Below are 72089 nucleotides of genomic sequence, written 5' to 3'. Positions count from 1 at the left end.
TCTTTTAAATACCCTACTTGCATACGCCACTACTTAAAGAGACCCAGGAAGCGCAAACAATGCCACTCCTCAAAGCCCTCCTCCAATCCAACACAATGATTTCAATGGGAATGTTTGCAGGAGTCAAGAGTAGACAGTGGTTTCTTGGCTCAAATTGTAGAGCATTTTACCACTGGATTTCTGGGGATTTACCCTACGGTTTAGCTCAGAGGTTACACCCCTTTATCAGCAGGCCTCAAGGATGACGAAGCTCAGCAATCCATGGCTAACTCAGGGAGGTGATATGGCTAGAAACTAAGAATGTGATGAAACAGGTAGTAACAGTCAATAAATCAATTTCTAATGGATTCTTCTAACCGCCGATTTGTCACCTTTAGAATATTCACCAGGGGTCAAACTGGATCCGGAAAATCTTAAGCACTAGCCCTGTGTGCCGGTAGATGGCATTGTGCAGCTCTGTTCTCATACCAATCTGCTCTGGAAATGATGTGCAGAGCTGCATAAAATTGCCACTCATGCTCACCGATGTCAGTTGCTTTCTTTCTGCGACACAAGACGTGGATTCAAAGTTACTCCTCATCTATTTACCAGGCTGTTTCCTACAAAATATTTAATCTAAGCACCCATTGTGCAAGGAAAATATCATGCCCTAAAGCTTCAGGGTTCAAACCTTGTAGGGATTGTCGCAAGCAAATCGCTATCAGATTTATCTGTAGTGTTTGGGGTTGGAACACATCTCTAAGTCCAGTAGCGACTGCATCTTGATAAGCTATACGCCATCAAGTACCGGAAGAACCCATGCGTGATTGGTCAAAGTCAAAGGGAAGGTCCCGTTCCTGCTCCCGAAGTCCTACAGCAGATCTTTGTTGTGGTTGAAGTGCTTGAGTAAGTCAAAAAATGCACACAAGAAGTCCAAGTTGCCCCTTACCGCCACTCTTGAACTCCTGGGAAGGCGCAAGGGTGTAAACATACTTCTCAGTCTCATGCCCGATTTTGATATCCTTCAGAGATGATTCTGAGTTTTGTCCCTGGACAACCTGACTATCTGATCAAGACTTCTAGCCACAGATTCCCTACCTTAGAATAGTCCTAAGGTGTCATACAGGATCTGGAATTTTTCCAACAGTACCCCTGCATTCCAGTAAGTACTGTAGTTTGGCTCGGCACAGTCTGCTCAGATGTGACATGCGTGGTGCCTAAATAGCTGCCACCCTATCGCGCTGACATCAGTTACTTTCTTTCTACGCCAGTTATCGCAGATCAGGAGAGAGCTACCTACAGTCTTTTTTTTACTAAATGTTTTCATAAAGTTTTATCTAGGTTTTTTTTAGATTGCATATGCTGGTGTGCTACAGATGTCTCCTAAGAAGCCTTCAGATGTCTGTGACAGACCTTCATCTAGTTTGCCTTTGGTGTTTGGAGTGGGACCACAACTAAAATACCTGCAAGGACAGCCACTTAAAGAATCCTAAGGCACTGAGGTGTGTTCTCTCAAGTTCGTCATCGCTCGGCATTGCACAACCCAGTGACTTTCTCAATCCCTGTTGTAGAGACGGCTATGGGGCAGCTTGCAGAGGTGCTCCATATGATCATTGTCTCACTCAATATTGTCGGTTAAGTCCAATAAGAAAAAGAAGTCAAAGGAGTCGAAGCGCTCCTCAACTTCTCCACACCGGTCCAAGTCATCGGACCTGATGCAGATGGAGCCTGTGCCTCAGCACCTCACAGGGTTTCCCAGAGCGACCCCCGTCCAACTCAAAGAGTTTTATGGGGCTATGCACTCATATTTTGGTTGTCCTACCCCTCTACAGCGCCTTTGGAACCAAGGGTTGTTGGAGGGGTGACTACTGGTTATTTACCAGTGGGATCGCCCTCTGCACCATTCGGGCCCCTTGGATTCAGTGTTGGATCCAGAGCAGTGCCACCTGTGAGTCTGCAACCATCCTGCATCTTTTCTCGCCCAGCCACCAAGGCCAACAGGGTTCCCCGCCCTTTTGTAGCCATTGACGTGGTTCCCACAGATCACGTGGGACCACCAGCCAGCAGTAAGGTCAGTACACCACTCCTTCCACGGCAACTACAGCCTCCAAACCCCTTTGGTTTGTTCTCTTACCAGCACAGGCACCCAGTAGGCGCAGTATCCACGATCACCTGCCATACTGGGAGTCAATAATATCAGATAAATGGGGTTTGTAATTCATCCTGAAGGGCTACTCCATCCCTTTCCTGGAAACCCCTTCACTCATACCACCCAATTACGAATGGCTGACAGAGGAGCAGCTCTACTTTCTCTGTCAGGAAGTGTTAGTTCCTTTCGCCATTGAGAAGGTGCTGGCATCAGAAGTAGGTCATGGTTGGTATTTCAACTACATTTTTGTGCCCAAAAAGGACAGAGGCCTTCATCCTATCCTAGACTTGCGCCTTCTCAACTTCCTCCTGAAAAAGAAGTTGAATATGTTCCCTTTAGCTCAGGTCCCATCTGCCATGACCCCTTGGGACTGGATGGTGGTGTTGGATCTGTAGGACACATATTTTCACATACCAGATCTGATGACTCACAGGCACTACCTGCGGTTCCCAGTGGGCCAAGAACATTTGCCATTTGCCTTGCTCCCCTTTGGCCTCACAAGCGCCCCTCGGGTGTTCACAAAAGTGATGGCTGTGGATGCAGCACATGTGCAGAAGTCAGGGGTTCCAGTCTTCCCCTGCTTCAACGATTGGCTGCTGAAGGCGGGCTCACCCAGGCAGTCATCTCCCACCTCCAGACTATGGTGGACCTACTAAATTTACTGGGGTTCCTTATTAATATGCTGAAGTCACACCTGACTCACTCTCACATGCTTCCATGCATCGTGCTGTTCTCAACACACTACAGCTTCAGTAAAATGGTGAGTACAGGCTATTCAGGCTAAAATTCTGATGTTTCAGTCTTTTTTCTGGACTGACCCTGATGCTGTTGGGCCTCATGGCTTCCTGCATCCTTCTTGTAAAACATACCTGTTGGCATATAAGGGCTCTGCAGTGGGACATGAAGTTCCACTGGGCTCAGCAGCAGGGGAATCCCTCTGACCTGGACCAGATCTCAGAGAGAACTGCAAAAGACCTGCAGTGATGGCTGACGAACCACGACTGGGTCAGCGGCAGACCTCTCTTCCTTTCCCACCCAGAGCTGACAATAGTGACAGATGCATCACTCATGGGCTCGGGCAGCCATCTAGGAGAGGTGGAGATCAAGGGATTTGAGTCCCTGGTGGAGTCTGGGCTTCCCATCAACCAGCTGGAGCACCGGGATACCCAGTGGCATTGAAAGCCTTTTTTTCTTCGATCAAGAAAAAACTAGTGCAGATTTGTGCGGACAACACCAGTGCCATGTGGTACTACAACAAACAGGGCAGGGTGGGGTCGTGGACCCTTTGTCAAGAGGGCCTGTGCCTCTGGACATGGCTGGAATGTCAGGGAATTTCTGTGGTGGTTCAACACTTGGTAGGCACTCTAAACATCATGGCAGATGGACTCAGCCATTGATGCCTTGAAAATCACAACTGTTGGCTCCTCTCCACCCAGAGATGGTGCAAGGTCTCTTTCAAGAGTGGGGAGAGCTTTGATTAGAACTGTTCGCCACCATCAAGAACGCTCAATGTCAGCAGTTTGTGGTCTAGAGTTTCCAAGATGGTTCTTGCTTGGATGAGCTTATTGTCTTGAGTGGAACTCCGGCCTCCTGTATGCTTTACCACCAATACCACTCCTACCAAGATGATCTGAAGAATAACAGGAATGACCAATCCCAAATTATTCTTGTGGCTCTAGATTTGGCGCATGGAGTTTGGTATCTTGAGCTCCTGAGCATGAACACTGGTTGGAAAGATCTTCTACCACATCAGCAGGAGAGGGTTTTGCACCGAAACCTGTGCACTCTCTGCCTTCACGCGTGGATATTGAGTGGTGACTGTTGACAGCTTTCAACCTTCTTCCCAAAGTCTATGATGTTATTCTGACTGCCAGGTGTCCCTCCACCAAGAAAGTGTACGCCTGCCGTTGGGACAAATTTGTGGCATGGTGTGCATCCAGAAACAATAAACCCCTCCCGCCCCGTGCACCCTTATCCCAGGTTCTACTATTTGTTCTTTCTCTGGGCAATGTTAAAGGTTATGTGTTTGCTATTTTGGTATTCTTGTGGTTGCTGGACCAGCCTTCTTTGTTCAAGTCACCTCTTGTGACTAGGTTCCGGAAAGGACTACAACACGTTTCTCCAAAGGCCATTCATTATGCCCCAGTGGAATCTTAATCTCATCCTTACCTTCCTCATGTGCAGTCCCTTTGAGCTGTGACACAGCTGGTTGCTTTGTTTGCTGACTATCAAGAAGGCCTTAACATCAACCAGGAGGCTCAACAAACTGCAGGCCCTCTCTGTACACTCCCCTCATAGCACCTTTTACCCACACAAGCTGGTTTGTAGAACCTCTGCCTCCTTCCTCCCAAATCTTGTGACACCCTTTCATGTGGGCCAAAACATGACCTTGCCCACCTTCTTTGCTCCATCTCATCCTTCCAAAGAAGAGAAGAGACTCCACAGTCTGGACCCAAAATTAGTATTGTCGTTCTACATCAATTGCATGAGAGAGTTCTGGGTGGACGATCATCTCTTTGTAGGATATGTTGGGGCTAAGAAAGAGAAGGCAGTGCAGAAAAGAACCATTGCAGGATGGACAGTGTTCTGCATAAAGATCTGCTACGCACTGGCCAAGAAGTAACCCTCTGAGGAGTTGTGCGCTCATTCTACTAGAGCCAAGGCTGTGGCCACTGCTTTAGCTCATGAAGTCCTGGACATCTGCCAGGCAGGAACGTAAGCATCCTTGCCCACATTCAACAAACGCTACTGGCTACATGGTCAGGTCTGTTGTGATTGTCAATTTGCCTGTTTGGTTCTGCAGGATTTTTTGACCTAATTTGTTCACAGACCAATCTTCAGGCAGGTATTGCTTGGGTATCTATTCTAAGGTAAAGAATCTGCAGCTAGAAGTCTCTATCAGATGAACAAGTTACTTACCATGAGTAATATATTTTCTGGTAGAGACTCTACCTAACCACAGATTTCTTACTGCCCATTTCATCTTCCCCACTCTACCAACTGGTTCAGTAGCATCTCCCTTCTGAGGACCTTAGTAAACCACACCAGTGTCAACATTCTGCATGGCTCCGCACTTCTGTTGTGGAAAGCCGTGAAAAAAAATTGACATAAGCGCGCAGGGGTGGCAACTATATAGGCAATGAGCATATCACATCTAATGTGGACAACAGTAGCAAAGCAGATGTGGAGCTGTACAATGCCACCTATAAGCCCGCAGGGGTACTGCTTTAAAATTTCCAGATCCAGTCAGATGCCTGGGATATATTCTAAGGTAAGAAATCTGTGTCTAGATAAAGTCTCTACCAGATAAGGCATTAACAAAGGTAAGTAACTTGTTCTTCCAGGTCCTTCGGTGATGCCACAAAAAATCCACAAGTTCTGCAAAGCTGTGCTTTGTTCCTTCACACTCTGCTGGCTCCCTATGGCACACTTCTAGGCCTCTATGAACCATGAGGGCCTCCACCTGGAAATCCGTTGGCATGTCCATTCTCGGCACCAACTGGAATATCTCGACACGTTATAGGTCCCGCACTGGTTCAGTGATGATGTTGGTCTTGGTGCCACAACCCACGCCAGACCCTGGAGCACTGATGTTGATGTGGACGCCTTTGCTGCCACATGATGAAGTGCAACTAGTAGTGCTCTCCGAATCCAAGCTGACTCCTTATCGACCTCGACCAAGGCTATGCTGTGATCCCACTGGGCCCCAGCTTTGTGCACTCTGACACATTGCTTATTTCCCTTGCCTCAAGGGCCCAGATCATCCAGTGTTTTTGGCACTCCAGTAATGACTATTATGATGAAGGGGATGAACTTGCTCAACCCTGTACTGATGACAATTGGTATGATGAACTGCAAGATGCCAGTGGCCTAGATAATTCTCCAAACACTGGGCATATCTGTCCACCTGAGCCAGCTACTGAAGAAGGTGTCTCCTTAACTTTAGTAATGAAGAGGGCGCAGAAGTTCTTGACCTCCAATTGCCTGCTATGGAGAAAACCAGTGCCCTCACCAAAGTCCTTCTGAATGGACAAACTTACACTGAACCCGTACTACCTTTCAGCAAGGCCCTCACAGACCCACTTCTTGGGACATAGGTAAAGCCATATTCTGGACCCTGGCAGACAGACAGATAACGCAGCGCCACAGCTAAACTCATGCCTTTTTGAATTGCACCGCTCAGGTCCTGCCTGATTTACCTGTTGTCTTGTGCCCCCCCCCTTATCCAAGCCAGCCAGGCTAAATTCATGTTTGATACTACCAATTGCCTTTGTCTGCAATTGGCACCAGCATGACACTTAGAAGACTCCCCTAGAGGAGGTCTATTGGCTTCTCTGGTGATGTCCAGCCTTTCTTAAGGGACATGCCCTTCAATGCCTCTTAACAAGAAGATAGACTCAGTTCTCAAACAGTTTAAAGATGGCAGGACCACAGCACGATCCTTGGGCCTGTCTGCCCCGGCACCCCCTGGGTGGCTATGGTATGGGCTTTCATTACTGGCAGCACTGACCCCTACAACCAGCCCTGCAGATCTTACAGCTTTCTGTGGCCCAGGCCTTGATTCCCACAAACAACATGTACCACAGTGGTAACGTACAGCTCAGTCCCTCACTTCTTCATTAGCCCCAAACCCTTTAAGTTTGTCCTTCAAGGCACCCTATCGAAGGCATGATCTGGCATTTTCTTCCAGGGTGGCAAGCTATCACTTCAGACAAGTGGGTCCTTCAAGTTGTCTAGTGGGATGTCGCTGTTCCATTTCTTTTCACCCCACCGCTCCTTCCACCAACCTCACAGTAGCTGATGGAGGAAAATCTATCCTTTTTGCAGAAGGAAGTGCGGGTCCTTTTAGCCAAAGGGCACTGGCATCAGAAGTAGGCTCTAGTTGCTACTTCTGCTACTTTCTGGTGCCAAAGAAAGATGGAGGCCTTCCTCTCATTTTTAACCTCTGCTGTCTCAATGCCTTTCTCAGTAAGGATTAATTGAGAATGCTCACTCTGGCCCATATCTTGTTTGCCCTTGAAGACTGGCTGGTAGCATTGGACCTGCAGGATGCTTATTTCCACATCTCCATCCTGCAGACTTCATCAAACCTCTTTTTATGTCCTTGTGGTTCTTTATCAACGCGTCAAACTCACACCTGACTCATTCGTAAATGCAGCCTTTTATTGATGCTGTTCTGAACACAGTGGAGTTTTGTGCCTTCTCCTGGAGAGCCCAGGACCTTTGAGCTATGATCCTAAAGTTTCAACATCTTTCTTTGATCTCAGTGAGGATGACCCTGAGGCTGATGTGACTGTTGGCCTCCTGCATCCTTTGTATATGTGGGCTCTGTGGTGGGATCTGAAGTCCCAGTAGGTACAGCAACAGAGACATCTCTCGGTCCACAACCTGATTTCGGGGACATGTCTCTGACCACATCTAGATTTCGGAGAAGGCTTCAAACGACTTGCAGTGGTGGCTGCTGGACCGTGAATGGGTCAGCCTCAGGTCCCTCTCCTTAACCCACCCAGAGCTAACAGTGGTGATCGATGCATTTCTTCTGGGTTGTTGAGGTTATCTGGGAGTGGTAGAAACCATAGGCATCTAATCTCCAGCAGAGGTCCGGCTCCACATCAAACTCCTGATATTGTAAGACATCTGCTTGGTGATAAAAACCTTCCATGAAAGGGAGGATACTGCAGGTACTCAAGGGCAACACCACCACAATGTGGCACTGCAACAAGCAGGAAGGGGTTATGGACCTTGTGTCAGGAAGCATGCAGCTTCAGGAAGTTGCTGGAACACCAGGGGATTTTCACCTTGCAGAATCTCTAAACTCGAAGGCGAACAAACTCAACCACCACAGCCTAGTGGATCACAAATGGCATCTGCAAATGGAGAGAACCTTGCCTCAAACTTTTCTCCAGCACTGAAAATGCACAAAGTCAGCACTTTTGCGAGCTGGAGTTTCATAGACAGCTCTCTCTCAGAGATGTATTCTATCTAGAGTGTAGTTCAACAATGTGTGGTGCACAGAATTCCTGAGCATGAGTATCTGTCTTCAGATCAGGTTGCTCCTTCAGGAGAACATTTTGTCTCAAAAGCAGGGCCTGGTCTTGTCCCCGGGCCTGCACAATTTTCACCTCTTTGCTTGGAGACTGATCAATGGCAGTTGGCTGCATTCAACTTCCCTCCCAGGGTTCTGATGTCATCTTGGCAGCCAGGCATCCCTCCGCTAAATTGGTATATACCTGCCATTGGGAAACAATTGTGAATTGTGGCTTGGTGAAATACTTGGCAGGCCAAATCCTCTGAAGTTTCCTTTTTGTGTTGTCCCTAGCCCGGCAAGAACTTGCCTTGTGAACAAGTAAAGGGTATTTGTCAGCTCTTTTATCTTTTTGTGGTTATTTACATCATTTGTTGTAATACATTTTTGAAAGATTTGCATATATTTCCACCTATTCCTTTCATTATGCCTCAGTGACACCTCAATCAGCCCTGACAATTCTTATGTGCACACCCTTTACACCTCTACACAACTGCCCTTTGGCAGCTTCTCACCCACAAGATAGTTTCCTCATTGTCATAACATTGGCATGGCATGTGAGTGAGTGAGCTCCAAGCCCTCTCTGTCAACTCTTCATACATAACGTTCTTCCCAGACAAGTTGATCTTGAAAACCCTAGTCTCTTTTCTTCCAAATGTGGTGACTTCTTCTCAGGCAAAACATCACCCTACAGGCGTTCTTCACTCTTCCTATCCATCTAAGGAGAGGCTCCATTGGTTAGATGCTAAAAGAGCTCTTATCTTTTACATTGTTCATATTAAACCCCGTTGGGTAGATGACCAGCTTTTTACTGGATTTACTAGAGCAAAAAAAGGCAAGACTGCAGAAGAGAACCATCTTTCATTGGATCATGCTTTGTATCAACATTTGCTATGTATTGACCAAGAAGCATCACCCAGAAGGCTTGCAAGCTCATTCCACCAGAGTCAAAACTACTACCACTCTGTTGACATCTGAAGTGCCTGTTCTGGATATTTGTCAGGCTGCTGCATGAGTATCGCTTCATATACTCACGGAGCACAAAGCACGGCTGCCTGGACAGCCAGGTCTAATGAGATGGACACTTTGCCTGCTTTGTCTTGTAGGACTTTTTGGTCTGAGCCAAAACACAGACCCACAACCTGGTGGGTACTGCTTTGGTATCTATTCAAAAGGTGAGAAATGTGCAGTTAGAAGTATCCATCTTAATTACAAATTACTTACCTTCAGTAATGCTCTTACAGGTGGCCATTCGCTCTAACCACAGATTACGCACTGTTCTTACTGAACTGGGCTCCTTTCTCCATATAAAAACCTCTCAAGCCTAGCGATATGAACACTGGTCACAAACAATCTCCTAATGGGCTGCTCGTCCAGGGGTGTGGACAGCCTAGATGGCAACTTATATTAATGAGCATGGGTGGGATTTATATGTTGCTCTGCATGTAAATTTCCAGAGTGGAAGGACGTAGGAACTGAGAAGCACGACTTCACCTACTGGTGCAGAGAGGTATTGCTGCAAGTTTTTTGCGATCCAATCTGACGCCTGGGAAATTCAAGAGGCAAGGAATCTGTAGCTCGTAGAGTGTCCATTTCAAGGAGCATTACCGAAGGTCAAGTCAGTGATTGTAAATGTAAGTACTTGGTGGTCTATAGCCCATATGGAGGAGAGATGTTTGTGACCCACTTCTTGGAGTGACCATCAATGGTCTCATCTGTTCCATCCCAAAATACCTTCTGGATGATATCTGGGTAGCATGTAATACCAGTGGTGGCTCCTCCATATGGGCAGAGAAGCGTCGCACCCTGGGCTGGAGAGAGCCTGCACAGGCTCCCAGTCTGCCTGGGAGCGCCCTGGCTGGGCGCTCCCAGCCAATCCTGACGCTGCACTGAGCAGCACCAGGATTGGCGCAGGGCAGGCTGGGAACCTGTGCCTGGAGCATGCAGGAGAAGAGCAGTGTGATGGCGGCAGCGGGGGAAGGTACGTGTATTTTTTTTTATTAATTCCCCCCCACTTCTCCTCTGCACCGCCCCGCCCCCTTTATAACCCGCGAGCCGTGACTGTGTAATACAGATTACCAAGTTCACCACTCTCCCCTCAATTGCACTCTTGTACACTGTACTTCTTTTAGCCCGACGTGGATCAGTCCTGTTCGTCAGATTAGAGCAATGGTGGTGCAGTTTCTGGAGGTGTGCAGTTCTCCAGGGCCACCGGGAAGAGTGCTGCTGACTCGATCCTAGCCCAGCACACGTTGCTGGTATCTATGAATTATTTGAATTCATGTTGATTTGCAGCATCAGAGGTAGAAAGGGACTATGATGGAACTGTGGCAAAGAGACGGCAGTGGCATTGTCCTTATCCAATTAAATAATGAGAGACATCCTACTCTACCTTCCAACCTAAAGAAAGCAGTGGAATTCCCACCCTGCTCTTCCCCATTCACAATAGAGTACAGAAAATATTGTACTTCCTCTTCCACCCAAAAGACAGTAGTGGAAGCTAGTCTACTGTTCCCCTATCTTGAAGTGCAACACTAGACTAAAATGTTGTCCAAAAACGAGCCATGGCAGATACTCTACTCTACCATGTTCTTTCGTATCAAGGAAAATTATGGAGGACATTCTAGACTTCCTCCAACCAAGAAAGCAACAGAGTCCACCCGGCTCTTCCTCATCCACCCAGGAGACAAGTTGCACATCCCCTCCGCATTAATGTGTGTAATAGTGGTCATCCCACTCCCCAATCCACCCAAAAGAGAGCAGTTCCAGACACCCTACTTTTGCCTGTGCAGGACAATGATGGGGGGTATCATGCTCTTCCTTTCGCCGAGAACGGAACAGTGTAAGTCGCCTTACTCTACCCATAAAGCGTGTGATCCTAGGCCTCCTATTTTCCCTCCCACTCTGAAGAGTGGAGATACCCCATCACCCCAATGTTTCCCCATCTGAGTGGTGGAGAACATCTTACTCTCTCTTCTACTCAGGAGAGAAAGCCACCCTACTCTTCCCCATCCAGGCATGTGATGGGCACCTGTCTACCATACCTTTGTGTGAGGTTGTAAGTGATGGCGAGGCTCAGGCTAGGCTGGCTTACTGTGAGTTACACCCTCTAACAGATTTGGGAGTGTTTAGTTTGAAACACCTTGCTACAAGGGTCGCAAGTGAGACCTAGACTGAGCCCGCATTGAAGAGTTGCAGTGATTGTATCTGTGAGGCTTTTAATGTCTAGAGTTTGGCTTCCGAGCTGTAGGACTGTAAGTGATAAGAGCTCAGGGTGGCGTTGCAGTGAGTGCCTTGTCTGAAGGTGTTCATGTTTCTCGTGTGGCCTCTTCTCAGCTGTACATATTGGTCTTTCCTTGTCGCCCATTCCTGTGAAACATTAATTAATGACTGGTTTCATTGTAGGTTGACACATCCTACGGGAGATGCAGTGAAGAATCCACAGTTTGTTTAAGTCCTCACTTAAGCAGTCTTTTAAACTGTTGGAAAAGTAGTCAGCATGAAAAGATTTCCTTCCCTTGGTTGTATTTTTTCCAGGGCAGCATTTGGGCAATCTTTAAGCTGCCATACCATCCTCGCTTAAATAAAGGATGTATGGTGATACTTGCTCTTGCTAGAATGGTTTGTGTGATGAATTGCTTCCTTTAGAATGGAAAATCTAGTAGTAAAGCTGTTAGTGGTTAGGCGCACTTCTAATGTGTCACTTTTCTGCAGAGTCTCATTACACAAACTGCCTCCTGCCAAGAGGAGGGCCTAGCTGTGTCCATATGTGCATCAAGAGAGGAAGACACTTTTCAAAGGACTCAGGAAGCTTCCTCCTGTTACAGTCTCTCCTTCCGAGGTATGATCAATCATTTTTTCTTCATGATGGCATTACACATTCCCAGCACACTCATATTTGTGGAGCAGGCACTCAGAGGTGTCCATGGATGGGAGTGATTGACTGACCTGGAGAGGGTGCCAAGTTCACAGACCTCTTATGGGTCTCGGAAATGCAGAAGAAGCATAATTCTGCATCCTATACCGTTTGTATTGAAGAATATTTAATTGGGCGAAACTGAAAATTCGTAAGAGAGGTTTTGTAGTGTTCACACGTTTTTCAATGTGCAAAGGCTGTTTCACTTTAGTTGTGGAAGAATTTAATGGAAAGAGAATTTGCAGATATTTTGTCTCATAATTTGAACTTTTCCAACTGAGGCGTGCGTCGTTTGGGAGAAAAGTACATGACATTTGTGGAGGAACATTGCAAAAACTCTAAGTGCTACTTTTGGCACCTGGATCATGACTTATGATATTTCTAAACTGGTGCGAATGTTTGCATGTAGTAGCACTGTTTTTGAAGTTCTCCCTACAAGGCCAGGAGTCTGGATGGAAGTCCTGCAATGGTGAAACAGATCTATTCCCTGACTCTCCAGTGGTAGCTGATGGTGGACTGCTCATGTCTTAGAACACAGGAAGTTGGCATCAGATACAGTAAAGCAGTGGTTCCCAACCTGTGGGCCGGGGACCCCTGGGGGTCCGCAAAGCCTCCTCAGGGGGTCCGCGACTGCTTAAAAAATGTAATAATATTAGGTCCCAGCTATCAGTAATGACTTAGTGGGGGTCCCCGGGTTCCAATAATGATTCAGTGGGGGTCCCTGGGCTCCAGGATTGACAAAATGGGGGTCCACAGAAGTCAAAAGGTTGGGAACCACTGCAGTAAAGCATAAATGTTATATTATGTTATGCTATGTTACATCATAATATTTTATTGCCATTTGTATAGCACACAGTCTGCCTTGATATGGCCTAGTAGAGCTGTCGGCTAGTCGCAGTACCTTTGCACAAAGTTTTGAGGCGTCCATCACCAACCTGAGTTTGAGTCATTTGATTACATGTTTTGGACAATGCTAACCAGTCGACTAATGTTAGTCCTGGTTGGCTTGTCTTGGCTGTCCATTGTTAGGGATGGTGCTATGAAGTTTTCACAAGTTGATATTCATCGCATAATAAAAAGAAAAGCTAACTAAATAAATATTCCATGGCGTGTGTTCATGTTCTCTACTGTCAAGCACCTCTACTGAAAAAATGGGCTAATGGTATCCGATGCCCCAAAGTTACCCTACGGTTCAGTTGTCACTGTCCAGCCACATAGATAGCTGAAGATGTGTGCTGGCCTCTGAAATGTTTTACACTTGAAATCTATGGGCGGTTTTCACTGGTATCTAAATATGACTCCAGTGGTTCTAATAGGGATGAAGAAAACATTTAAGGCAGTTTAAAATGAAGTTATACATTGGGTTTTAACTATCTGGTTGAGCTTTGATGCTCCCAGGCCCCTAAAGTTTGGCTGGAACATAGATAGTGGTGCAGGTCACTACTAGACAAAATGATCATGTATCTTGCATCCCAGTTCTACCGTTATGATGTTCTGGCTCTCAAAGAGACAACTGGAACTTTTGGTGCCTCCAATGCAGTGGTAGGGGACAACAGAACACTAAATGGGGCTTCCCCGTTTTTAAATGATCGTGGCTCTTGGCATCTTGGTATATTCTGACTTCTTTAGGCATCACTAGTCTCTGGAGTAATTTAGAAACTGTAAAGCTGGGAAAGACCTCCAGATTGTGATGCTCTTGGTTAACTTTGTTAAGCATGGGTTGACCGGAGGCAGGCAGAGTAGGACAGTTGCATTAGGCATGTGGATACAGTTGTCATGTTGTACCAGTGCAGGGCCCTTGTGCTTCTGCAGAGATCAGCGAAGGTAATGAGTGTGCAGAGAGGAATACAGACTTGAGGAGGACAGCAGTACCACAATCCTAATTCCTCAGTGTGTGACGTCATTGTGTAGGATCCTGGAGTAGCCTAGGAAAAAAGAGGTGTATTCAGTGTGAACAATCCACCGCAGTGGCTGTCAGGCCAATGTTGGTTTCAGCAGTAGTGCTGCTATCACACTAGTTGGCACCTTGATTTATGTTGATTTGTTAATGATGTACTGAGTGTGAACCCACAATGCTAGGTTACAACACTTTGCTCACATGAACTGTGGCTATGGGTGTAGTTATCCAACTCGTCAGTTCGCCTTGGTTGTCCCTTTAGTCAGTTTTCCTCTGGTCTGTTCTCCAGTTTCGAAAGCAACTTCACAGACGTACGGAGGTTAGCCTCGTTGTTCTTGGGCACTGTTTTCTGGAATGCACACCAGTTGACAAGTAGGCAACCAGATGACAGCTAGGTGCTCCATTTCTTTCTAACTCTATCCTAGCAATGCTTTTAACTGATAGATGGTCTGACATACAAACATGCATGCCTAATGTGGCAGGTTCAGGGGTTTAGCAGGAAGGCTTCATCTAGCTGGTTCCTCGGTTCACAATGTTATTTAAAGTATGTGCTGTATGAGACCAATACTTATACAGATTTAGGGAGCTATGGAAGGCTAGCACCCACAATAAAAATTTAAAATTCACATCTTAATGCCCCTTGACATTCAAAACCAGTGCATTTTCTCAGGCAAGCTTCTGGACAAACTGGATGGGGCCTGCCTTGAGAAATACATTTGTGTATTCCAACCAGCCCCAGTCAATGGAAACAACGTCTTATATGAGAATTGTGGGTTTGACAGAGTCTTTAAGGGGGGGGTGGTTATGTACAGGAGAGAAGCAAATCCATACAGGGCATATCTACACCCCTAGACGTGAACCACAAACGATATCAATAGATGCCTTTCAAAAATCATTTGTTATCATTGGTAAATGCTTTACGTTTGTCCCTCCTTGTGGCAGTTTTGTTACCGCCTTGGTCATCGGCCCTGTTACATGGATAATTGCACTTTTGCTGATATCTTTGACTGCAAGCAAACTTCTTTTTCCTTTTGTGTCTCTTTTTCGCGCTCATGCTCATGGCAGCAGTGGCGCTTTGAATCGGCTCATTTATGTCAGCTGTTTTACTTTTCATTTTTAATTTATGTGGCAAGAAAAGTCCAGTTAGGAGTTTACAACACTATAAGCTCTAACTCGAGCACACACGAGTCCCATTGTATTGCAAATAATTGTTTAGATGTATTTATGGTGCCCTTCAGGCATCCCTCTTTTTCAATTCCTGCACCTAGTTTAGATGTACATCAGAGCTGGGTTTAATGCTGGACCTTTCTTTGTCATTTTATCAAGGAACATGGCCTAACCTACAAGTCCTAAACTAATGATGATCAAATTGTTCTACAGCTCGATCAATCTCTCAAAAAATTACACGTTGCTAGTATGCTTTGTATGCAGGGCAACTGCCTACCACTAAACATCAGAAAATCCAGGTAACATTGTTTTACAACAAGAGGAAAAATGTGTACATCTACCTCCTAGGCTCCTCTCCTTATTTTTTTAGATAGAAAATGGCTCTAGTCTGTAAAAAAACTAAAAATGTAGTCTTCTTAGGGAAAGATATTTATTCTATCTAGGATGACCCAAATCCTACAGATTTGTAAAAACATATTTTTTCACCTAACTAAATGATGCTAACCACCTCAGAGTTTCTAATATTCTGATTCACAGGTTTCAAGTGACTGATGATGCTGGGATCTTGCTAGGCGCAAACCTGCAGAACCAAATTTATGTCTAATAAGGAACATTAATGGTGTAAAGTAAAGAATCACTTTGATGATTTGTCTCCTCAAATATAGCACAAACATTTCTATAATTCAAAAATTCTATCTCAAGTTCATCATTTTCATGACCATCATCACCCTCATAAATGCTTGGGTTTCTTATTTTGTAAATTAGGCCAGTATTTGCAGTGGCTCATCAGTAGAAAATGTCAAAATCTGCAGCACTGCAGACTTTTAATTAAGATTCTTGATTCTCCACAAATGTCTTCATTCCCTGCAAATTTTTCAATGCATTTTTGACGCTTTAGAAATTACCTGCAAGTGTTCTATTTCTGCCTGAATATTTAGTCATAGATAGAGTGTAGGAAAATGAGACCAGAAGGAGGAATGACCGGTGGTAGTTGTTTACGTAGATTGCGAACACTGCAGATAATGACTGAGATGACCATTCATTTTAATAGCAGCTCAGAAGTGGCACCCGCCTCTGGCAAAATGCTAAACATTGGAGCCCCAGCTGCAAAATTTGATGAAATCAGATGGGAAATCCCTACTAAATATCAGTTGGGCTGGCTTTCTTACCAATTTATCATGCTTTTGGGCTGGCACGTAGCTCCTTGAGAAAGTGACCCCTCCTCTATTCTAAGGGCTGCAGAGGACCCTGCTTCACCCCTGGCACTTGCAAAGTGAGCCTTTGCAAGGAAGATGCGCAGTCCACGTCACACAGTGACGACTGTCCCGTAAAACTGAGAGCAGGAAGCATGTGCGCCCTGCTTGGTGTACACCCACACAAAAAAGATGCATGAGGAACGGGTGTTTGGGAGCACATATTCTGGCATCAAGACAAAGAAGGCTGCCGAGAGGTATGTGGGGATAGGGCTTATGGGGGCGATAAAGACCTTGACACATCTGCTCTCAAACTGCAGCTGGAGAGAAATGGTAAACCCTACGTATTTCAGTTACCTCTTTTTGAAAAATACAGTCACGATAGTTTAATGAACTTCTATTCTTTGTTTGTCATTGTACTAAGAAACATAAATATTATTTTTGCAGTAATTTCCCAAGACTTTTTCTCTTTTACATCAAAAAGTAAAACTGCATCTGCATATTTTCATATTTTAATACAGATTTGCACTGACTACTTATTACGCTTAACGAACGTCCTTGTTCGGTGGTTTATACAAAACATGGCCCTATCTAGTAGCAGAATAATGATGTGGGTCTGCCATTAGCCATGGCAGATCGAGACAGGCGAACAAACTTTGCACTGCCAGTTTGGGGTTTGACATTTTATTGTTGTAAAAATAATCCTAGGTCTTCTGATCTTCTTCTGCTTGTACCAAGCTGGCCAAGCCCCATCTTCTAAGACTTTAAGATCTGTCCGCATCGAGAAAGGGACACTGTTTTTCTTTGTCAGTTTACTCGACCTTTCATCATTCGGCCGACAGCACCGTTTAGTTACCACGATAATAACGTGTCATTTATACCTCTTTGAAGCTACATCCAGTGGCAGTAAATGCTATATGTTGTGATTATTTACTGCTATAATAATTACACGTTCACGGCCAACTAGGTCTTTGCTTTACAGAAGCCGCAATGCTGAAGTTTGTGTTGACTGTTTCTAGGCCTGTGAAGAACAGACACCTTCAGATACCTTCTGTTACATTGGGTCTCATTCCTGATTCTTGCAAAGGCTACATCTATCAAAGTTCCCTTTACAGAAGTTGCAGATGTACTATTGCATCAGAATATATTTACTTTTCACGTTTAAAAATATAGAATAAAATAAAAAACTGGTTTTGATCAAATTTGAAGGACATGCAGTTAGAGTACTAGACTTCCTTTGAGATGGTTGACACCCTGCTGGTTGAGTATCACCAAGATTGTATTTTTGGTAGCTGTAGTTGTGTATGATTATCGATCAGCGGAGCCTTTTCCTGTCTTTGAACGACTCTAGATTTATCAAAGATGTGTTTTATGGGCTGGGCTTGTCCCATACACCAAATAGTAAAATCATGTCAGGCTTTCAGCATGTACACACCAAATTTGTATGAGGAATATTACTCACAATATAATTGACTGTGGATTATTCGTATATTTGTTAATTATTTTGAAAAGCTATCACTAGTATTATCATTCAGCTCCAGAATTCCTTTATCCGACTAACTATCACTATTGCCTGTCAGAGCCCCAAGGGTCTCCTCTTCAGACCCATGTTACTTGAATTAGTTTAAAGAGCGTTCGTTCAGTTGTAACTGGTCCAGATTTATGGCTTCCTAGGAGGTATTCTTACTCTCCCACAGTTGTAAACCTATCAGCGATCTCAAGTGACAAAATAATATTATCCTAGCTGGGCACCGGCAATGGAAGCCAAACACAGGGCAAATCACCCTATCTCAGGCCATCTGAGGCCACGAAGCACAAAAACACACGGTAATAGTCTTAAATAAAACTGGGATCATGTGCACTACCTTTTCTGAATTTAAAGATTGTTAAGTAATCTTGGCTCATAGTTGATAACGTATCATATCTGCAGGGTGGCGTTTGTGTCATGTTTGTAGGGTCTTGTTTGATATTCACTTTAAATTATCGTGTTTTTGGACCTTATCTTCAAAAGTCCTATTAAAACATTCACTTAAACAGGGCTTTATCAGGTTGATCTTCCGCGGTCTATTGTCCATGTTTTCCCCAATACAATATCCGTCTGATAGTGGTGCAGACCCCATGTGCTGAAGGTTAGGTTCCCCCAACTCGGAGTCTTCCACAAGGCATAGAATGCAACAGCGTGACGTTTGTGCTGCAGTGTGTAGAAGACACAATGCATCATATTCACTCCTTAAACTTCAGCGGCTTCGGGTGAATGCAGAGACAACGTGCACGATCTGTCTCCCGCGTCCTACACATTTTCTCACCTAATGTTTATTTATTTTAGTTCTTCAACTTAAACAAAGAACTTGCCAGAAGGCCCATGGGACCCTGTACAACAGCAATGAGAGGTTAGAGTCATGAAATACGCAACGTTTTAAGAGAAAAGAAACACAGTGGCAACAACTTCAAACCTCTGCCTACTCCAAGCACAGCCTACCCTAGAGCTACTATCTCGCACCAGAACAACTGACAATCTACAGCAAAAAAGTAAACTTAAAAGGAACAAAAATATAATTTAATGAGGCTCCACTAATTTGAAAGTGTTTTGAGCCTCTACAAAAAGCAAATTAATGATGTGGGCAAACGTGGCCGGACAGGCCATACTGGGCATCAGGCGTTTCCACGTGAGGCTGGAAGGGTGGGGGGCAGTTTTGTAACTGGGCGGGGGCAGTTTGCTAGCAGTGCAGCAGTTTTAGAAGCACTGCAGAGTCACTTGTATATCCAACGGTTTTTAGGCAACAGTAAGGCCCATATTTATACTTTTTGACGCACAACTGCGCCAACGCAGTTGTGCGTCAAAAATTTTAACGCCGGCTAACGCCATTCCAAAGCGCCATGTGGGCGCCTTATTTATTGAATGACGTTAGCCGGCGCTGCGGACTGCTGTGCGTAAAAAAAAATGACTCACACCAGGCAGAGCCGGCGTAGGGGAAAATGGAGCTTGGGCGTAAAAAAATGGGGCAAGTCAGGTCTGAGGCAAAATTTTGGCCTCAACCCGATTTGCGCCATTTTTTTTGACGCCCAACCCCCATTGAAATGACTCCTGTCTTAGCAAAGACAGGAGTCATGCCCCCTTGCCCAATGGCCATGCCCAGGGGACTTATGTCCCTTGGGCATGGTCATTGGGCATAGTGGCATGTAGGGGGGCACAAATCAGGCCCCCCTATGCCACAAAAAAAATACGAAAAAAACAACTTACCTGAACTTACCTTAACTTCCCTGGGATGGGTCCCTCCATCCTTGGGTGTCCTCCTGGGGTGGGCAAGGGTGGCAGGGGGTGTCCCTGGGGGCATGGGAGGGCACCTCTGGGCTCCTTCTGAGCCCACAGGTCCCTTAACGCCTGCCCTGACCCAGGCGTTAAAAAACGGCGCCCATCAGGCTGGGCGCCGTTTTTTAAGGCCTGCCCCCTCCTGTGCGTCAAAATGATGTCACAGTATAAATATGGGGCACAGGCCTTGTCATTTTTTGGAAGGGAACGCCTACCTTGCATATAATTAACGCAAGGCTGGTTCCCCCTTCCAAAAAATGGCGCACATGGTGGAACTTTGACGCCCGCTGCGTCGGACGTCAAAGTATAAATATGGGGCAGGGTTTGCGCCGAATGTGCGTCAAAAATGTTGACGCACATTCAGCGCAAAGAGAGTATAAATATGCCCCTAAGTGTCAAGAATTTAGGCCTGGGCCGAGCTCACGGAGTCCGACTCTTCGGAATTCTTCGGAGTTGAGGAAAAACTCAGTGGAATTCTGCAGAGGCGGAGTTCTGTGACCTGTGGAGTCCTGATGCGCCAGATCTCGGAAGAGCTAAGCAGTGTTCCCGACCATGATTAGCGCTTCGGAGACCGGGCGCTTCATGTGGCCCTTAGGCAGTGAAAGCTTCAGTTTCAAGGCCTCTTGTGCACCGGCCTGTCCTGTGTGCAGTGCACACAGGGCAGGCCGGTGCACAAGAGGCCTGAAACAGTAGCTTTCCTTCCCTGCCTACGTTCCTGGCCTGAATAAAGGCCAGGGCCATGGGCAGCAAAAGCTATCAGGCCTCTTGTGCACCGGCCTGCCCTGTGTGCAACGAACACAGGACAGGCCGGTGCACAAGAGGCCTGAAACAGCAGCTTTCACTGCCTACGGCCCTGCCCTTAATTGAGGCCAGGGCCATAGGCAGCAAAGCTGCTGTTTTAGTCCTTGTTTATGCATCAGTGTGCACAAACAACGACAAAAGAAAGAGATGAGGACCTACGTGGGTCTTCGAGGGGGTCCTTCTCTCCTTCTCATCCGACGGCGATGAGTCCTCAGCTGCTGCCTCTCTCTGGCCTCTGCTCCTGGGCTCTGGTGAATGCTGCAGCCCACTTATGGGCTTCACAGCACAAGCGCAGACTGTCTCTTTGTGCTACAGAGAGACACCGGGAGAACTATGCTTTGCTGGTGGGGCTAGCAGAGTTTTTGACTAACTGCACTCGAACTGGAGGGCAGAGTTCCAAAAACTCCGTTAGCTCCGCCAGCGGAGCAGAGCTGCCCGCACCCCCTAGTCAAGATAACTCTGGTGATCAAAGCTGGAGAGGGATCAGGATTTTGTCTAGTGACAGTTTTGACTCATCTAAGGTAGCACAGAGGCTTATTATGCATGCTATCAAGAACGTGTACTAAGCAGATAACAGAACAGTATTTTAAGTGCATAGCTCAGTAGGATACTGCTTTTGTCATAGAGCTCCTTTTGTTACTGTGCAGTTCATAAGTTACAATCATGATCTAGCACAGTGAGATGTGAACATCCATCAAAGAGCTGTATGCAAACTCATGGTACAGGTTAGAAAGTTAGGTTTTCGAAGTCTTTGATTATCCAAATTTAGCTATAAAAGGGTTTGTTTGGGTAAAAATAAGCTGTCATTAGTAAAGTCAACCATAACCACAGTGTTATGTTCTGAATTCTGCGTTTATGCTTATACAGACCAAACACTCTTAAAAAATGCCTACCCATATGGATGACATGTGATTCCTACATCTTGTAGTCCCTTTGACAACATTTTCTATACGCTTTTTTAAACACACATGATTCATTGTCTCTGTATGTGTGTGTGATGTTAAGTGCTCCTACATCCTACGCTGGTAAGAGAAGTGCCACAAAACAAATGAAATACATGTGAGAGATGGGTTATGGAGACATGAGAGGCACTGTTAGAGAGTGATGGTGAGGGAATCAATGAAGAACCCCAATAAAGATTGCCTTACCCTAGTGCACCTTAAGGTTATCATGCTTTATGCTTTAAAAATGAATACAATTCAATATATAATGAAACATGTTGTAGAATGCACCATTTTTGCAATTTTTTCCAAATTTTCTTTGGTAGGGATAACTCCCCAAACTGCATTGTGGAGGTCTGGCTCGCTCGCTATGCACCCTATTGGGGCTGGTCAGGCAAAATTTGCCAGGGCTACTTCGGGTTCCCAGTCCAGCGCTGTGGCCAAATGCTAAGAAAAGGCATGTCAATAACAGGGTGCTGGGTAAGGCCTGTGTTAATATCTGAGATGATCTCACTGACTGCTCCTGGGTACATGCACACTACTAACTCAAGCCACTGTAGTGCACGGGGCTCCCAACCCTTCAAGGGACCCCAACCTTTCCTGGTGCCTCCATTCAGTGAAAAGCCAGTGAATATCTGTGGAGTATGCAAGACACAGGGGGCCATCATCGCATTTTGCAATGGGGCCCCATCATTCTGTGCTACGTCACTAAACTAACTAGTTGCAGTACAGATGATACCAAGTATAGAGTCTGCCTAACAATGAAAACTTTGTAAAGCAGTTATAAATAAGGCATCAGAATGAAAAGCAGCAATTTACTGGAGCTGGGTGTATTGAGTCTTGCCTATCAGTACTGCGCTCTTACCCGTTCCCATGAAAACACCAAAGGTGGCACCACATAGCGGTGATTGTCATGAGGATTAAAATACTTGATCGGTCTCAACAGGATCAGCTTATACTGGGGGTCTGGGGTGTTTTGCAATATGCACGAAGAGTGATACTGGGAGCCAAGGTGAGCATCTAATGATGTAGTTCTATCCACCACAGTAGTTACAGTGCCATTTGTTGGTCGGAAAAGTTTGGCTTGACTGAAAACTAAGATTAAATTTCCCTAGAGCAATAAACAAGTACTCAATTTTGAAATAATTTAACAAAACATTCAGCCTTCATTCAAACCTCAATTAAATAGATTCCGAAGGCGGTGGATATTACTGAGAAACAGAGAACCCCAAGCAGCCATCTGGTATTTCAGCGGCCCCTGTACATGTTAGCTAAAATGGAGACACAGAATAACTCTTTGGATAAAACGGAATGGTTGTTGTATAGGAAGACCTAAGGTCCTGATATGCAAACTCCCAATGCGACCAGAGAGGGAAGTTGTGAATCATTCAAGAGCTACACCACAAACGCCCTTGTGTAATAATGCCCTGCAGTCATCCAAATAGAAACTACTAGGACATCCAGCAAAACATGCAGAGAGGTGCCACCAACATCGGTAGAATGAAACCAGATTGAGAAGAGCGCAGCAGATTGCGTTCCACATGCACAAGAAGTTGAACTGCATCCACCTTCCATCAAACATAGAAACAGGCAGACACAGCATAGGTCTAAAACTACTGTGAATTGCAAAATCCTGTCTTTTTCCTTCTTGGTCTCTCCAGGTCAGATAATTAGAGAGCTTTGTTCCATGAATTAAGAAAAAACTGCTGGGGGATATTTCTGGGTACCCAATTGTGTAACCTTCTACCACTGAACTCTGAAAAGATACCATCTTTCATAAAAATTTAAATCCCTATTGTTTAATTAGCCTGTATGTCTAATGGCATTATGTATTTTCTAATCAGTTCTTGTGCCCAGGACCCGCGATCAGTTCAGTGCACAGAGCCAAGAATCTTAAGATAGTTATGTGATGTGCTCTCTGGGAGTATTCGTACACAATAACAGGGAGTGTCCAACATTGCATTCATACTTGGCATACAATCACAGATATAGAGGCAGTAAAGGAGGCCAGTGAAGTTTCATTAGCAGTAATCAAGCATCTTAAATGATAAACATTGTGAAATTCAGTGTTCTTCAAAGTGGGATCCAGTGATTTTCACAAGCACTGAATGCCTTCATTTATGGGTGAGTCCTTGAACCACATTCTTGTCCGCCTTCACTTTCTATTATTTCTAAATATTCAGTGATAACTATAAAGGAATTTCTACACACTACTGTTTCCTTTGCTTTTCAAGTCCCACTCTTAAATTGTCAAGCTTTGCTGGGAAGCAGCTAGAAATATCATAGAGAAATGGCATGCACTCTAGTGATTATGATGCTGGGTAGTTCCTCAGATAGATGGTTGGGCCTCGATACCTACTTGACCTTTCCTTATAGCTGGATTAAGCAAATTCCTGGTACTCGGGATGAATGCTAAGATTGAGCCAGATACATTGTAGTGATAATCAAAGAAACATAAAGATCGATTCTGAGTCAAATTGTACAACAGCTTAAGTAGGTTTGTGCTTGTGTACATGAGAAACAGGCGATCTAGGACTGCTAGGCGTCATCCCTCCCTTCTCAGAGCAATGATATAGATAGTGAATCAGAATTATCTACTAGCAGACCAGTGGGATAAGCATTCTTTAAAACCTAACTCCAGACAAAAGATGGATGATGCAGGCTCATGAGGAGGCATGTGACAGATTTATGACTTTAGCTGGACGCTATGGACCACTGTAGTTGCTGTGCCAAGCTAAGTATTGTACTTGATTGGGGTCTTGTCATATCTTTCACCACTAAAAGTGACCTGTGCATGGTATAGAAGGAGGGCTTTTATAGCCACTTGGAAATTTAAAGCAGAACTGTAGCAAGCTCAAGCGGGGCTTTAACGCTGAAATACAGCAATAGTTTATGAATAACATGAGTAAGTCAAGGGACAGTAAATTACAGACATTAAGAGTGTTCTCAAGAGGAAAATGTATGTGGATAGGCCAACATTGGGAAAAAACATAATTACACATCAAGCGATGTTGATGTGCAGGGTAGCAGTGCTCCCTCACTGACCCCCATAAATGCAAACTGGTTCCCTGGAGAGACATTAATTGGGAGAGGTATATGACACATTTAAGAGGATTGCCCTACACAGTACCACCAGAAATTGTATAGAGAAAGGGACAAATCAGGTAAGCTATTAGCCTAGTTCCTGCAGGGATAACAACCCAACCAACAATTAATATACTTGTGCTGAACAAAAGTATTAGAGTGTATGTGGACACCTAAATGGGTGTTAACAATTTGTTTTTTACCTATATGAAAATATTTACCACCACTGCAACCTAATCTTGAACAAGTGTAGGAATTCTCAGATTGCCACAATGCCTCACAGAGGAGCAGACCAATAACTTGAAAGCTCCACTAGGGAGGAAAACACTTTTGTGGTTCATCATAGATATGAACAAGGGAAATACCTCAGACATAGATGTTTTTTCCTGCAGAGTTCTATAACATGTATTCAGAGATCTCTGTGGACAGGCTTGATGGTGCACATATATCTTATTCAAAATGTGGTTCGGAAAAGGATTCTCTCATGATGGGTTATCGGCTGCATTAAAACCTGCTACCATCTGGATTCAGAAGTGTGAAGAGAAGGTCATTTTGCAAGGTCTGTCTGACAGAATTTCTTAGTTCAATCATCCATCATCCCTCCTCCTGTGTAGGGTATTGCTCTGTAATCTGCAGGTAGAAGTATCCATCAGATGAAAAAGTCACTCAACTGCGGTAAATACTCTACCTGCAGTTTCTTCACTGACCCATCTGGCTCCCTGTTTGATGGATGAGTTAGAGAGGCATTTAATAAGATCCCATCTTGCTTTTATTTGGTACTGCAATTTTTCACTGATGTCAATCATCTTGAATGCTTGGAAAAATGAAGGTTAAGTGATGTCCGTACACCAGGGCATGTACTATATGGCCTTTGTTGTGTTGCCCAATGTCACTTTCGGCACGACCAAGTCCAGCGTCTTCTACAGGTGACCTTGTTGTTTATAAGTTTGCAGATCCAGTCTAATGCCTGGAGTTGTTCTACAGATTAGGAATCTGCAGGTAGATAGGTTATCCACCAGAAAGCTTGTTATCTCAGGTAAGTAACTTGTCGTCCTGCATGAATGTCTATACATAATATCCAGTTTGCTTGAATCCTCTTGTTCTGTAATTGCCTTTCTCAGTTTACTGACCATGTTATAAAAACATGGCTTTTCAACATACTTAATCAAAATTCAGTGTTCATTGAAGAGACATGATGTCTATAGTTTAGAAGTTTTATTGAGAATTTTAAGAAATACTAAAAAAACAAGCTATTACATTGGGTTCTGCCCCAGCAGTACACCCAGATTTTTTTACTTTTCTTATCACCCATTTTTTGGACTTTTTTACTGCAGGTGAGCCTCACCCATGATAATCGCATGGTGAAGAGACTGCTTGTGTTCACCATCTTTTAAGATAAGGGTGCTGCGATGCAGCACGGTAAGGGGCACTTGGCTGGTTACATGGGAACGCGTATGCACATGTGTGTGAACACATGCACACATGTGTACTTGTGTGTGAGCTATGCGTGGGACATTACTGTCATGCACAGCCCGGTGACTCAATGGAGACTCTGCAGGATTAGGTATTCACCTGAGATAGGCCTCATTAGGACAGTGTACACTATTAGGGAATGTCAGTGTGCTTTACTGTTTTAACTATAGTGGCACTCCATTATACACATAAGGAGGGAACTGCCTTAGAATGTAGTTTCCTGTCCCCTTTGCCTACAGAGACCATTGACATCTTGAAATACAGTGTAACCTGTGCAGGAAAACCAAATTTGTAACTTCTAAAATGATAACTGTACATCTTGCGGATCATTCAGAGTTTCCATGGTTTCCTAACCCAGTTTGGGATCAGAGCCCAGGCCTTTTGTCACCTTGTGGGCCCAGTGTTGACTTTTTCTCCAGCAGCAGTAACAAATGCCGCCCCCACACCAAAGGAGCAATTAGCACTACTTCTCCTAGCCCATGAGGAGGAAAGAGATGGGGTAGAATGATCTGTATCAATTACTGGCTGTCACACTGCACCAGGGATGGGCCTTCCCAAGCCCACTAAACAAAGGAGAGTGCCCAGACAACTGGAGCCAAACCACTGGGGGGCCCCTATAGAAATTCTAGTGTGCAAGTCCCTGGCATTGATGTCAGCGGGGGGTGGAGATGAGACAATAGGAGCTGAAGTGACTAGTGGCTCCTGGATGACACCATTCACCATTTTGGATTGTCTCAACATGTTGTGCAGGAGGGATACAAGTGGAAAGGTGATGTCGCACCCCCAGATTAGGGATGCCTGTCTTCTGGAACCTTCTTCTCCCCTTTATAAACTCTTGCACAAGGGGAAGACTCTCTTGCCTGCAAATTCTCTACCTGCTTCGCTGCTGGATCCTGGGACTGCCATGGAGAACCAGAAGGAGAAACTCCCTGACACCTACTCAGGACTCAGGACCCAGGACTTTGTCTAGTTGACCCCAGGACGAGTGGGTCTCCTCAAGGGGGAGGGGGGCTGGCGTCCTTACTCACCTTGAGGACCAGCTGGACTTTTCTGCACCCACTCACAAAGCTACAAAGGAGAACTGCTGCAGGGAACCAGGAAGACCAGCTTTTTGAGAACTGCACTGCTTTGGATGTGAGCAGCATTGTTGCAACTACCTCTGGTAGATAAAGTCGCCACCAGGAGGAAAATGAGCCTTGGATTGTCAAAATCATCCTAACAGGGCCAGAGTTATGGCATTCTAAAGTTTGGTGACCTTTGACCTAATTCTCCCCTCTTAGAGGGCATGGGGCTCTGCTGCTATTTGAGCAATTTACCCCAGGGCAAACCAGGGCTTTTGCAGCAAGAATGCTGCATTTATGGCATTAGGGGAGAGGGTGTGTGTGGAATCCCCTCCCTGTGTTCCCATTTCGCTCAAGACCCTATACCAAGGGCAGATTTATGATCAACAGGGCCCGAACCCATCCTCAACACCCCAGCACTGCAAAATTAGAGGAAGCACATCCCTGTCTGGAAACTAGAAGGGCCCAGGAGAGTCAGCCACAACTGCACACGTCTGTTCGCTGGAGCGGGCAGACACAAAGAAGGATTGCCGGCTCACGAGGAGGCACTCTGGAGTGCGGGCCATGCAGGGAGCCTGCGAGGGCAGCCGGGGTGGACTTCCCATGCTGCCCTGCAATGTCATCCAGCTCTGGTGTGGCCGTGTGGGACCTGGCACCTCTCCGATCAGAAAAACAAAGAGGGAAAACACAGCACGAGGCCGCATTTAAGGGAAAAACAAGGATGAAAATGTCATTGTGGCTCTCCCTGGCTGGGAGATACGCTACTATAATATTCTCTGCACTCCAGAAACTCGCCCAATAATGCTCTGTGGGGCATTTCTTTTAAAAATAATGTTTGCCCTTAACGCTGTCTGTGGTGGTCCTAGAATGATGGGACCACCACCAAAACATCCAGCATGATATGCTCTTGCTTCTCAGGTCATCTTCGGGTTTCCAGCCTAAGTCTGTTGGGACCACAAAATCAATACCTTCCCTGCTTTTACTTGCATTATTGAGCTCTCCCATAGCTGGGGCTTTTGCTCTACAGCTGGGAGTAGTTTGCCTTAGGGAGTTGCTTATGGTAGCGTTCTAAAAAGCCTGGAAGGCCCAAAAATGTGCAATGCATTGTGTATGTGGTTATGCCCCTTAGGGGCTAAATATATAGTTACACTACAATTCTTTTTCAATATGTCATTTTAACTGTGAGGCCCTCTAGGGGCTGTTCTGACCATTACATTCTTTGCCAAGTATATGAAAGAATGCACAAACACAAAGTTTATTTCTGAGAAACGTTTTATTGTGTTTTCATGATCATTGCATATGCTCATTGATACACCGTTATCACACTTATGACAATGATTCATTCCAGAGTAATATCTGATTATACAATGACTGTTGAAACTTTTTTAATATGTCTGAGTGACCCCTCTAGGAAATCACCAGTGATTACAGTGTCATCTATGGCATGTTCCATTTGCCTATGTATATTTGTAAATTATTGCATGGTGTTTAGTAGTGTGTGCAAAATAAATATACTTCTCCTTTTAATAAAGAAAAAGTACCGACTGGACACTCATTTGTTGAGTGTTGCTACTGCATGCTTCTGATTGGTGATTAGTAGTCCATACCACCTTCCTTGAGTAGGCCTTAGACTGCTCTGCCTTGCTACCCTGAGAGAGTCAAGCGCTGCAATGGGGGTTTTGTTTCCTACTGAGGAAAATTGAGGAACTATTACTTATGCTACCCACACAACTAATAACCCAATTTCCAACACAAGCCAACATATGTTTTGTGACCTCTAAAAATAATTGTTGCTTCCTTTGGGCAAACATCAAGGTTAAATAATAAGTGACATAAAATGTCAAGGATCCAATCAGATCTTTATTGAAATCTAATCAACCTATAGGGATAGACCATCTTCAGAAGTGCAAAAGAGAATTTTCTGTTTCTATTGATAGGATAATGTACCCAATCAAGACATTGAGAATGCAGGACTTGGGATATCTGATAAAAAGATAAGGAGGCCTCAGACGATGTCCTTGAAGCTTAAGACAAGATTTGTTCACAAGTAATAAAAGGAACTCCAGCCACAGCCAATACTTTCCTTTCCCAGCCCATAACTCCAGTTGCGAATTTCAAATCTAAACATTCCATCATCGCTGTGGCTGGAACAATACAATAGTTATAGAACACGGGGGAGAATACAGGTAAAGAGCAACAAATCACTATCTATAAACTACAAAACAAAGATGTGATTAGCAAATGCCGCCACCCCTTTTCCCCCAAAAATACATAGTAATTACAGAATAAAAAAGACATTCAATTCACTAACATAATTCTATTAGAATTTATTATAGACCCATCACTCATTTTAGCTGCATTACGGAACACTTTAATGACCAAACGTTTCACTAAACTTAGAATTTTTGTCTTTTCTTGGTAGCTTAATTTTAACCATGTCACCCACTTGCACCAACTAGGGTTTTTCAGCTTTGCCAACATCATAGTTCACCTTCCTTTTGAATTGCAAATCTTTCTCCCTTTGTCTCACTTCTCCTCCCTGATTTTCTTACCCTTTATCACCACCACCAAACTCCTCACCCATGATGGAATTAGAATTGTGTATGGATTGTGATTTTTTAAGCAAAAAAAAGGGTGATCCTGTGGTGAAATGTGGCATAAATTTGTATTCCTTCGCTCTTTTCTTGATAGCTGAGGCCCAATTTTCCCATTCCTTTTTGCAGTTTGAATTGTCTCTTTAAAACCGGGATTAAACCTCTCAAATAGCCCATTGCTTTCATGCAGTATGCCTCTGTCTTTCAAAACTTTTCTCATTTCCTTAGAAGCGAATTGCACTCCATTATCAGTAAGGATACATTTAGGATTTCCTTCCCTGGCAAAAACATCAGAGAGAAAAGCTAATACAAACTTTGAGGGAATCTCATGTATCACTCCTACCTATGGCCATCTGGACAGCATGTCCATAGGTACCAAAATATACCTGCTAGCTCCACCAGAACTGATGGGCCCAAACAAATCCAGAGAAATCTCCTCCCATGCCTCTGTCACAGTGTCCTTTCCTCGGGATCTGCACGTTGCTGAACAAAAGACCCTCCTTCCGGCGTCACCAACTCAGAAAGCTATTATAGAACAGAGTTATGATGAAGCCAGTTGGGGGAAGGGAGTTAGGGTAGGGAACAGCAGGGAGACAGATCTGAAAAGAAAAGGTTAGAACAAATATGCATTTACTCATTCATAGAAATATAACTCATCAATAGACTCTTGACTAAATGCGTCTCCGATATCTGATGGAGCCCCTTTTGAAATGAGGGCAAAGCCCCTTCTTTGAATCATGGAACAAGAATAAACTACGACCTCAGAACCAAGAGATGGCAAGAGCTTTGGACTATGATCATCATGGAACAAGAATAAACTATGACCTCAGAACCAAGAGATGGTAAGAGCTTTGGACTATGATCATACTCAGAATATCAATCCTGTAACATCTATGCATTCAAAACATAAACCTTTGATCATGACCTAGAAAAGAATTAAATATGCTTTTCACATATTATGCTTTCCAAAAAACAATGAAAACTATGATTTGCTTATATTCAAAAATATTTTCACATTCACAACTATAAAGGCCGAAACATTTTTACTCATTGAACTTGAAGTGCTTTACTTATAATACCAGGAAGCGCTTTTACTTGTCTGGTCTGAAGTGCTATGTTCGTTATGCTAAGGGGGCGCTTTATTCATGTGGCCTGAGTCACTTTGATTGTTGTGCCAAGAGCCTTTTACCCCTGTGCATTGAAGCGCTTTGATTGCCGTGCCAAGAGCGCTTTTCATCTGTGGACTGAAGCGCTTGAATTGCCGTGCCAAGAGCGCTTTACACCTGTGGACTGAAGCGCTTGAATTGCCGTGCCAAGAGCACTTTACATCTGTGGACTGAAGCGCTTGAAATGCCGTGCCAAGATGCGCATTCCACCTATGGACTGAAGTGCTTGAATTGCCTGCCGTGCCAAGAGCGCTTTACACCTATGGACTGAAGCGATTGATTTGCCGTGCCAAGAGCGCTTTACATCTGTGGACTGAAGTGATTGAATTGCCGTGCCAAGAGCGTTTTACATCTGTGGACTGAAGCGCTTGAATTGCCATGCTAAGAGCGTTTTACAACTGTGGACTGAAGTGCTTGAATTGCCATGACAAGAGCGCTTTACACCTGTGGGCTGAAGCGCTTGAATTTTCGTGCCAAGAGCACTTTACACCTGTGGACTGAAGCGCTTGTATTGTCGCGCCAAGAGCGCTTTACACCTGTGGACTGAAGCGCTTGAATTGCCGTGCCTAGAACGCTTTACATCTGTGAAATGAAACACTTGAATTGTAATGCAAAGAGCTCTTTACACCTGTGCTCTGAAACGCCTTTGCTCGTCGCGCCAAGGCCGCTGTACTCTGGAAACTGAAAACGCTTTGCTCTTTGTGCTAAGGGTGCGCTTTACTTCTGGAAGTAATGACTTCCTCCAAAATTGGATTCATCAATGCCTTACCGCTACGAGTACGACCTACTCGTTTTTCAATTCATCATGGAAACAAGGATACTTCGATTGGATGTCACTCTGCCATGCAGGAACTCTGCTTTTCTTCAGAGAACCCGCCCACGAGGTCTGACTGCATCGAAGTCTTCAAAATAGTGAGCAACGTGCTTGAGTGTGGCTGGGCTTTATAGGCCTGCCACACCCCAAGATGGCTGCTGCCTCTAAAAACATGGGAATTGTAGTCCCTTCATGGAATAGCACTGATAAGTGCATCTTGTCCACCAACGTCCTGAACCTGCAGCTCCATGAGCTTTGCAACAGGGCAGACAACGCTGATGGACACCTTTGGAACAAGAGGGGATGACAAGTGGTGCGCATAAAGTGCTGCAGAGCCGTGCAGCGGAGTTTCGGGCGGGACCTGGACCGCGCATGGCCTTATTCCTGAAAGCCTCAGTCACAATTTCTCTACACAACATGGGTAAAGATCTCACCTTCAAAGTCTTGTCACTCAAACGGCATCCAGCACAATCCCTCACAATGTGCTCAGTCATGATATCTATCCCTGGCCACTAGTACACAGATCTAGGTTTTCCTTAGTTTTGGTAATACCTTGGTGTCCCTTATGACTCAACTTCACTAGTTGCTCTCTGACATCCTTCGGCGGAATCAGTCTAGTACCCCTCAAAACAATATCTCTATTCACAGATGACTCATCTACCACTTTGGCTTAACCTATTAATTTTTTGACCCACTCCTTATCATTACATTTGATAAACTGAGAAACTCATTTCAATTCCTCATCCTACTCTTGCTCTTCAAACCACAATTCCTCTGAGATACACCATCATGTGACATTGCATAACTTCAATTCTTGTTCCATCCACCACATTTTTTGACAAGTATCACAGCTTTCTACATCCACTGACAACCTTGAAAAACTGTCTGCCACTCTTTTATCCACACCTGGAAATTATGTCACTTTAAATTGATAATCTTGCAATCCCACCATCCATTTGCAATTTCTGGATGAAATGTTTCCCAGACCTTTTTTTCTAAACAGTTCTTGCAATGGTTTGTGATCGGTGAGTCCAAAGAAACGTACACCCCATACAAACTGTTTGAACATTGTCATGGCCCAAAAAAACTGCCAAAGCCTCCTTCTCAATTGTAGAATATCTCTGCTCTGCCCCCTTAAAGACCTAAATGCAAATGACACAGTGATTTCCTTACCTCTTTGTTCCTGTTTGAGCACAGTCCCCAAATCTTTCTCACAGGCATCAGTTATAATCACTCAAGGTACAAATCCACATAAATTTTGTGCAGAATTAATAGCATCTTTGATATTAGTGAATTGTTTTTGACAGTCCTCAGACCAATCAAAATGTGTATTTTTTTAACTTGAGAGTGACTAGAAAAATTAGGAATAAATCTTGAATAATATTCAGCCAATCCCAAAGAGGACTGCACCTCTTCTTTTTCCCCTGGAGGTGGCATATTTACCAAAACCTTGGCTGAATCATCTGTAGATTTAACCCCCTCACTCATTATTATGTGTCCCAGATAAGTTATTTCCGTGAGACAGAAACAACACTTCTTGAGTTAAGCGCCATTCCCTAACTTTGAAAAATGATCAATACTTCTTTAATCTTCTTTATGTGCTCCTCATATGTCTCAGTGTAGATTAAGACATCGTCCTGGAAGAACTTAACTTGTGACACACAGTTAAATAATTTAGTCATCAATCTTTAAAATACAGATGCAGCTGAACACAGACCAAACGGCATTTTGTTGAACCTAAATACACCAAAAGGTGTCGTAAATGCCGTAAGATCTTTTGATTTCTCAGTTAGACAAACTTGATGATATTCTGAGGTCAAGCCCAATGTTGTGAAGAACTTGGCCCTTCTTATCACTTCAATCATCTGCTGAATATCGGGAAGAGGAAACTAGTCTTTGACAATCTCCCTGCTAAGACACAATATAAAATCGCCTGATGCTTTAGTGGCCACTACTACCGGTTCCACCCACTTGGCAGCTTCCAGAGGCTCAATGTTTCCTTCTCGTTCTAATCTCTCAAATTCAGTTTCAACAACTGAGTGGAGATTTAATGGAATATTCCTGATTTTGCAAGCAACAGGCACTGCATTGTATTTCAAATCGATGTGATGAGCATACCCCTCACACAACCCAACTTATCTGAGAATACTGTAGGGATTTCACATCAAAACCTATCAGAGACATCATCAGTTTTTCTGACTTGAATTTGTGGATCATGATTTGGATTTAGAAAAATTCCCATAAGTATTGGTGTGGCCAACTGAGGGTGGTATCACCCTTAACAGGTATGTACACTTTCCCTGAAGCTTGATTACCTTTGAACTAAAAATAAGCTTCGAAATACCACACCAGTTCTATGGGTTTGTCCCCATAACTATATGGTGTTACATCAGGATAATGAAGAGTGATTTTCCGCTCAAAAAGCTTGGCATAATCTTAATCTGATACTAAAGTTAATTTAGCACCAGAATCCATCATCATGGAACGATTGATACTGTCGCGTAGGCTCTCATTATTCTAATGAGACTACTGGATTTTGAGTGGCAGAATCACCTGCGGTGTGTGAGACTGAGTCTGACCCACTACAGGTGACGCTTGTCACTCCAATCCAGGTTCCGCTCCGGCTAACTAGCAGTGCCTCATCTCTACCCAAAAGCAGGGATTATTGGGCAGCCGAGCTCATGACATAACTGGTTTCTCAAGGAAGCCGTGGTCACTCAGGTCTCATCCATTTCTCTCACTTACATTGGTCTCACATACACAGTGATAAACAGAGGCAGTATATATTTCAATAATGCTTTAATAAAGTGACTGCATCTTAGATAGCAAAGCGTGGACTGCTATAGCCAGGACGATACAGCATGACAAGACTGCAATTGTGACGAGGAGAGTAAAACATAAAAATAATGCTACCATAGTGTCACTAGAGTCAATAGACTAATTCCTACCTAGGCTATAATAGAGCACAGCGTGTTAAGCTCTAATTCTGCCCTTCAGGTTCACCTGAGAAGACATCATCCCCCATACCTGAGCAAAGGCCTGAAGTCTGCAAAAACAGCTGTAGCGAAGCATTCGGCAATCAGCATACAGTCGTGGTTCTCTGACTGGAATCTCCCTATAACGTGTAAGGGACAGGGAAGTGTTTTTATAATAAAACAGCTGATGTTCTGAGAAAATGTCCTTACGTAAGGATGTGTGTTTTCTATGAATGTCAGAGACTAAACTTATACCACATTCACCAACAACCTATCTTACTACACTAAGAAGCACAGAGTGAGCCAGAATGTCTTGTATGAGAACAGACTGCTGGCATAGGCGAAAACAGTTAGATAGAAAGAAATAAAACAAGACCGTAAAAGTGGCTATAGTAACAATAATAAAGCAAAGCCGAATAAAATATATCAAGGTTAAAGTGCACAGTGGCACGCCTAGTATGTTAAAATAACATGCATGGAGCTACAACCAAAATGGCTACACAACAATACCATTGACAGAAACTACACCCGAAGGATGTTCACACTTAACACTTGACATACAATTAACATCAAGAATCTGCAAAATCACATTTTCCTCTTCACCTTAAATTTCTTTAATTTTCTCTTTACTGTATATTGACTCTTTAGTGTGTACTGACTTACAACACCTGGCAATGTGCCCTTTCTTTCCACACACTTTGCATGTGACATGCAAAGCTGGACACTTCTTGCTGCTGGCCAGGTGGTTAGGGTTACCACACCTTTGGAACAACCATATTTTCTTGGCAATGTATGATTGTTGTTTTTTATTCACCTTCATTCTAGTATGAACAACACACACCTTTTGTTTGTTTTTTTCAATGCTCTAATATACTGTTGCGAGTGTTCTACTTGTGTGCTATGCTAATAACTTCTGCAAGACTTAGATAATTCTTGACCCACAATTCTTCACATACCTTGTCACTACTAAACTCCAACATGAATTCATCCCTTATTCTCTCCTCTCTATTGTCCCCAAAGTTACATAAACGTGCCAGTTTTCCGCAATGCAGTTACAAAATCCTCAACAGATTTCTCTTTCTCTTATTTCTTCTTCCCAAAATAATAATGCTATAAAATTATAGACATTTTCGGTAGGAAATGCATGTCAAGTTTTTTCAAAGCAGAATCAAAATCATTCCAATTATCACCTTCTCCCTCTATAACAAAATCTGGCAAATGTTCATATATTTCTTGACCCTCTGTCCCTAAATAATGGATGAGCATGGCTGTTTTCTTTTCAGGGGAGAGATTAGGTTCACTTTCTTTGAGATCATTTATGAAAGATCTTCTTCTACTTAGTTTCTGGAAGGGATGGATCCACCCGTCTTGTTAGAAAAAAATGGCGGTGGAGTTATGTGTTGCATACTGAGTAAAGAAAATATATTAGGAGAAAGAAAAAAAATATGAGTTACTCCGATAGTCGACTAGGTACTCAACATACCCCTGTAAGTAAAACATGTGATAAAGAGTTGCAGAATTGTATTAAAATAAAAGAAATAATATTGTGAATATACAGTAAAGTTATTTCCTTGTTGTCCCTTTTCCATTTCACAGAACAGTCACTGGATTTATTCGATGACAAAAGTCTTTTGTTGCTGATTATTGTTGCTTACTCGTATGGAGACAGTCGGATGGAAATATGATTAAATGCAAGGTTGCACACGCCTATTCCTGGGCAGCAAATCCAAGGTAACTGGCAGGGAAAACTTGTCCTTGGAGAGTAGAAGCACTGTCAGCAGACGTATGGTGAGTGCCAATGATATAGCGCGAGGCAGAAAGTCTACAAAAAATGTTTGGGAAACGAGCGCTTGGTAGCACTTGTAATGTAATAATCGTGAAATCAAGGAATGAGCGCTGAGTAGCCAAGAGATGGCGCATGTTTTATTATCACTGTGAGGCAGAAGTAAACACAGCGCTAAGTAAAAAGCTTGGCACAGAATACATGCAGGTCAAGGATGGAACACAGTGTAAGAGCAACAGCTAGCAGTTAATAGGGGGATGCTGGCACAGATAAGGCGAGGTAACCAGTCTGGGAAATTGCGTAAAAGGTGCCTAATTGAACAAAGAGATAATGAAAGGCATGTAAAACAAAATGCTGTTTTGCATATGCTGTAAATCAAAATGAAAGCTCTGGCAATAAAATCCAAAAATACAATAAAATACGTTAAAGGTCAAATGAAAACACAAGAATCAGTGATTTATAATATATACCTTGGGAAGAGAAAAGTCCCAAGGATAGCTTCTTCAACACGCAGGAACCATTAGAAATGAACACGTTAATCCTGATGATATCTGGAAATCTGAAACGAAGTCGAAGTCTGATTGATGATGGCTCGAAGTCTGAAACGATGTGTTGAGGTTCCTGAAGGTGCGTGGTTATTTCATCCTCCTCATCAGTGAGTAAAAGATAAGGAGGCCTCAGCCGATGTTCTTGAAGCTCAAGACGAGATTTATTCACAAGTAATAAAATGAACTCTAGCCACAGTCAATACTTTCCTACAGTGCTTAATTTGAGCCGGTGGTTTCCGGTGCGGGGCATCAGAACTTATCTTTGAGGGCCAGCACTTATTTTTCTGCCTCAAGCATTTACTGCGAGCAGAAGACACGTGGGAAAGTCGGAGGAAGAGAAAAACTGAGCTGAAGGGGCAGGGAGTACCTGTAAATGGATTAAAGAGGCCGGAGATAGCTTTTGGATTACGCTGCCTCAGTATTCAATGCTTGCACATTTAATTGCAGCAGCCTCATGTTTCAGAGAAGAACTCTGGGCACTGGCACGTTTTTATTTACAAATTAAGCACTGCTTTCCTCTCTCAGCCCATATCTTCAATCTCACATTTCAAATCTAAACATTCCATCATCACTGTAGCTGGAACAATACAATAGTTATAGAACACAGGGTAGAATAAAGGTAAAGAGGAACAAACCACTATAAATAAACCACAAAACAAAGATGTGATTAGCAAATACCACAATATCCTTTCAAAGGCTATTGTATTTATTCTATAACTTCCCCCTAAAAATAATGTAAAACCCCAAAAGAGTAGCAGAAATAGGTTTATAACAAGGTCAAAGAAAAGTATAACAGATTTAATTGTCCAAACAATCTCGCAGTAACTGGTGTAAGTAAACAATCCAAAAGAGGTATCCTTGTAACAGGAAACCTCTTTGCATAGTTTAGCGGGGGCAGATACATCCCAGGTCTAAGAGTTATCTTCCACATATAAACTGATGGCTGTTTGACTTATGAATGTCAATATGCACTAATCTTATGTTTGGGTTCCGACAAGTGCAATGCACTCTTCTGTCAGTCACTGCTTCGAAATGGACTGCATACTCATCGATAAGAGAGTCAATAGTAGAAATAGGGTAAGAGGGGCTGGGAAAAGAGGGAAAACAGAGGCACTGGACTCCAACACTGACTTGCCATATCTGCTGATCACTAATGTATGCAGAATGTACTGGGATTTTAGAGGCAAAGAGATATATTTAGGGACATATTTAAGAGCCCTAGTGTCACCTTAGCACCGCCATAGCATAATTTTATTTAGGTTAAGGTGGTGCCTAAGTGGCTTTTTACCTGCGCCATATTTACAAAGGGGCTCAAAGCATTATAAATACGATGCAACCATGGTGTTGTTAGGTGCCAGTTGGGGGCACAGGAAAAGTTGCACATCAGATCTGATATGCCACTTTTTCATAAACGTGGGCCATAGTACCTTGCCACAAAGATCTGCCCTTAATTATAACAGTGAATGGATATATCATAGTGTACTTAGATACCCTGTGTATCCTGCTCACTGAACGTTGATGTGGAACTTGTAATTCATGAACTTAAACATACAAGAGATGAGTATCTTAAATATACATCCACCATCACCTACCTTTATGAGTAGAGTAACTACCTCAAGATTTGTGACTATGCACTGTCTGTGAAAGACGAGTTATAATTTATACTTGAAGCTTGTTTCGCTAGTTGGTAATTAGCAAACATTAATATTCTGCAATTTTCATCTTAGCAACTTGTGCTAACATACTCTAATACATTTTGCTTTGACATATTTACTAAACATGACGAACATAGTCCTGACAAAAGAATCCTTCTTGCTCTGTTAAGTTTGTACATTAATCTTAATGTTTGGGGCAAGATGTACTATTTACTGCGAGCAAAATACTGGTTGCATTTTCCCTATCAGTAAATATTGTGTTTCACTGACGCATGCAACAATCAGTCAGTTTGAAAAACAGTCAGTCACAATCTGAGCTACTTCATTAATATGGACAGTTGTCACTGTAGCACAGTAAGATTCTGTTGGATGTCATAGATGGCCATTGCTAGAGCTTCTTGTTGGCAGTCACCGTAGGCTGTTAATGCTGTAGTGGGAAGTACAGATCTCACATTGCTGATCGTCACTGATGGTCACTTGTAGCATGAAGGGTTGGGACCACTGGAGGTTCACATTGTAGGTTGTCATGGGCAGCAAGATCTCAGTGTAAATGGCCCCATTTGCGGTTTTGTAGAGCTCGAAATTCAGGGTTTCTTCTTCAGAGGAGGTTATTTTATCATTTATGTAGGCACATTTATTTTAGCTTGGGTCTGAGGCCTGCGCCCTCTCACCTAGTCACTTGTCATTTTATTCCTCTTATTATTTTAGCAAGGCCTCAGTTTTAGTAGTGATATTTTATTTTTATCTGCTGCCCTGCTATGCAAAATTGTATTATTAATTTCTCTGCACAACATCTCATCATGTGCCCACTTCACGGCTGCACATGATAGTTTACCGGGTATTGCCAGTCCAGAGAGTGCGATGTCTATCTTACACAGAAACAACGCATTATCACGTCAGGGCAGTTCCCAGAACAACACCATGTTTTATTATAAAACAACATGCCACCAAAACTAGGTCAGAAGAGAAATTCCAGCCAGCAAGCCATCTCATGCTGCATGTCGTCACAGTTCCTGCTGAACCTCACGCTTCCTCTTCGTCGATGTGGGAGGACTCACAGCAGACTATTAGACCTCTGTTTTACCTCTAACACAGGTATAGGGATTGGGCTTCCTTCCCAGGACTAAATGAGCAGATTAGGGCTATGATTGCTATTTACTCTCATGTAGAAACATAGGTAGGGATATTAGGTACACTAGTGAGACAATATGGTGGGACTCTTCCTGTGTTTCACTTCCCTGGTCACTGCAGTATTAGTGTTGTGTTTCATTATCCTCATAATCTCAATCCATGCCTTTGTACTGAGGAAGCAGTTGCTTCAATAAAACCCATTCAACCAAGATTCTCCTTCTGTTTGTCTTTGCATGTATGAGACATATATAACTGAGAGAAAGGGGTATGGTCTTTTCTACCAGGACTTCCATGAGGAGTCTGAGTGTCATGGGATAGGCTGCCACAAATCCCTTCTACCTTTGGTACTGGTGAGGTACTGTTAGCTAGCTGAAAGGGTTAGGCCGACAGCTGTCCAACGGTATGGGATCAAACTTAGTCCCCCATTCAGTGGTGCTGACGCCCAAAATCGTTACTACAACAGGAGTCTTACAACGTGGTGCCGCCAACGTTGGTTAGGCACTGACTTTACGGATCTCCTATGTATCTCTGTCTCATTTGGTGCAAACGGCTATCTAATTACCTTATACAGAGATGTATGTGGTATTAGGGAATATCCTCCTCAGCTAGATAGGCAGTACCTGTACGATGCTGTAGGTTGTTCAAGCTTAAAACTTTAAAAGGATCTCCCCAATTGGTGTTTCTATCTCTGAGCAATACAATTCCATTTAAAAAACTGGCAGACCAAAACGGGGTCATAATTGCAGCAAACATGAGACTCTCCCTCACAACACACTTAAGAAATAATGGCCTCACAGATGATAGAGGAGAAGTTACATTTGTTGTTGACGCTCACGCAGCATACAGAACTGATTTGTTTTATTCTTGGGTCGCTTTTCTAGCAGCAGATGGGAGCACATACATTTCACCATTACACTCCAGCAATTGCACCCACACAATACAGAGCATACACATATTTAGAAATACAACTAGCTTATCAAGAACTCCAAAACTGGCTTCATTGCGCCCTACCACATGTTCCACAGAATGTTAGACTAGGTCCTTCAAGTAATGACAGACCTACATGGCCAGAATTGGCTACTTATACACCACATCCTAATATAAGTAGAATGGCGACAGCAGGAGTACACCGCCTGTACACTTATTTAATAGAGATATGGAGACGGGTAATACAATTTGTAATGCAGACCTTGAACACTGCCCCAGCAAGGGCTGCTCCAGCGCAGCCACATTTGGCCACAGCGGGCATTAATCCCGCTACTGTGCATTCAATTATGGGTAAAGTACCCACCAAAGTCAAGAAATTCTGTTTTGGTTAGCACAAGAAATTAGCACCTTGGAAGCAGTGTTTCCCCTTAGGGACCCCAAGATAAACACAGAATTCTCACAACTCACACTCTACACTACCGCACATGGTTCACCGACACTTGTGAATCTTCCAGAAGTTTTACAACAAATTCAAGATGAATATGGGGCTGCTCCTGCCCTAGATCTGGGGATGCAATTAATGGACAACTTTGCAACAGTATCTTCCACAATATTAAGTTCACTTTAACAGGAAGCAGTAGCACTGGCAGTACGCCATCAGCTCAGGGATGTTCCTAAACAGGATCAAGAGCGTGAGCTGGCAAAGATTATTGCCAAGACTTATAGTAGTATAGGTTGGGATAATCTGGGAGCCATACCAGGTAAACCACAATTACAAAGTAAATCCAATAAGGAAATCTACCAAGCAAGCAGCTGAGGGTTCTAAAAAAACGTTGGGATAAACAAAAACAAAATAGAAATAAGGTTCAACAAAGAGGAGAAACTCTGCAATTGGAGACCTCAGAGAAATGGTACAATCTATTAAATAGAGATACTTCAAAAACTCCTGATAGATATCAATATATATGGATACAGGCCAATCTCGTTCCTTTCAGGATTCACCGGACAAACACAGTGAGAGAGGAGGGCATTCCAAACAACGAAACAAGTAAGTGAACCAAGGAAAGATTCTCAACGCTCACCTGAACCTTCCCTAAAAAAGGAAGAGAAACATCCCGACAGAAATCACAGTTTAAAAAGAAAAAAGTGGCAGCACGTTTGGCTAGAAAACTCACACATAATGAGAACATTACTGAAGAACAGGACAAGGGCACTGACTCTGCTATCCAGAGCAGCAGAGGTCACAATAGTTCACCAGATTCTTCAAGAGCTTCTTGAAGTGACAGCAACTAACACCTTTTTAAAAGTTGAAACTTCAGACATGCACATCTTCACCCCCACCCCAAATAGGGTTTACAAAGTGAAAATACAAATTGAGGGAGATGTAGAACCCACAATTAAAGTAATATTTTTGGGAATGTTATCACTGTATTATGACAAGGAGTGGGCAATGAGCTCCGCTCCACTGGTGGAGTTAACAGAGTTGTTTGCACTCCATGCTTTGCTTACAGCGTGAAGTTTGGCCAAAAAACTCCACTAGCCCGGCAGTGGAGCAGAGCTCACCAGCGTGTGCACGGTGCTGCCATAACTGAACTGCACTTTACACTGAAATGAAGACAACATTTGACCTATGACAGGCAAAGGGGACCCCCTAGCTAAGGCATTGCTTTCTGCCAGTCGGCATGAAGCTGCTGCAAGCTGCTGCTGAAGGGCTGCACCTATGCCTGCTCTGGATCCAGGCCTCCCTCCTTTCACTGTCCGTAGATGCCCAGGAGCAAGGGGCAGAGAGAGGCAAAGAGCCAGGCTACTGGCAACAGGGACCCTGGACCCAGGATCCAGACAGCATTCAGAGAGTTCAGTGGCAAGCACACGTAAGCAATTTGTGAAAATACCAGGCTGCTTGTGGTGAGCTGGTTTGCTGCTGCTAGTGCTGGGCCCTAAAGAAAGGGTGGTCTGAGCCTGTGCATGTGTGAGTGAAGTGGAAAAGATTGCAAGGCTAGTGCACGACAGGGGGTGTGCTTGGCCCTCTGTTGCAAGCTTGTGAAAGAGGGCAGCTCGTGAAGCGTGCAGATGTGGTTGAGGGCAGCAGGCTCCAGGCCGGTAGGCTATGTCAGCCCAAGAGGCCTGAAATGGCAGCTTTACCTGCTACGGCCATAGATACCACCCTGAATGCACCTGATCTAGGAAGCTAGGGTTGGGCCTTGAACGTAAGTCTGCCTGGGAATACCAGGTGCTGCTATAGACATTTTGCCTCTGACTGACAGTAGGTGGAGCTAATTACAAAGCTTCCTAGCTGATTTCACTTTTCATTTTTTATTTCTGCTACTCTTTTTTTTCTTTCTTAAAAAACAAATAAAAAAAACAGCAATAACACCAAAATGGCCCGTAACTTTCCAAAGGAAAATTGAGAATTGGTCTGCGAGTCTGCGTGGAGCTGATGCAAGCTGCTGCTGAAGGGCTGCACCGGTGCCAGCTCCGGATCAAGGCTGCACCGGTACCAGCTCCTTTCACTGTCCTCAGCAGCCCAAGAGCAGGGGGCAGATGGGGGCAGAGAGCTAGGCTGCTGGAAATGGGGAGCCTGAACCTAGATAGCATTCAGACCCTAGTTATGCTTTCTCTTCTATGTGCACACAGTTGGACTAGACATGTACAGTATTTGCATAACTGGGGGGGAGTCCTGTCGCTGTGCTCGGAAAAAAACAGGCAGTGCTCCACGGAAAAGGGAGACCGGTTCTTTTCCGTGGTGCTCTGACTGCAAGATTCATGATTTTTCTGAGCACAGCCACACATGCAAATAAATAATGCCCAGGTCCAGTGCCCCCTGAACCCTAATGCCCATAGACGAGAAACCAAGACAAGGATCTCGTCTATGGGCATGGCGGTGTGGGCCCTGGGCCTGGACATTATTTATTTGCATATGTCACGTAGGGCAGGCGGCATTCCACCTCACAGAGAACTCTGTGGAATTTCATAGAGTTTTTAGCTACTCTATGGAATTCCACAGAGTAGAACTCTGTGAGCTACACCCACCACTAGTTATGACATGCTGTTGGCATAAAAAGATCGGCCATCAGAATTTGTCCATAATCTCCCACTAGGGGAAGATGTCATTATTCCATCTTTTTTGGCCCTTGTTCCTGAAGAATTAAGACAGGCTTACACAGTAGACTGGGCATTTGGCACAAGCCCTGGTGCAGTATCGTAGCCACGTAGGATGGGACAAAGCCTCCCCCTATCATACAATAACGGTACGATTTATACCACTGCCACAACCACAACATCCCATTAAACATGAAAGTTAAGCACCAGTGAGAGAAATACTTATATAACTTCAGTACCAGGGTGTAATATAACCCTGTGTATCACCAATGAACAACCTTTGTTTCCCATAGCTAAGCCGACTCTTCATTTAGAATAGTCTTAGACTATAGACACTTAAACAGTCACACACGCACATTCGCTATACAAAATGCACACAGCACATTACTTTACCAACAATTTAGTGCTCAAAAATACAGACCAACCTTGGATATTTCCACAGTTTTTTTCTGCCAAAATTCAGGGCCTGAAAGCAGGGATTTGACCGTGATCAGTTGAGCTTGCAAAGAAAATGTTGTCAACTCCCACAAGGGTATGAGAACAATCCTGGACTGTTCTCAGCACGTGTAACATCCATACTACACAATATTGACCCTGATGCATTGCCCTATTTAGATGACATCTACCTGACAGATGACAACCTGGTCACACACCTAAGACGGGTGGACCGCATTGTGGTGGATTTAGCTGAAAAAGGCTACAAATTTAATTTCAAGAAAAAAACATTGCCTTTCCTGTGTCCTGTTTTTGGGATATGAGTTATCAGATGAAGGAAAGAGCTTGGTGCCCCACTTTCTACAAATGTGTACGCGATTACAAGCTCCAAACATCATCAAAAGATACCATAATTTTGAGGCTTTTTAACTTTTGGCAGACTAAACATCCCACTTTATGACTTGATACATCTATACTTTTCAGGTATATACTGGACAGTTGATCCCACATGCATTCTCAAAGCATTACAGCAGGACATGCTTGAAACAAAACACTGACGTACATGTGACAACAAAATAAACTTGCTCATCAGAGTAAATGCTGGTGCCATCGGACTCACCTATGTAACATTCAATGAAGGTGATACCTTTCCAATAGCATATGAATCACATTTATATTCCATGGCTGAACAACGCTTTGCTCCCACTGAAAAAATTCTAACTGTTGTTCATATGGCTGTCATAAAAGAGAGACCCCTGGCCCAGGGGAAAAGCATTGTTGTCATGACCCCAATACCAGTCTTAGAGGCTGCCACAAAAGCCAGCATTCCAAACACAAAAGCATTATATCTACGTTGGATCCAACGAGCTACATCTCTGACTGCCACTGATGTTGTTTATTTTTTTGATCCAAAACTTCAGATCCAAGTGTTCCTTCAATATGAACTTGAATTCCCAACACCTACAAACATTGTGCCTCTTGATCAATACCAAATGATCATTTACACTGATGGTTCAGCACAACAGTCACTGTTCATTCTTGCTCCAGATTTCTATGGGTATGGCCCCAACAATTAGCTGATGCTCAAACTGTTATTAAAGATTTGCAAGTCTTCCTCGAGACATATGCAGTTTGGGCATTCCATTCGGACCAGGGCCCTGTCTTTGCCTCTAGTGCATTCAGAGACACCATGGTGACAATGAGTGTCCAACTCCATTTCTTATCTGCCTATCATCCTGAGGGAAACACTGTGGTGGAGTGGAAAAATTGAGTTTGTAGTCGTAGTTGGCTTAGCCACCTGTGTGGAGTCCAGATAGCACTCAATAATCTGCCCAGAAGGTCCGTGTGAGTGTACACCCCATATGAGGTTCTGTTTGGCATACATATGAATGTCCCTGTTCTTTATTGTCCTGGCGCAGTGGAGGCAGACATACTTTTTGGCATGAATGAGTATGTCGCTGTCTTGCAGGAACTACAACAGTTCTGTGATGAAAACTCATCTGCATGTGCCGCCACCTTGGGAATGAGGAATTTACCAACAACACCCACCAGCTGGATTTCAAAAGTAGGGAATCTACTGCGTGAAAAGATTGCTGTGAAAAAGGAAAATGGCCCTGCATATTGAGCCCCATTTCCAGTCCCAGGAATACATGGTTGCAGAATTGTCATTCTACCACCGCTGCCTGGTTCCAAATAAAACTGCTTTGTATCAATTGACAATGTCAAGTTACACAATGTAGCCAGTTCTACACAGTAGACCACAAGGACTCCTGCAATTCCCGAACTCCTCTCACTCCAAGCCAGGATGTGGCTCTTTATAATGTAAGCAATAATGATGACAGTTCCCGAGCTTGGGGAGGTTAGAAAATGATTTTTCATTAGTACCTGTCTCTACAGCATTAACACGAGATGTCCAAAGTTCTGAGTTGTTTTTCTCTAACTCTACACAAATGGATGGAATTGTTTACTACGACCCACCAAGGGATACATCTGCTAGTTCTCCTTCTCTGACACTGGCTCCAGTCTTTGCACAAACTGCTTCTGGATATTCTGCCATCAATGGCTTGTTTTCAAATTCTTCAGCATCTTCATCTGCATCTGTATCAAGAACATGTAAGCTATTCAATGGGATTAAAACTAACTATCTCATTCATCCCTGGAATTATATATGCATCCTGTGCTTGTCTTTCTTCTTTGGATTAGGCTTGTCGTTGTTTTCTTTCTGCTGATATATGGCCACTGTATTCCTGAAAGCTCTGCTGTTGAAGTGGCGGATGAGGTTTTGAAACCTTACCTATCCTCACATAAGGTCTGAAGAGACTTTTCCCTAGTGAAATGTCAGTTATTCCGGTTCTTGATGGGATTGTTTGGGATAAAGTTCCTTTTGATATATTCAAGGCGACTGAAATGATTCAAATTCCATATATTTTTTAAGTTTCAGTGAATGATATAATAAAACCTGGAGTTGTTTCTGATGATTGGGATGTGAAAACAGTTGATTCTATGCTTTCTGAGCTTGATTACTATACTGTGTTTGAAAATGAATATGTTTCCCAAACAACATCAAATTATGGGGAAATGTTCTGTTACTATTATTTTGGACATCATTTTATACATAAAGCCAGGACCCAGAGAACTGTTTACAATTACACACAATGGACCATTGTCCATCCCGGCCAGTAGGGAGGTCCAAAACATATGTAGTGTACAAAAATGTTCATATTTTACTGGGCATGATGTTAAAACTGCTGAGACTTAGGGGCATATTTATACTCTGTCTGCGCCGAATGTGCGTCAAAAATTTTGACGCATATTCAGCGCAAACCTTGCCCCACAATTAAACTTTGACGTCCGAGCCCGCGGATGTCAAAATCCCGCAGTGTGCATCATTTTATGCTTCCGGGCAAAAATGCAGCACGGCCGGGAGGCGGAGCCGGAAAATGACACACAGCCTGATTTGCGTAAAAAATTAACGCCTGGGTCAGGGCAGGCGTTAAAATGGGGCAAACACACCTGTATTTAATCAGAACACACAGAAGCAACAGCAGAGCAGCAAAAGGGAGACATGGAGGTGATTCTCATCCAGCGTGCACGCAGACTCAGAGCCCAGCAACAACAACAGCAGCTACCACAACACCAGCAGGGACCCCAAAGGCAGCGCAGAAGGCAGGAGAGAATATTCCGCACCAGAACAACCCTTCATGGCCTCAGGGAACATTACATCATGCAGAGGTACAGGTTGAACTGGCAGGCCATTCAGCAGCTGCTGCGAAACAAAAAGCCACAGTTGGCACCCACCTTGCTGACACCCTGCACCATCCCAACAGAAACCAAGCTGCCAGCTGTACTTCACCTGCTGGTAAGTGGCTCTTTTCAAACAACTGGTGCCCTGGTTGCCGGAATATCACAGCCATCATTTTCAGCCTTTTTGCCCAAAGTACTGGATGCCATCATTGGACTCACATCCTGCCACATCTGCTTCCCTAACACACTGCAGAAGCAGCAGGAGACAAAACAGGGGTTTTACCTCATTAGTGGCTTCACACACGTCCGTGGTGCAATCGACTGCACACATGTACGCCTTGTGCCACCTGCTGCAACTGAACTCCTCTACCGCTACAGGAAGCACACACATTCCATCAATGTGCAGGCCATTGTCGATCACCAAGGATTGATCACCAACATCGTGGCAAAATATCCTGGGAGTGTCCATGACTCATTCATCTCCCGTCACTCTACCATCAATCAGCACTTCAAGGATGGACGGTATGGCAATGGACTACTTGTTGGTAAGTACAAAAACCTACTTATATACACCGCACAGCAACCCTGAAGGACACACAACACATACACCACGACAGCAACATGTCGACAGGAACACACTGAGGTCGTGACATCGCTAGCCATGTTTCATAGGTCAGCATTGAACCTGTCACATCTGAAATTATTGTACAGTCTAATGTTAAGACGTCAATGATCACAACGTTTGGAGTGGTTTGCCTAGTTGTCACCTTGCAAAATGTAAGCGTCTCAATGATGTTTAAATTAATCCATTGCATAAGTCTAAAGATATGTGATGTCTAGGGTACATAGATGTGAATGTGTTAACAACACTGTCAAAATGAATCTGTGTATGGAACTATCATCTCACCCCCAGTGAAGACAGAGGGACACCTGTATCATAAGTCACAATGCTAGGGAGTGCACACTGTACCACAAATCCCAAAACATACTGCTGACAACCGGTCAGCAGGCAAACACTCGTTCAGCCAAGGAAACAACACAATGCAGATGGTACATCCTAGAAGCCTAGCAATCAACACAACAACACAAAAGACTCACAGACAACACAAGACAACTACTGCCATGCAAGGCGATATTCATGGGGCAAGCTACATCAACATGATCCCAATCATTTTCTCTTTCCGCTGATCAGGGGTATGGGATCCAGCCATGGATCATGACACCATTTGGCAACCCAAGCACTGCAGCAGAGCGTGCCTACAATGACGCACATAGGAGGACACCCAGCATAGTCGAGAGGACCTTCGGCATCCTCAAGTCGAGATTCAGGTGCCTCAACATCACTGATGGTAGCCTCCTATATTCCCCTGAAACGGTCTGTAAGATCATTCTAACATGTGCCATTCTGCACAACATTTGCATAAGAAGGAACATTCCCCTCTTGGAACCAGAGCCACACATGCCTGAAGAGGAGGAAGAGGAGGATGGTGGCCTGCAACATGAAGGGGAACAACAAAACACAGCTGCTGGATTGCGTAGGCGCCAACATATCGTGAAAATTTCTTTTAAAACTAATCACCATCACCACTGTATTAACTAATGTAAATAAACACCAATAATAATCACCATATCATGGTCTGGCTAATCATTTTTGCTCACCTTTATCTCTAACTATCAGAATAAGAGTGTAGCCTCATGGAGCATAGCTGATATACCGATCAGGACACAGAAAATCCCAGAGCGATTGTGATGCGTATCATACAACAGTCACATACACACACACTGTAAATGACATATATCCTGTACATTTCACCTTTGAAGGGCAATAGCAGAGGACCACACCTATTTAACACATACATGTTGGCAACATGGTTCATCGCAGCACATGACCACACAACTAAGACACCGTCACTCAATAAGGGGAAAACAAGCCTCATACATGAGGCAGTTGATGTGCTATTGCATTGGTAACAGGAATGTATGACCAGACCCTTGACAGCAATAAGTCCAACTGCATTCAATCTTTGCAAGGACTATCTGTGACTAGAGTTCCATATAAGCAGAACATAGACAGCACAAGTGCCACACCTATGACAAGCATTGCGCACATGACATTTCATGTACATGTCAGCCCATTTCCTAACTCCTGACACACCCATGCTCCTGGTCACAACCCACCTTTCTGAAAAGGGCCCTGGAATAGTAATATGTGTACCCCGATATTCCCTCCTCTACACACACAGACAAATAATAGTAATCCTATGTGCTACACCCTTTCCTATGTTAAGCCATTGTCATAGTACATCTGACTGCATGGACGTCAGGTCAATTAATACACTGGCTTGTAGTTTCTAAGCCCTGTTATCACCTGTAGATTGCTTCCCATGTGAAAGGTGCTGTTGGCGATTTGATTTCAATTCTCACATACAGGACTTGTGAGAAACAAATGCAGCACACACCTGTGAGCACCTCCATGCACACCACCCATTTGAACATGCACTGCCCCTGCTGATACCTGGAACAGCATAGAAGTTTCCATTTTGTCAAACACACCGTCATGCATTGCTAGTAATTAAGCTGTGTAACACAGCCCTTGGGTTCATGTTTCACCTTCAAAACACAGGACATACACAGTTTTCCATGTCAACTGTCTTGTTCTTCCTCCGACCAGTCTTAGTCAGACCACTGATTATGTAACTTGTGAAATTGCTGGATCCAGATATACCCTGCATCCTGTCAGCCTGACTGGCACCTGTCTGTGCGTTACCCTAAAGGTTCCTTGTGGCTACCACACTTGCTTTACCAAACCTCACATTCCTCAGAGGGTATTTTGTCATGTGCTTCATCAATGCATACCCAAATACATTGTATAGCATCATCTGATTTTTAATTGTACCATATTAGTAAAATTGTCATTTAATACCAAAATCATGGCCCATCCCTTGTCTGGGTCTCATGTATGCATGAACGGCAAAGTGTGACAGTGTACCATGGTCGTATGCAGGGATTGGGTATGGTGCCTCCAGCAGAACCAGCTACCTCTGATAATGTCCATGAAAAGTCCACACGTTAGGACCCTGACAGTTCACATGCTGAATCACATTGCTCACAACATATTGATGGGCTGTGCATGCTGAATAGCTGCTACATTAATCAACACAGAGGCTATGATGTTCCCAGATGCAGTGGGAACTTCACAGGCCAACCTGTGTACAAATGTTGTAATGACACCTGCCGGAACATGACACCTGAGACATTATCTCACTCAGCACACCAAGGTTGCCCTGTTGACAGTCTCATTACACGTCTTCAGTGACAGGGTGGGACCATCCCCATGTAGGTTCTCATGTCCTCATCCACTTTACTCACATTGATCTCTGAAGGTTACTCAGTAGATACAGGAATAACTGCCACTGACTCATGATGAGACCTGGACGTAACTGTGACAACATACACCCCTAAAAATATACAGGATCAACATTGGACCACACACATGAACAAGACACCTCTGTGCAATTGATCACTGTAAATATATGGACACGTGCTGCCTCATCTGCTGGTCCACCACTGCCACTGGAGAGTTGTGGCTCTGTCATATGACCACAACTGCGGCGTCATATTACATTTGTGGTTCACCTTTGGCTGTCTGGGCAAATGACATCGTACCCACTTTGTCTATGCATGTGCCTGACTCACTGTGGGTTCACCAACAAGTGCCTAGGAAGCAGTTACCAAAACTCTAGGACATGGGATGGGCAACTTGTGGACCATTGACATGAACAAGCGTCTGCCATCTATCTGGTGCATGCTTTGTCATTTGTGGTGTCTACGTTACCCAAAATCTTGGAAGTGCACACAACAGATGTTGCTACATGTATGATTAGCACATGTCCTCTCTCATTTCCACAAAGACATGCATCTAAGGTTTGGACACATTGACTTCACATTCATACAAGCATATTTGCAATAATGCATCTTGTGATGCACACACACTGGGTCGACTAATACATTATTAGCCACTGCACACACATTGAGCCATAGGCATTGAGGTATTGTACTCATGTGCGTCACCTTGCTATCCTCTCCTGATGCCAAACATGCCCAACTTGTGCAATACATATATGTAGGCCACACACATGGCCATCTAGTGCGTCAGCCAAGTGTCAAAATCCTGTTAAGGAATTAGCGGGTCATGGTCCGCTGCAGTATGATGTCTCACATGTGAACATACACCATCAACACCAAAGTGGGTGCAATCAGCCTCTCTCAGTTGTGTCCCAAATGTAACATTACATTAAAATGGAAAAAATACCCAAAACCAGTTCATGCCCTGAAATTTTGACGCATACGCGGCAAAAAATGATGCACAAGCGTAAAAAAATTAAGCTTATGCCCAAAAAACGAAGCATAATGCCCTGAAAATTGGTTAAGTATTAAGACTATTTACAAATATTTGGATGCGGCCTAATTTTCACTCCTGTGCGTCGAAAAATATGACACACATACTGTATGCGTGAACAAATATGACGCATAACGATAAAAACTGCAGCCATTTTATGCAGGAAGTTATGTAATAGGATATCTTGTTTACAGATTATGTACAGTGGGTGTACTTTCACTTTCACTTTGCAGTCTGTGATTCTTCTATACTGTGTGGCTGTGTTCTGTGTGTTGTCCAGTGAAATTGTGCTTTTGTGTACTGTGTGCTACATAACTTGTTACTTTGTGAAATAAATATTGTTGTTGTATACTGTCTGAGTGTGTTTTGTGTACAATTGTTCAGTATTGTATTGTATTTGTTGTTTGTGGGAGTCTGTTGTGGGTAGTGCTAGTTTGGGGATAGTTGGGCTCTTTTAGTTGTTAAGTTTACTTTTTTTGTACTTCTACTTTCCCCCTTTTCTCCTTTCTTCTTCTTTATCCCCTTTTCCGGTGCTGAGATGTTGGGTAGGCCATGTCTTGGCAGGATGGGTGAGGAGGAGCTTGGGGGGTTTATATGGCTGGTGTGCCATTTCCTCCCACTGATGATCGAGGCAGGGGGCAGGGTGATACAGGGGTATCACACCGAGGGGCAACGAATCCGGTGGGGAAAGGTGCTGCATCACTTGCAGCGCGTGTATGGGAGCCAGAGGAATGACCACCAGCTGGAGCACCGCTGGGCTGACCTCATCACCAGGGAGCAAGATCTGCTGGACCACCTGGGAATAGTGATTGGTGGCCCTGTTGGTGAGTACAAATCATGTAAATCTGCACAATAAAAAGCTCTGTAGTGACATCAGATGATTTGTACAATATCTGCCGGCTAAGTTGCTGACTGTGTGGAATGCTGCGGAAACATACAGGGTTATTGATGGACCATGTGAAGGACCACAATTGCTAGCTGTCAGGAAGCACGTGCTCTGCAAACTTACAGAATACTTTTGCTTAATGTAATTTGGTGCCGCCTTTGTGTCAGAAAGCAACACAAAATAGGAGACAATCATGTCTATATAGGTCACATTTGGCAGTGAAGTATAGATTTACTAAAATATTGGCAACCTTTGTTGACGCAATAGCTAGACTGACTTTAGAAACACTACATGATGCAGAAAATGAGTGCTGGCTTCACGTCAATTGATGGTAGTGATGTGGCCCAGACATATGTCTCATGTGTGTCTGTTGAGTGTGTAAGGAAAGCGTTTTTGGAAGTTCTATGAATGTTAGGGATTATTGTGGTCCTTCATCATTTTGGATACATATCAGATCTGGATTTAAAAACATTGGGAAAAGGTGTAAGGTGCCCTCAGCTAACATCTAACACTGGTTTTTGGAGTTTGTAGTGCCACATTTCGATTAGGGATGGCAGGCCAAAGGTATGCACATGGGTTCATATCTCTATGGTTGGTGCAAATCACCATAGCTGGGCCACATCAAATGAAGAAACTGTAACAACATAAGGGCTTACAAAAGTCCCTGCCCCTCTGTACATTGTACTTATGTGTCATAAATGTGTCATGGCCACATAGGCTGTTTGACTGGTAATGCAGTCCTCAAGTAACCAGGCTTTGGATGTCTCTCTTGGATGCACATGATGAGACGAATACACTCCATTATTATTTCTGATCACTAATGCAGGAGCATGTTTGCCACCACATGATAGTTAGGGCCACTGCATGTGTGCAGATATGTGTGTAATTGTCACAGGAGACCCATGCTATGTACATGTTAGCCGTGCTATATCGGATGCAGTATCATCATGTCTGAGTAGCTTTAATTACTTATGTCATCTTACACATAGTTTATGTCTTTGGAATTGTTGGTCAGTGCACAGATTGTGAGCACATTTCTTCCTTCCATGCCTTACAGGGGGACCGGCACCCAACACTGTGGGAGAGGTGGCTTCATTTGAGGACCCCGACATCTCCAGTAAGTGTTGATATGTCTGTAATGTGTTGTGTTTGCTGGTGATGTGTGATGGACTCCTGTGTGTTGAACACATAGCAAGGTATGATGCGCTGGCCCACCATTTGTCTTGTTCCATGAGTGGGATTTCATTTTCTCACCATTTTAGAGTTGGCCAATGCTTATCCTATTGTCTTATCTAGGGATTCTAGGTCATTCCTGTAGGCACCGCAATGTGAACTGGGGTGAGTCATGTGGATAACACTTGTATCAACAAGAGTCGCACTGGAACTAATCTCAGATTTAGTCTGCCTGACAGACCCACATTCTCCCAGATTGGGGCTGCAAAATGCTTACCCACAGACTTCTGCTTCCCTATTCACCAAAGTACTTATTAAACTGTAGGTTGAACTTCCTAGCAGCATATAGCTCCACATGTAGTGCTACAAGTATGTGGCACTTGAGTGCAATGGCCTAGGTGTGCATGCAAATCATGACCATGGGTGTTCTTGCAACTCTGTGTCTGTTGTATGTCATGCCTTACTGGAAGTATATGATGTGGACAAAGGTCTGCATTTCCAGACATGTGTGGCGCTGGGATTGGTCAAGGGATTGCTGTCTCCTATTTGTTGATAGACCTTACCTGTGGTATGTGTGTAGAGCCAAACACATGTCCAGCTTTCATAAGCTTCCTGGGTGTCCATGTTGTTTGAAATTGTTAGTTGTTTCTCCACCCCCTCCCCCTCAAACACAGGCATGGGTTTGTGAATAGTGTACCTAGGACTGATGATACCAGTATGTTACACAGACACGTAAATCAGTGAATGTTTGGTCTGAACCTAGTATACACACTCAAGTATAGCATATGAGTACTATACTAGCAAGTCCATTTACAACTTGCAGATCATGTGGCTTTAGATTTCCATCCCGTACACTGACATTTGTAGCCCTGGCATTGGCGCAGGATGTGCTGCATGATTGTTAGCTGACAACTGGCAGAACTCTGATGCCAAATTAAAGCCAGTTGTTACCAATCTTGTAGGCTTTGGATGTGCTATGTGTGATACGACCTTTGTTGGCTTGCCTGCCATGTACTTCCTCAGGGACATTCAATGATCTGTATGATGATATGAGCTGTTACAAGTACAGTAGATGTACTGTCTGATTTGCTCCTTGTGCCATTTCACACAGTACAGTTCCTAATGTAAATATTTTGCCTTTGTCTTCACAGCTGCGAACATGACACCCATCCAGGTCTGTAAGTCCCAGAGGCGGGCAATGCGCTACCAGCATATCCTGCTGGTAGAGTGGGGTTCAGACGGATGGCCCGAAGATAACGGAACGAACGGGCCTCTCGAGCATGGAGGGCTTTCCCACAGGGTGGCCCTACTTTGCCCACCACAGCCACCACCAGCACAACCACCACTTCCACCCAGGTGGCACCACCCACAGCTGGGACGGTTGTGCCAATGTCTGCAGTTGCTCCAGGCCCTAGCAGTGGAACACCTTCTGGGCAGCCCACAGGCATAAACTCTACGTGCCCACACACATCCTTAGCTGGTACCCAGACTGCTACAGTTGACCCTGCAGCTTTTCAGGAAATGCAACCTAAAATGGACCGTGTCCTATGGAAAATTAGTCACCTGCAGCAGGATGTTCGCCATATGAACAGGCGTGTGCGGTCCATGAAGCGGACCCTCCGGAGGGCCAAACTCTAGACTTTTAAAATGGACATGATTCCCTCCCCTCCCTCCTCTTTCCTTGTTCTTATACTTAGTGGGCTTAATGGGCTTAGTGTTAGGTTAGTATAGGCTGTTAGCTTAGTTAGTGTTAGCCGGTGGGTGGTGGGGGGTCCTGATTATTTCTATTTTTTCTTTTTGAGTGTGTGGGTGGGTGGCTATGTTGGGGTTCTTGTGTGTTTACAAAAAAATAATAATAACAATATCAAAAAATAAAAACAAATATATATTTGTTTAGTATAGGATAGTATGTGTTTAGGTTAGTATCTGTTGTCCTCCATGTGTCCCGTCTCATAAGGGGGATGGGGGACTGATGTTAAGAATGTTTCGTTACATGTGATAAGTAAGTTTAGCTTAGGTTAGTTAGGGACAGTTGTGGGTAATGAGTAGTTAGGGTAGATTAGGGTAGTTAAGACTTTTTCCTGAGTTTCCACTTCTGTTATTACCGTTTATTAAATATATAGTGAACCTTTTACAGTATGTGTTAAATGCTTGTTGATCAGGGCCTTGGCATACTTGTACATGAATTTGGTTCTATTAAATTTGTGTCCTATGCTACAAACAAATCCCAACTGAGCTGTAAGATTGGCAGCTACCCCAGAGCTACCTTGCAAAGATTCCACCATTCATTGCAACCACCATTCACAGTTAATATGGATCCCAACATGTTTTTTTTTCAATAAGTATGTTTTCAAAGTCACAAACAGTGCTTCCAGATTTGGTATTGGGGGAACTGTTTTAGGTCTGACTGCAGTGTGATGTTCAAGGAAACCCTTATAAGGTGAGTGGTCGTAAGCACTCTTGTAGTATCGTCTTCATGACTCACAGACATCATTTGTGACACTGTTCAGCATGATTACTTATTTCGATGGAAACTCAGACACCTTCATTTATGCATTTTTTTGGAGTGTTTGCTTAGATTTGTGGGCACTGTTATATGTGTTAGTATTGCATGGTGACAAAATTTAGCTGCCACTATTTAATGACTTAGATATCCCTTGAGGAAGCATTATTCTGTCCAACACAGCATGATGGTGTATGTTTTCTCTCTTCATCAGATATTACCCTCAAGAAGGGCAGCGTATGATGCAATCCAGGCCACTCTGCGAAGTTATCTGACTACATATTTTCAGGACAGTTGTATTGACAAGCTACGTAATTTGACAGGAGGCACATTTCAGTTATCTACTGCACAGTTGATGTGTCACATTACACAGAGACAAATTTGTTGTGTAAGTGCTATTTATTGAAAAGTGCTGTAGTGCTATAGGTACATTGTCCATGATTGTGAGTCCATTATAGTGACATCTTCCATTGTGATCCTGCACAAGTGGTAAAGGAAAATGCTTTTGACATGCTGGGGTGATGTGTCAGACAGTGCAGAGGGACAGGATTTGCCAATGAGTAACTGAGAGACGATCACTGGGCAGGATGACAAGACTAACAGTTGTTTGCAGAACAGTAATTGAGTACAGTTGTTGTAAGACTGGCATGTTACAAAGCGCTGGACCTTGTGTAGGAGGCTGGACTGGTTTGTAGTGAGTACCAGGGGGTACTTGCACCTTGCACCAGGCCCAGTTATCCCTTATTAGTGTATAGGGTGTCTAGCAGCTTAGACTGATAGATAATGGTAGCTTAGCAGAGCAGCTTAGGCTGAACTAGGAGACGTGTGAAGCTACTACAGTACCACTTAGTGTCATATGCACAATATCATAAGAAAACACAATACACAGTTATACTAAAAATAAAGGTACTTTATTTTTATGACAATATGCCAAAGTATCTTAGAGTGTACCCTCAGTGAGAGGATAGGAAATATACACAAGATATATATACACAATAGCAAAAATATGCAGTATAGTCTTAGAAAACAGTGCAAACAATGTATAGTTAGGGATAGGGGCAACACAAACCATATACTCCAGAAGTGGAATGCGAACCACGAATGGACCCCAAACCTATGTGACCTTGTAGAGGGTCGCTGGGACTATTAGAAAATAGTGAGAGTTAGAAAAATAACCCTCCCCAAGACCCTGAAAAGTGAGTGCAAAGTGCACTAAAGTTCCCCTAAGGACAAAGAAGTCGTGTTAGAGGAATAATGCAGGAAAGACACAAACCAACAATGCAACAACTGTGGATTTCCAATCTAGGGTACCTGTGGAACAAGGGGACCAAGTCCAAAAGTCACAAGCAAGTCGGAGATGGGCAGATGCCCAGGAAATGCCAGCTGCGGGTGCAAAGAAGCTTCTACTGGACAGAAGAAGCTGAGGTTTCTGCAGGAACGAAAAGGGCTAGAGACTTCTTCTTTGGTGGACGGATCCCACTCGCCGTGGAAAGTCGTGCAGAAGTGTTTTCCCGCCGAAAGAACGACAACAAGCCTTGCTAGCTGCAAATCGTGCGGTTAGCGTTTTTGGACGCTGCTGTGGCCCTGGAGGGAGAAGGTCGCAAATTGGACCAGGAGAGAGAGGGGACGTCGAGCAAGACAAAGAGCCCTCTCCGCAGCAGGTAGCACTCAGAGAAGTGCCAGAAACAGGCACTACGAGGATGCGTGAAACAGTGCTCACCCGAAGTTACACAAAGGAGTCCCACGTCGCCGGAGACCAACTTAGAAAGTCGTGCAATACAGGTTAGAGTGCCGTGGACCCAGGCTTGGCTGTGCACAAAGGATTTCCGCCGGAAGTGCACAGGGGCCGGAGTAGCTGCAAAAGTCGCGGTTCCCAGCAATGCAGCCCAGCGAGGTGAGGCAAGGACTTACCTCCACCAAACTTCGACTGAAGAGTCACTGGACTGTGGGAGTCACTAGGACACAGTTTCTGGATTCGAGGGACCTCGCTCGTCGTGCTGAGAGGAGACCCAAGGGACCGGTAATGCAGCTTTTTGGTGCCTGCGGTTGCAGAGGGAAGATTCCGTCGACCCACGGGAGATTTCTTCGGAGCTTCTAGTGCAGAGAGGAGGAAGACTACCCCCACAGCATGCACCACCAGGAAAACAGTCGAGAAGGCGGCAGGATCAGCGTTACAGAGTTGCAGTAGTCGTCTTTGCTACTATGTTGCAGTTTTGCAGGCTTCCAGCGCGGTCAGCAGTCGATTCCTTGGCAGAAGGTGAAGAGAGAGATGCAGAGGAACTCGGCTGAGCTCTTGCATTCGTTATCTAAAGTTTCCCCAGAGACAGAGACCCTAAATAGCCAGAAAAGAGGGTTTGGCTACTTAGGAGAGAGGATAGGCTACTAACACCTGAAGGAGCCTATCAGAAGGAGTCTCTGACGTCACCTGGTGGCACTGGCCACTCAGAGCAGTCCAGTGTGCCAGCAGCACCTCTGTTTCCAAGATGGCAGAGGTCTGGAGCACACTGGCGGAGCTCTGGACACCTCCCAGGGGAGGTGCAGGTCAGGGGAGTGGTCACTCCCCTTTCCTTTGTCCAGTTTCGCGCCAGAGCAGGGGCTAAGGGGTCCCTGAACCGGTGTAGACTGGCTTATGCAGAATTGGGCACATCAGTGCCCAACAAAGCATTTCCAGAGGCTGGGGGAGGCTACTCCTCCCTTGCCTTCACACCATTTTCCAAAGGGAGAGGGTGTCACACCCTCTCTCAGAGGAAGTTCTTTGTTCTGCCATCCTGGGCCAGGCCTGGCTGGACCCCAGGAGGGCAGATGCCTGTCTGAGGGGTTGGCAGCAGCAGCAGCTGCAGTGAAACCCCAGGAAAGGCAGTTTGGCAGTACCAGGGTCTGTGCTACAGACCACTGGGATCATCGAATTGTACCAACAATGCCAGGATGGCATAGAGGGGGCAATTCCATGATCTTAGACATGTTACATGGCCATATTCGGAGTTACCATTGTGAAGCTACATATAGGTAGTGACCTATATGTAGTGCACGCGTGTAATGGTGTCCATGCACTCACAAAGTTCAGGGAATTGGCTCTGAACAATGTGGGGGCACCTTGGCTAGTGCCAGGGTACCCTCACACTAAGTAACTTTGCACCTAACCTTTACCAGGTAAAGGTTAGACATATAGGTGACTTATAAGTTACTTAAGTGCAGTGTAAAATGGCTGTGAAATAACGTGGACGTTATTTCACTCAGGCTGCAGTGGCAGGCCTGTGTAAGAATTGTCAGAGCTCCCTATGGGTGACAAAAGAAATGCTGCAGCCCATAGGGATCTCCTGGAACCCCAATACCCTGGGTACCTCAGTACCATATACTAGGGAATTATAAGGGTGTTCCAGTAAGCCAATGTAAATTGGTAAAATTGGTCACTAGCCTGTTAGTGACAATTAAGAAAGAAATGAGAGAGCATAACCACTGAGGTTCTGGTTAGCAGAGCCTCAGTGAGACAGTTAGGCACTACACAGGGAACACATACATATAGGCCACAAACTTATGAGCACTGGGGTCCTGACTAGCAGGGTCCCAGTGACACATAACAAACATACTGAAAACATAGGGTTTTCACTATGAGCACTGGGCCCTGGCTAGCAGAATCCCAGTGAGACAGTGAAAACACCCTGACATACACTCACAAACAGGCCAAAAGTGGGGGTAACAAGGCTAGAAAGAGGCTACTTTCTCACACAACCCCCCCCCCAAACGAAGGACAATAAGGCTAACCTTGGCCAGTTGAGACTTTATTGTCTAAGTGGTGATAAGTAGAGAGTAGCTCTGCAATAGACTGGTTACTCCCTTTATCATCCACTATATGGTTACTTCCCTGTGGGGATGTAAACCACCCTGTTTGAAGTTTTTTAGTTAAGCAACAATGTGAAGATGTATTTTCAGAGTTTCTATCAGTAAGTTTTAGTTTAGAGAAGTGGGAATTGTCCACTGAACCTATTTGTAGTGATGGAAATGCCAGACAGGGATGCTGTCTCAGAAAAGCCATAGCTGGGCAAAAACTTTGTCCATATGGCTGGAAGAGAGAACAGGGATGCTGTTTCTCTTGAGTTGGAGCAGGGCAGGGCTGCTGTCCTATGAGCTCCACACTAGGCCAGTGATGCTGTCCTAAGTGTTGTGAGGCAGTGCAGGGTTTCTGCACTAAAGTTTCTCTGGGAGGGTTGGAGGGATGCTCCATGTTAACTAAAATGGTGCTCTTTTTCTCACCAATGTTAGTTATCCCACAGAGAGGTACTTCTACCTCAGGGAGTACAGCTTTGCCAGCTGATGTTTCCCTTGGAACAGGTGCCACCCCAGGAGAGGTTTCTCCCACCACAGGAATGGTATCCTGAATGGTAGGGTGGTTAGGGGATACTGTGATACCCTTTTTACCTGTTGATGGAGAGGGATCCTGAGTTTTCAGGCCTTCTCTCCTTTGCTTTTTCATTTCAGTAGAAATGAGAGGGAACAATTCCTCAGGGATGCCCAGCATGGCTGCATGGGCATAAAACTCTACATCAGCCCAACCTGAGGCCTCTAGGTCATTACCTAAGAGACAGTCTACAGGTAAGCTAGGTGATACCACCACCTGCTTAGGGCCAGTAACTCCACCCCAACTAAACTGAATTATAGCTAAGGGAAGAAATTTAGTGGAGTTATGGACATCAATAATCTTATACTGTTGTCCAATGATGTGTTGATCAGGGTGCACTAGGTTTTCAGTCATCAAAGTGATACTGGCACCTGTGTCCCTGTAGGCCAAGGCCTCAACACCATTTATTGAAACTGTCTGCCTGTACTTATCCATTGTAAGGGGACAAGCAGCCAGTGTGGCAAGGCCAATGCCACTAGGTGTGACAGAAACTGTCTTGGGAGTAACTACCCCACTTTCTACTATGGACCCAAAAGTGAACCCAACTACACCCTTAACTTGACTGTTGCCAGCAGTCCCACCACTAGTACCACTACTGCTAGGGGCACTAGAGCTTGATGTATTAGTGGTGGTAGGCTCAGGGGGTTTACCTGGACAGGACTTATCCCCTGGCCTATGGCCTCTGTTTTTACACACAAAGCACCCAGGCTTTTTAATGTGTGCAGGTTGAGAAGAAGAGGAATACTTTGTTTTATCCCCACCCCCTGAAGAGTGTTTAAGATTTGAAGTGGGATCTTAGGTTTTACCCTTATCCCCATGCTTATCTTGAGATTTTTCACCATCTTTCTTCTTATTGCCATCTTTGTCACCCCCTGTATGAACTTTTCTGTTCACCCTTGTTCTGACCCATTTGTCTGCCTTCTTTCCCAATTCTTGGGGAGAGGTCAGATCAGAGTCTACCAGGTACTGGTGCAACAAATCAGACACACAATTATTAAGAATATGCTCTCTCAGGATCAAGTTATACAGGCTGTCATAATCAGTAACTTTACTGCCATGTAACCACCCCTCCAAGGCCTTCACTGAATGGTCAATTAAATCAACCCAGTCTTGTGAAGACTCCTTTTTGGTCTCTCTGAACTTTATCCTGTACTGTTCAGTGGTTAAGCCATAACCATCCAGGAGTGCATTCTTAAGTACTGTAAAATTATTGGCATCACTTTCTTTCACAGTAAGGAGCCTATCCCTACCTTTTCCACTAAATGATAGCCATAGGATAGCAGCCCACTGCCTTTGAGGGACATCCTGTACAACACAGGCCCTCTCAAGTGCAGCAAACCACTTGTTAATGTCATCCCCCTCCTTATAAGGGGGAACTATCTTGTGCAGATTCCTGGAATCATGCTCTTTTACAGGATGACTATGGGGAATACTGCTGCTGCCACCATGGGTTTCTAAACCCAACTTCTGTCTTTCCTTCTCTAGTTCAAAAGACTGTCTATCCAAATCCAGCTGTTGCTTTTTAAGCTTCAGTCTGGTTTGTTCCACCCTCAACTTATTGAGTTCCCTCTCTAACATTCTGTCATCAGGGTTGGTGGGAGGGACATTCCTAGATACCGAGGTATGATGGGAATGAACAGAAGGAGACCTGTCCCTTACAGAAGCCACCCTAACAGCTTGGCTAACAGAAACATTACTACCAGTATGGTGAGAATAAATGCTTTTGCTATGATGTGAGACAACACTATTTGTATGGTGTGGCTCATCATCATTACCAACTATGCTAGACTGTCTAGTAATGGGTAGGCTAGGAAGTTTCTTTCCTGAATCTTTTCCTGGGGGAGTCCCTGAATCAGATTGGGAACTATTAGGTACTTTTTCAACAGATGGGGCACCTATAGCCTTATCTTGTTCTCTAAGCATGTTAAGTAACAGTTCCAAGGAAGGATTCTTTCCTACACTCAAACCTCTCTCTATGCAGAGACTCCTTGCTCCTTTCCAGCTAAGGTGATCATATGCAAGTTTGGACAGATCAACATTTTGGCCTGTGCCAGACATTTTTAGAGAGAGTTAAAGTGCTAGAAAAAGAGAAAAAAGTTTTCAGAACTTTTTAGAAAGACAGAAAAAAAACTTTTTAAACTTTTAAGAACTTTTTGAAAGTTTAGAAGTACTTTTCAGCACTTAGAAAATAGTGAAAAGAGGAAATGCAAAACTTTTTGGCTATGTGTATATACACTGACCTTGTTTTGTATATTTTTCTCTTATGAAAAGTACAATGACAAGAGTGGTAAGTAGTCTCAAAGCACTTATCCCACCGCTGCACAACCAATGTAGGAGGCTGGACTGGCTTGTAGTGAGTACCAGGGGGTACTTGCACCTTGCACCAGGCCCAGTTATCCCTTATTAGTGTATAGGGTGTCTAGCAGCTTAGGCTGATAGATAATGGTAGCTTAGCAGAGCAGCTTAGGCTGAACTAGGAGACGTGTAAAGCTACTACAGTACCACTTAGTGTCATATGCACAATATCATAAGAAAACACAATACACAGTTATACTAAAAATAAAGGTACTTTATTTTTTATGACAATATGCCAAAGTATCTTAGAGTGTACTTAAGTGAGAGGATAGGAAATATACACAAGATATGTATACACAATAGCAAAAATATGCAGTATAGTCTTAGAAAACAGTGCAAACAATGTATAGTTACAATAGGATGCAATGGGGAAACATAGGGATGGGGGCAACACAAACCATATACTCCAGAAGTGGAATGCGAACCACGAATGGACCCCAAACCTATGTGACCTTGTAGAGGGTCGCTGGGACTATTAGAAAATAGTGAGAGTTAGAAAAATAACCCTCCCCAAGACCCTGAAAAGTGAGTGCAAAGTGCACTAAAGTTCCCCTAAGGACAAAGAAGTCGTGTTAGAGGAATAATGCAGGAAAGACACAAACCAACAATGCAACAACTGTGGATTTCCAATCTAGGGTACCTGTGGAACAAGGGGACCAAGTCAAAAAGTCACAAGCAAGTCGGAGATGGGCAGATACCCAGGAAATGCCAGCTGCGGGTGCAAAGAAGCTTCTACTGGACAGAAGAAGCTGAGGTTTCTGCAGGAACGAAAAGAGCTAGAGACTTCCCCTTTGGTGGACGGATCCCTCTTGCCATGGAGAGTTGTGCAGAAGTGTTTTCCCGCCGAAAGAACGACAACAAGCCTTGCTAGCTGCAAATCGTGCGGTTAGCGTTTTTGGACGCTGCTGTGGCCCTGGAGGAACCAGAAGGTCGCAAATTGGACCAGGAGAGAGAGGGGACGTCGAGCAAGACAAAGAGCCCTCTCAGCAGCAGGTAGCACCCAGAGAAGTGCCAGAAACAGGCACTACGAGGATGCGTGAAACGGTGCTCACCCAAAGTTACACAAAGGAGTCCCACGTCGCCGGAGACCAACTTAGAAAGTCGTGCAATGCAGGTTAGAGTGCCGTGGACCCAGGCTTGGCTGTGCACAAAGGATTTCTGCCGGAAGTGCACAGGGGCCGGAGTAGCTGCAAAAGTCGCGGTTCCCAGCAATGCAGCCCAGCGAGGTGAGGCAAGGACTTACCTCCACCAAACTTGGACTGAAGAGTCACTGGACTGTGGGAGTCACTTGGACAGAGTTGCTGGATTCGAGGGACCTCGCTCGTCGTGCTGAGAGGAGACCCAAGGGACCGGTAATGCAGCTTTTTGGTGCCTGCGGTTGCAGGGGGAAGATTCCGTCGACCCACGGGAGATTTCTTCGGAGCTTCTAGTGCAGAGAGGAGGCAGACTACCCCCACAGCATGCACCACCAGGAAAACAGTCGAGAAGGCGGCAGGATCAGCGTTACAGAGTTGCAGTAGTCATCTTTGCTACTATGTTGCAGTTTTGCAGGCTTCCAGCGCGGTCAGCAGTCGATTCCTTGGCAGAAGGTGAAGAGAGAGATGCAGAGGAACTCGGCTGAGCTCTTGCATTCGTTATCTAAAGTTTCCCCAGAGACAGAGACCCTAAATAGCCAGAAAAGAGGGTTTGGCTACTTAGGAGAGAGGATAGGCTACTAACACCTGAAGGAGCCTATCAGAAGGAGTCTCTGACGTCACCTGGTGGCACTGGCCACTCAGAGCAGTCCAGTGTGCCAGCAGCACCTCTGTTTCCAAGATGGCAGAGGTCTGGAGCACACTGGAGGAGCTCTGGACACCTTCCAGGGGAGGTGCAGGTCAGGGGAGTGGTCACTCCCCTTTCCTTTGTCCAGTTTCGCGCCAGAGCAGGGGCTAAGGGGTCCCTGAACCGGTGTAGACTGGCTTATGCAGAATTGGGCACATCAGTGCCCAACAAAGCATTTCCAGAGGCTGGGGGAGGCTACTCCTCCCCTGCCTTCACACCATTTTCCAAAGGGAGAGGGTGTCACACCCTCTCTCAGAGGAAGTTCTTTGTTCTGCCATCCTGGGCCAGGCCTGGCTGGACCCCAGGAGGGCAGATGCCTGTCTGAGGGGTTGGCAGCAGCAGCAGCTGCAGTGAAACCCCAGGAAAGGCAGTTTGGCAGTACCAGGGTCTGTGCTACAGACCACTGGGATCATCGAATTGTGCCAACAATGCGAGGATGGCATAGAGGGGGCAATTCCATGATCTTAGACATGTTACATGGCCATATTCGGAGTTACCATTGTGAAGCTACATATAGGTAGTGACCTATATGTAGTGCACGCGTGTAATGGTGTCCACGCACTCACAAAGTTCAGGGAATTGGCTTTGAACAATGTGGGGGCACCTTGGCTAGTGCCAGGGTACCCTCACACTAAGTAACTTTGCACCTAACCTTTACCAGGTAAAGGTTAGACATATAGGTGACTTATAAGTTACCTAAGTGCAGTGTAAAATGGCTGTGAAATAACGTGGACGTTATTTCACTCAGGCTGCAGTGGCAGGCCTGTGTAAGAATTGTCAGAGCTCCCTATGGGTGGCAAAAGAAATGCTGCAGCCCATAGGTATCTCCTGGAACCCCAATACCCTGGGTACCTCAGGAATTATAAGGGTATTCCAGTAAGCCAATGTAAATTGGTTAAATTGGTCACTAGCCTGTTAGTGACAATTTAGAAAGAAATGAGAGAGCATAACCACTGAGGTTCTGGTTAGCAGAGCCTCAGTGAGACAGTTAGGCACTACACAGGGAACACATACATATAGGCCACAAACTTATGAGCACTGGGGTCCTGACTAGCAGGGTCCCAGTGACACATAACAAACATACTGAAAACATAGGGTTTTCACTATGAGCACTGGGCCCTGGGTAGCAGGATCCCAGTGAGACAGTGAAAACACCCTGACATACACTCACAAACAGGCCAAAAGTGGGGGTAACAAGGCTAGAAAGAGGCTACTTTCTCACACCTTGGTAATAGTTGGCCATGTGGCAGGGACTAGTGCTTCCTGCTACTTTTCCTTGTGAAGGTGATCTGTTCCATGTCTTCTTCTTCTGATGTGTGTGTTGCCTCCTCTGTTCTTGGTGGTGGTGGTTGTGAAGGAGCAACACACGCCTCAGTGTTAGAAGACGTGGAGTCAGACATCCCGGTAGCTGCTACCTGTGAGGGTCTTAAGGGCAGTACTGCTGCAAGGAGGATCTGCTGATTCTTAAGAATAGCAGCCACATCACGATGGTAAGCAGCCAGGTCGGCCCTGGGGGGTTCAATGTTGCATTTGTGCACGCGTTGACAGGATTGCTGTTGTAGGTGTTGAGTCAACTGTATTACAGCTGTGCTGATTTCCTTCAGCCTTTTTTCTACTTCCGGCAAGATAGTTGTTTGCCCTTGCATAGCTGCTGCCTGATCTGCAGATGACATCATGCACGAACGAACCCCCTCTAGGCTGGCTGCCATAGTTTGCATCCCCACCCGCACCTCATTGGCCAGCACCCGCTGTACTCCGACCACAGTTCTCTCAAAGCTGGTGCCTGTGTCGTCTGAGTCCTCAGCTGTATTGGAGCTGGCAGGTCTTACAATTGGGGTGGTGGGTGGGTCCTCTGTGATGGCTGCTTGTTCTGAGCTCCTCCTTGTGACTGAAAGTGGGGTCTGGAGGGTTCCAAGGACATCTTGGATGGTCTGCTGGGTGATGTTTGTCAGCTCGTCATCCAGGTCATCAGGGCATTCCTGGACAGGCCTATCCACAGGAGATCCATCGTCCTCTGCAATGAAATAGGGTACAATTAGTGTGTCTGTGTTGTGGCATTGGTGATGTGACATGCCTGCCTTGTGATGAATACACATTGTGATCTTGTTTCCTGTTCATTGCTCCAGTCTTTCAGATGGGCATTCTCCCAGGCCTATGGCCCACCTGCATGTCACATGTATTGTATTAGGTTATTAGACTTGTCTCCTCTAATGTTGTTTTAGGCCAATTGGTGAATTGCCACCTTCTTGTCCTAATCAAGCCTCCATCTACCTCCATTCTCATGGTGAGGCCTTTCACTGGCTGTGGGTGCTCTGATGGCACTAGCAGCACACTTAACAATCTGGACCTGCCCCAGTCTCTGATCTTTCACTTCCACTTATATGTAGTTGACATGTAGCGTATCCTATGCATAGCATTGTTATGGCACAATTTGGATGTTTGCATTGGTAATGATAACAGCTGATGTTGGGGAATGTGTGGAGATTGGATTGCCCTGATAGTCATAGCAGTGTCCTATTTCCTCCTCTGACTGTGCAGGTGTATGTCAGTGACCAGTTACATGTGTCATCCCCCTCAATGCTGTTGTCTGAGAAGTATGACATTTGGGATGTTGCATTGTGACCCAGGCACAGGATGGACCCTGGCATATGCAGCATGGGTGTGTCCTTAGTGCTGTGTAGCTCCTAATGTTGATGACATTGGCTGATGTTTGCGGCAACTATGGGCATTCACATTTGACAGGACAGGAGCCTTTGTCTTGTTTCAGGGGATTGTTGAAGTTGTCATCCTCAACCCACTAATTTAGGTGTGTATGATCCATGGGGACGTTACTGCCATTGGCTACTTGAGCTGCACACAGAGTGGAGGTGGTAGTGGCAACTGTTGTCATTGTTACATTCCAGTTGTCGGTATGGCTAGAGGTTGTTAATTGGGCCCTAGTTAATGTAGGGGATATAGTGGCTGACGTGTGCCGGGATGTCAGTTTCACGTTGTGCCCTTCCCTCCTGGTGTGGCTTTACCTTTGCTCCATCATTGGCATGGCAGCATGCCCCCATGGGACTGTTGTTGGTGTAGTGTTATGGTGTGCCCCAGCTTCTCTCTGTGCAGGCCATGCCCCCATGCCATACCCCTTTACCCATGCCACTCCATGTATATGATGACTTCCATGCATTTTGTGGTCTTTATCCCCCCTGCTTACAGTTGTCATTAGTGCATTTTAATTCCCCATGCGACTTACCCTGCATGTGTGTTGCCTCCTGGTAGTCTGCACTGTCCTGTTCTTGAATACCTGTGATGATCTCCTCAGGGATGACTGCTGCGACCATCTCCTCCATGTGGTCCAGGGCCTCCTGGTGTGCTGGACTCCCACCTCCAGTCTGCAGTGCTGCCTTCCTGTTCCTGGCCATCTTTTCCTTGGTCCTGTGCTTGCAGTCATGCCAGTTTTTCTTGCACTTGATGACTGTTCTGCGTACTTCTGCCACACTGTTAATCTTGTCAACAATTTGTTGCCATATTGCCTCTCTCCTACTGATTGGCAACTTTGAGGTGACAAACAGTTGGTGCTGGTGTTTCGTCACCTCTTTAACCAGAATTTCCGGTTCCTCTGCACTGAAGCAACATTTTCTTTTCTTCTTAAAACTGTCCTGGGTCTTGTGTGGGTCCTCCTGACTGGTTCCTGGTCTGTTGTCATCTTCCTGGGGTCTATACCGGCATCTGGGATCCATTTTGTCTCTCCTCTGCTGAAATGGCTGTGTTCGCGGGGAATTTTGACGCTATTGCGTAAAAAAACGCTGCATATCCGATGTGCGGTGTCGTAAATCGACCCACAGTCATTTCCGCTGCGTTAACGTTGTTTTGCTTTACGACTTGACGCTGCGGTGTGCGTAAAAAAAAATGACTTACACCTGTGGTTTGCGCCGCCGGGCGTCAAAGTATAAATTTGACGCCCGCATGGCGCACAGAAATGGCGTTAGCCGGCTGTAATATTTTTGACGCAAAACTGCGCCTGCGCAGTTTTGCGTCAAAAAGTATAAATATGGGCCTTATTATTTTAAAATGCTTCATATGAAATTGCAGAATGTCCTGTTAATAGACACCAAAATAATTCATTCTGATTCATTTGTTTCTCAGTTGGCTATTGAAGGCTCGAATATTGGTTGATGTTGACTGACTTAAAGAGTGTGTGGGAAACTTGAAATTGGGAAATACAGTCAAGGGAAGCTTTGTTTAGAGCACCCTTATTCTGTTACAAATAATATTTTGAAATGAAACTGTACAACAAACAAGTTGTTTAGACTTAGCAAAGATTAGGTAATTGAATGCACCCAGTATACCATCACCAGCTAAATTTGACAAACGGCAAAAGATTTTAAATGTTACTGAAGAACAGCTCAATATGTGGATGCAAAATGGAACATTTATTTCTGCACTTTCAGGTCCAAATGAGTCATTATTGTGGCCAGTGGACAGAAATAGTTCTTGTTCTTGTCTTGTAAACCCCACTAGGAGTTTTAGAATGAATAGACCTGACCCTCAATACATCTCACATCAACTCTCTGGTATGATTACCACATAAAGCATGGCCAAACAATGTCAACAATGGTTAAAATCTTCCACTGAGCAGACGTTAAAGAACACTTTAGTCTCCTGTTAGAAAACCCAGACTTACAAGATGTCATGTTCGGTCCTAGAAAACCACGCACAAAGTGCTTCCTATTTGCAATATATAACGAATTTTGGAAACCTTCACAAAAATAAGTTGTCACCTGGTTGAGGTAAATAGATCATGAAAACCTCCAGAAAATGCTAGCTGTTGTAAATAATGGAAAGAACACTTTGTCCAACCGCATGTGCACCTTAAACAAAATTGACATCATGCAAAAAGATATGTCATTTTTACACCATGGACAGAGTCAACTTTGGTCCATTATGCAGTTAGGATGGATGTTACCAATTACAACTGAAAAGAGGCTGTGTACCCTGGCAACACGTCAGCTCCAGGTACTTGCTTTATGTGTTTAATTTGACGCCAAAGCAACAAGTAATGGCTAAGAAAGAAGCAACTCATATTATGTTAAACATTGAAAAGTTAATAAAGCTTCCTTTCAATGTGACGGAAATACCATCTGCAGTTTGGTTAATACACATGGTTATTTATCTGTCCATTTCAACAGTTCAGTTTACCTCATGTTTGAAGCACATTCCAGTAGGCAGATTTGAAAAGCTAGAAGATAGTTACATTCAGGAGGTGTGGAGCTACCCTTTATGTACAAATGTTTCAATGGCATGAAGAAGGTCTTTATTGCAGGAAGCAAATGCTATATTTCAGGAAGACATTCAATGATTTGTAAACAGCTCTCCTTGCATGGAGCATGTGATGCTCTAGGTGCGACTTTAGCTTGTTGTCTGAAGGGTGTTCCTGTCCTTTTGATTCATCTGGCGTTTTAAGTGGTCTCGAAACGCAGGTATTCGATGCTGAATGGAGAAAGCTGTTGTGGAATGCGAGCTGGAATTGCCTACGTACTTTCGGTCTCTCAAATTGTAACGTTTTGGGAAAATGTGCTTTTTCCCTCACACGAAAGATTAAAGTAGCAGAAATGTGGTCTCCTATTGCTACTTCAAATGTACATTTTGACATGCTAAGCAGACTGAAAGCTCTTTTGTTTCAAAAGTATGTGGTGCTTACATCTGCACGCAAGACCTACAGTCCCTTTTCAACACCAACTTTTCAAAGCATTTCGATGAACTAATATGTTACATTTTCAATGCATATAACACTGCTGGTTCTGGTTTTGTCAGCACCCTCCAATCTGTTTTTGGCATTATACCTTCAGCCATACACTCAATATTTTCGAGTGTCTTTGGGAGATTCCCTATACCTTTGACATTAATTGGTGTTATCTTGCTGTTGCTATTGTTTCTCCGCAATGGTTGTCTTGTCTCAGCAAGGAAGACTGATGGCCCTTCCACCAGCCCAACTGTGTTGTGAATGCATGATGCAGTATTTTGGAGCACCACTCCTGGAAAAACTGGAATCCAACTTTGTCATTCAGACTGGTTCTGAATTGCATGTAGCCCATTTTTCAAGGTTTGTGCTACCCATTTGGACATGCGTCGAAGGAGGACTCCCAGAAGACTAACAGACCTCTTCTTTACCTCTAACACATGTATGGGTATTGCGCTTCCTTTCCAGGACTAGATGGGTGGATTAGGGGTACCACAGCTATTTGCTCTCATGTAGAAACTTAGTAGTATTGGTAGATATATTAGGTACATTATTGTGGCAATATGGTGGGACTCTTCTTGTGTTTCACTGCCCTGGTCACCGCTGTAATAGTGTTGCTTTTCATTATCCTCATATTCGCAATTCATTCAGAATTGTGACTTAAAATCCATCTTTACCATTACCTAGGGTTTTAAACTGCAATTTCAAATCTGATGGCATTTTTACCTACTCCCAAACACAAATTACCAATTTGATATATATATATATATACATATACATATGTATATGTATGTGTATATATATATATATATATATATATATATATATATACATTAATGTGTGTATATATATATATATATGTGTGTGTGTGTGTGTGTATATATATATATATATATATATGCCCAATGTTATCCTATGAGAGATGTAGGCCTTTCAGTAGTGAAAACCTAATTTAAGAGTTTTTTACTACAAGTACATGTAAAACTTAAAAGTGCATGTCCAGCTTTTTAATTACAAGCACTCTGCCCTATACATTTTTAGGGTCTACCCTAGGGGTGATGTATTAAAAAGGAAGGTTTAGGTCGAAATGGCAGTTCAATCTGCACACAGGCTGCAATGGCAGGCCTGAGACATGTTTTCAAAGGTTACTTAAGTGGATGGCACAATAAGTGCAGCAGACCCACTAGTAGACAAAATGTTTGAGGGTATGGCCAAGGCCAACACACTTAATCTAAACAGTGTCACTTTCTGAAGCAGCCCTTTTGTATTTTATTTAGTGTAACTTTGGTATATGAAAAAACAAGGCTTTGCTTCTTTTAGGGGCATGTCCATTACTGTTTGACAGGTCTTGATGCAGTAATAGAAAGCTTATAGAAAAACAGTAAAATACTAGTTGGGTGGTAGGCTATGTAAAGCGTCAGGATTTTAGGTTATATGTTTAGAGCCTTTTCTTTAATTATATAGA

Source organism: Pleurodeles waltl, chromosome 6, assembly GCF_031143425.1.
Source record: "Pleurodeles waltl isolate 20211129_DDA chromosome 6, aPleWal1.hap1.20221129, whole genome shotgun sequence".
Classification (NCBI taxonomy): Eukaryota; Metazoa; Chordata; class Amphibia; order Caudata; family Salamandridae; genus Pleurodeles; species Pleurodeles waltl.
The sequence above is the reverse complement of the archived record's forward strand: the minus strand, read 5'-3'. Positions refer to the sequence as shown.